General features: G+C 41.9%; 1 pseudogene; it reads left to right on the top strand.

The window, feature by feature from the left end:
* Nucleotides 1-40,972: 40,972 nt before the first annotated feature.
* LOC112923008 (SH2B adapter protein 1-like) lies at nt 40,973-42,458 on the top strand (annotated as a pseudogene).
* The last annotated feature ends 29,631 nt before the right edge of the window (nt 42,459-72,089 follow it).

Genomic DNA, 72,089 nt, shown 5'->3' on the forward strand with positions numbered 1-72,089 from the left:
AACTTGGTAAATGGTCGATAAATCATTTCAGTACATTCACCAAATCATTTTTGGTTCTTTCTAGGTCCAGAGTCTGGGAAAAACGTCATTGGAGAGTAGCTAGCATGGAGATCCCACAGTTTCCCTCCCTCTACTGTTCAGGTATCCTCTGGAGCTGGGAAACTGGCATATAAAAATAAGATTTTAAAGCTGCAATGGAGTATATTCTGTTTCTTTCAAAATTCTTTTCACATCCTCCCTGGCAGAGAGGCCCACCTGTTCTCCTATCAACAGTGAAGGATATAGTAGCATCGTATAGAGCCTGAGGTCTGTGCTGAGAGCCTGATGGTTGGAGCCACTTCCCTGCCTGTCTCTTCCAATTGATGGGATAGTGTCTATAAAAATGTCTTGATATGAAAAGTGGCAAATTGGCCTTCACAATAAACAGAACTTAAAGTAACATATTTCAAAATTTTAAATCTCAATGAACAAAAGCTATCTCTAATGCTTTCTTTTTCAGGGCAAATTTCTTGGCATTTACACACCTTAAATGTTTTATTATGATCCTGGGTGGGGGATTGTTATCATAATAAAGAAGCTTTCATTTATATAAATCTTTTGATATATTTGCATCTAACAACTCATTGTACCTCACCCCCAAGAGAGGTGGGGTGCGGGTGTGGAACAGAGGTCCTTATCTTGGAGCTTGCAAATGGAACCTGTTAGATTCCCTCCCCTAACCCGCAACTCCCCATCCTCCCAAACCCTGGGCTGTTAGGTGCTCCTTTGAATGGAGATACAGGAAGGACAACTTCTGAGCTTCTGATGGCTGGAGGAGGGGAGGACCTTAGGGTCCTGTGCAAAACCTGGCCAAGACCCAGTCTGTCCTGGGATGTCCTCTCCCTGAGTTAATGGCATGTGGACTCCCCAGTAGCTGTTGACCCAATTGATCCACTCCATTGTGAGAAACAGACTCTGCTTCTCCAGTGTCCCAAATGGATGTTGGGTGGCAGCGGGGACACGGGACAACAGCTGAAGCTGTGGAGACAGGCTTGTTTATTTTAAAGGAAACTAGAGTGGAGTAAGAAAGTCCCATCCAGATGATAGTAAACATGATAATGGCTTTTGAGTGCTTATTACCTACCTGGTGCTGGCTACCCAGTGCTCTCATTGGGTATGGATTTCTTAAGTCGCAAACCCAGGTGATTACGGAACACTTCCTACAACTCAATTTGTATCTAGAGCTCTCATTTTGTTGAATAGTGGAAACTTCATTCATGATGATTCAGCCACTCTGAGTTTTCTGAGCATGCTTGGGATGTAGCAGCTTTATTCCTTCGCAGCATATCACCCTTGTCTCTAGGGATTTGCCCCTGAGATCTGAGAGCCTTAACAGTCATTGGGGCTGCAGAATGGCCAGGGAGAGGGGAGTGGTAGTTTTGGGAGTTATTCCCTTGGGTCCTAACCCTGACAAATTTGGGATGCCTGTGGGCCTTCTCCCTGCCACTTCTGTCTGTGATCATCTTGGCTTCCCCCTCCTAAACCTCCATGAGATGGCAGGCCCTCTGTGTCCATTTTAGCCCTTGGACAGTATTGCTTTGGGCCTGTGGGCATGTTCTCTGGCCTGGCTACTTGCCTTGGTCCCCAGGAGCCCATGTGGGCTTTGGGTCGCTCTTACTGTGCTCTCAGCTTAGGTGCTGGCTTTGCCCTGGCAATACTTCCCCCTCCAAGGTGTAGATGTGGTAGAGGCAGGAATAAGGATACTTCTAGCAAGGTTATTCCAAAACTAGTTTTATGCCAGGACTCGGCCTTCCAATCCAATCTCCAAAGACCGTGTTTGGTTTCTCTTTGCACCTTGTCCCTAATAACTCAGCCCTGAAGGCAGTTAAGTGGCCACTGCCGAAAGAAGAGAAGGAGTGGAGGACAATGTTGTAGAGTCATGTGTGTTTCTTGCACTTTCTCATGGCCTCGACTATTCTCATGTGTTTGCCGCATGCTGGTTCTGTGACCAGTAAAGTGGAGGTACACAAAGAGGGAGGTCGTTTGTCCCCTAGCACGAGCTGGGAAATGGCAGACATTTGGTAAATGGTAGAAACATGAGTTTCTTCGCTCAAGCTCCTGGTCTGCCTGGCACCCCAAACCCTGATCTCTACAATGAATGCATTCATGGGGGAGGGGTTCTCTCTTAGGGCCAATATTGCAGGGTCTTGAGCTTTTCCTTATTCTTCAGTGCTCCTTTAAAAGTAATGATTTTTTAACAGCTAGAAGTGTGTACCTCTTAATTTATTTTGCCCACAGCCACCAGTTTGTATTTATGAGTCTGTTTTTTTTTGTTGTGTTTTGCTTCTTTGGGTCCACATATAAGTGAAATTATATGATATATATCTTTCTCTGTCTGACTTATTTTACTTAGCAGAACACCCTCTAGGTCCAACCATGTTGTTGCAAATGGCAAGAACTCATTCTTTTCTATGGCTGATCAGTATTCCATTGTATACACACACACACACACACATATATATATATACCACATCTCCTTTATCCATTCATCTATGGATAAACACTGGGTTGCTTCTATATCTTGGCCATTGTAAATAATGATGCAATAAACGTAAGAGTGCATATATTGTTTTGAATTAATGTTTTCATTTCCTTTGGATATATTCCCCAGATTGGAATTGCTGGATCTTACAGTACTTTTAATTTTTTGAAGAACCTCCATATTATTTTCCATAGTGGCTGCATCAATTTACATTCCCACCAACTGCATGGGGGTTCCTTTTTCTCCATATCCTCACAAACACTTGTTATTTCTTGTCTTTTTAATTCTAGTCATTCTGACAGGTATGAGGTGATATCTCATTGTGGTTTTGATTTGCATCTTCCTGATAAGTGATATTTAGCACCTTTTAATGTTTCTGTTGGCCATCTGTATGTCTTCTTTGAAAAAAAATGTCTAGTTGGGCCCTCTGCCCACTTTTTAATCAAATTGTCTGTTTGCTTTTGGTGTTGAATTTTAGAAGTTCTTTATATATTGTGGATATTAACTCCTTATCAGATATATTTATCATTTATCATTTGCAAATATCTTCTCCATTCACTACTTTTTTTTTTTGTTGATGGTTTCCTTCATTGTGTAAAAGCATTTTATTTTGATGTATAAAAGTAAATTTAATGATTAAATTAAAAATCAATTCTCTATAGACTTTCTTAGGAATTTAAAAACATACTCAAAGGATTCAGAAGTCCCAGAAATCCTCTGTGTGCACCCTCTGGTTAGACCTGCCTTTCCTGAAGTAACTGAATTCAAGTTAATAAATGATTTTCTATCCATTCTGTGGTGTTGTGACTTAGTTACTAATTTTTGTAGTATTATTTCCTACTCTTCAAATGCATTGTTGTTAGTTTATATAAGTTTCTATGGGCTAGACTTGGAACCCTAACACAACCAATTGCATTATTTTTTTGGGGAAAATGTGTTCTGATTACTTCATCCAAGGTATAGACATTGTTTTAGAACTCAATCCAATTTTTGGTAGGAAACTTCTTTTATTCTGATATTAAATATCTGAAAATTGTTTCTCTGGCACACAGTTTGAGAAAAATGTGGTATATATATATATATATATGTATATGTATGTATATATATATATATATTTTTTTTTTGTCTTAAGAGCTTAGTGCCTGCAATAGTTGTACTATTGAAAAATGCAGGCATGAAGTTGATATAACAGGGTGGATTATAAGAAAAATAGGTTAAGAGAAATGGACCTATTTTCTCCTCCTCAGCTCAGAAAAGAGAGGCTGGCATTGGGTTTCTTTATTTCCTTTTTCTAAGGTTTTTGTTTAGTGGTGATGACTTGTAGTGTGTGTTGTAGGAAAGCCAAAGGGCTTAGGTGAAACTGAACCCCTTAGTGGCAGGTAGAGGAGGCCCACTTTCAACAAGTGAACAGGTCAAGCTGCAGGCTACAGTCCCTCTAAGGCCCTCTAAGGGGATTATAGCTGATGGCTAAAGGTTCTGGGAAGGCAAGAAGGGCTCAAAGAAGATTTGATGAAAGTGGCACAACCCAATGGCAGCAGGCATTTTCTTCCAAGATGGGGAAAGAAGAGTGGTGTCACAAGGTAAGACTAGTGCCCCGCTGATTGGGGACCTGTGTTTGGCCGCCCATCTGGACCATTTCCACTAGTGTGGAATTTCACTGATTTCTCCAATATTCTGGGGGCACGGAATATACTTGATGGTTCTATATCACGAACTTCTTTCTTCCCCCCCATCACAAGTTGAATGTAGTAGGCATTCTCAATGTATTGCCCTTATGCCCTGGGACATCCTTGACTGTTTTGTGCATCCTTCCCATCCCTCCTGTGGCTTTGGTTAGCTAGGAGTTGACATTCCCCCTCCCAGCCCAGAGTCTGATATGACCCCCCACCCCATTTTTTTTTTACACCAACCAGAGGTTTAATAGAAATACAATCAGTATAGGAAAACTCAAAACTACGTAAACCCAAACCAGAATGCCAAGCGGTCAAGGCAAAGGCAGAATTTCCGATCCTTTGACTTAGGTAGTCCCCAAATAAAAACTAATAAAGATGATGAAGTGAAGAGTGATGTACTTAATAGAGATCTTCTTTAGGGAGCAGTGGGAGCTCTTCTGTCTCTGAATCATAAGACAAAGTCACACCATTTTCGATACTATTGCTCTGTCCAAAACCTAGTGGCTTAGGATAACAGTCATTTATTTTGCTCATGAGTCTGTGATTTGGGCAGGGCTCAATGGGGATAACTTATCTCTGTTCCATATGACAGCTCTGGTGCTCTATTGGGATGGGAAGGTTCACTTTCAAGATAACTTATTCACATGGCTGGCAAGTTGGTGGTGGCTTTCAGTTCATAGATCTCTTAATGGAGCAGTGTGCTTCCTCATAGCACAGCATTTGGGTTCCAAAGCAAGTGCCCCAAGAGCCAGGAAGTGGAAACTGACATTTTCTTAAGACCTGAGCCTGGAAACTGGCACAGCCTCATTTCTGATATATTTTATTGGTCAAACAGTCACAGAGTCCAGATTCAGGTGGAGGCATCAAAGACCTCACCTATTAGTAAGTATTAACACATTTTGCTGCCATGTTTTCAAACTTCCACATGCATCTTCCATCAAGTTGTGGTGGCTGACAACCTGAGCATGATCTTTGTCTATCCCATTTCCTTCACCTTTTATGTTTGCTGTACTACTAAGACCTGTTGTGTTTTCTTTTTAGTTGCTTTTTTTAAATTGTGGCAAAATACACATTATAGTCACCATTTTAATAAATTTAAAATATACAATCCATGGCATTTTCTACATTTACAATTGTTGATTGTAAGTCATCACCAATATCATTCCATTCCCCTCTGCCCCTAGCCCCTGGCAATGACTCAGCTGCTTTCTACCTCTGTGGATTTGCCTATTCTGGATATTTCATGTGACTTGAGTTATACAATATATGGCCTTTGTGTCTAGCTTTTCCCACTTAGTGTAATGTTTTCAAGGTTTATCCATGTTATAATGTCAGTATTTTATTTCTTTTTATGGCAGGGTGGTAGTCCATTGTAGGGACACACCGCATTTGATTTATCGATTTACTAGTTAATGGGATTTGAGTTGTTTCCACCTTTTGGCTATTGTGAGTAGTGCTGCTATGAATATTTGTAAGTTTTCGTTTAAATATGTGATTCCAATTCCTTTGGGTGTATGTACAGGAGTGGAATATCTGGGTCATATGGTAATTCTATGTTTAACTTACTGAGGAGCCGCCACACTGTTTTCCATTTTGGCTTCACCATTTCAAATCACCGCAAGGTGATTTCTCCACATCCTCGCCAACGCTTGTTAGTTTCTATAAGTGTGAAGTGGTAACTTGTGATTTTGGTTTGCATTTTCCTAATGACTAATGATGTTGAGCATCTTTTCATGCATTTGTTGGTCATTTGTATATCTTTTTAAATGTCTATTCAAGTCCTTTGGCCATTTTTTAATGGGGTTGACTCTTTGTCATTGACCTGTAATTGTTTATTATGTATTCTGGAGCTAGACATTTACTGGGTATATGATTAAAAATATTTTTCTCCCAGTCTGTGGGTTGTCTTTTTTTACTCTCTTTATAGTGTTCTTTGATAAAGTCTTAAATTTTGATAAAGTCTGATTTATTTTTTCTATTTTGTTTTCTATTTCATTGCTGCTTTTGCTGTCCTATCTAAGAATCTGTTGCCAAATTTAAGATCATGAAGATTTATTAGTGTTTTCTTCAAAGAGTTTTACTTTTAGCTCTTATATTTAGGTCTTTGATCCTTTTTGAGTTAACTTTCGTTTATGATGTGAGGTAAAGGTCCAACTTCATTCTTTCACATATAGCTATCCAATTGTCTAGCTAACACCATTTGTTGAAAGAATGATTCTTTATTAATTGGTCTTGGTACCCTTGTAAAAAAATTAGTTGCCTAAAGATGTATGGCTTATATTCTGGACTCTTAATTCTGTTCCATTGATCTCTATGCCTACTACACTATTTTGACTATTCTTAGCATTGTACTACATTTTGAAATTGAGATGCATGTGTTCTTCAAATTTCTTCTTTATTTTCAAGGTTGTATTTTTGAGTCCCTTCTGATTTCATATGAATTTTTGGATCATCCTTTCCATCTCTACAAAAAAGTTTACTGAGATTTTTAGTAGAGGTTGAGTTGAATTTTTAGATTGCTTCAGGGAGTATTGCCATGTTAAAATATTGTCTTTTAATCCACGAACATAGGATATATTTCCATTTATTTAGCTATTTAATTACTTTGAGCAATATTTTGTAGTATTTAGCATACAATTCTTATACCTCCTTGGTTAAATTTAGTCCCTAAGTATTTTATCCTTTTAGATGCTATTAAACATGGAATTGTCTTCTTATTTTCCTTTACAGATTGTTCATTGCAGGTGTATAGAAATACAGTAGATTTATGTGTGTCAATCTTGTAAACTGTAACTTATCTGAATTCATTTATTAGCTCCAATAGTTTTGCATCCTCCCCATGCATTCTGAGCTTTTTCTTCCCAAACTCCTCAGTCCATCCATTGCTTACTCGTCTGCCATTTCCTGCCCCTGGCAGCTGTGGTTAGAACATTTACCTTTGGGTGCTTTTGACAACACCACCCAGAAGTCTGCTTTAACCATGAGAAATTGCCAAGACTAATTCCTCAAGGATCCACCAGCCGGACCAAATCACACAACCACAATTCCTGGAGAATGAGACCAACATTTCTTCCTCTTCTGACACCAGCAAGCCACAGTAGGAATGTGTGCCACCATCCCTATTGCTGCTGACGAGCTAGGGAGATAGCAGGTAGGTAAGTTAAAATGCCACAGTGTTCTTTCACAAAAATTTAGTGGCTTCATTTCTCATTTAACATTGCTCTGGTTGTTGTAAGTTTTTGATTAGTTTCCAGAGTTCTGAAAAAGTTGATTCTCAAAGTTTTTGCCACCTTCAAAATTATTTTTTTGGAGTTTCTTACTTTTCCATTTTCAGGGACATCATTTTGTCTGTTGATTTTAGTTCTAAAATATCTCTAAAATTTGGCTTCTTTTTGTCCTTTCCTATTGTCATCTTTCTGGGCTAGGACATCATTTGTCACCTCATTGCAATGCCTTCCTAAGCTGACCCCTTGACTCCCACTCTTGTTTTCCTATAAGCTAGAGTGATGTTTTAAAACACAATTCTGAAAAAAAAAAAAAAATAAATAAAACACAATTCTGCTTAGGTCACTTATTTGCATAGTGTAAAGACTATGCAAATTTTTTAGAACTTTGTTTTTAGAACAAAGTCCTAAACTTTCATCTTTTCTCCTGCTTTCTGAGCGTTAGCCCCACTCCCCTCTCCAATGGGCTTTGAGTGGAATTTTCCTTGTGCATGAAATGCTTTACCTGCTTTTCATACCAGGGTCTGAAGTAGTGCCAGGCATGTTCACTTTTTAGGTTTCAGCTCAAGCATCACATCCAAGTGGAAAACTTCCTTTCTTGGCCTAGACTTGGCTCCTAGCAACTTGCATTTTTCTTTTCTAGCGCTTGAACATTTATTTGTGCAATTATTTGATTAATGCCTATCTCCCTAACTAGACTGGTAAGTTCCACAAATGCTTCGTTTGTTTTGTTACTACATATTGCCAGGGTCTAGCACCATGCCTGCTGTAATGAGTTTAATGGTGGTCCTTCAAAAGATATGTACATTTTCTAATACCCATAACCTGTGGATGTGATCTTATTTGGAAAATGGGTCTTTGCAGATGTAATTAAGTTCAGATTTTGAGATGTGGAGATCATCCTGTATTATTTGGATAGGCTTAAATCCAATGACAAATGTCCTTATAATGGACATACAGGGGAAAAGACAAAAAGAGGAAGCAATAGGACTATAGAGGTAGAGATTTGAGTGATGTGACCACAAGCCAAGTAATGCCAACAGACACTAGAAGCTGGAAGAGGCAAAGAATAGATTCTATCCTAGAGCTTCTAAACAGAGCATGGCCTGCTGACACCTTGATTTTAGACCACTGGCCTCAGAATTGTAAGAGAATAAATTTCTCTTATTTTAAGCTATCCAATGTAAGCCACCTAGTCTCTTTTGTTATTGTTACTTTTTACTTTTTGAAAATTTATTTTTATTATTTTTTATTGGAGTTCGATTTGCCAACATATAGCTAACACCCAGTGTTCATCCCGTCAAGTGCCCCCTCAGTGCCTATCACCCAGTCACCCCATCCCTCCTGCCCGCCTCCCCTTCTACCACCCCTTGTTCATTTCCCAGAGTTAGAAGTCTCTCATGTTCTGTCGCTCTCACTGATATTTCCCATTCATTTTCTCTCCCTTCCCCTTTATTCCCTTTCACTATTTTTTATATTCCCCGTATGAGTGAAACCATATAATGTTTGTCCTTCTCCAATTGACTTACTTCACTCAGAATAATACCCTCCAGTTCTATCCATGTAAGACACCTAGTCTTTACAGCTGCCACGGAAATGAATACACCTGGCATATGGGTGGTAGGCAGCAAATATTTATTGACTGAATAAACAATAGTAGGAAGTGTTTTAATCATTGGAAGTTGTTGAGCTAAAATAAATGTTTGGAGGAGCAAGAGAAGGTGTTGGAATTATTCAGGTATTGTGCTTGTCTAGTTAGGCTAGATTAATACCAGGTTAACCCCCAAGTAGCAGTTAAAGTTTGCTCTCTGCTTATGCTTCATGTCCAACATGGAGGTTGAAGAGTGACACTGCTCCAGATAGCCACTTGGGGATGCAGGCTGACCATCCTGTAGCCACACCATCTAGAACATGTGGCTACTTTAGTCACCACAGAAGGAAAAGGGAGCACCAGGGGACTTCACACCAGTTCCTCTATGCTTCAGTCTGGTAGTGATTCACATTAACCCCAGTCTTAGCACTTTGGCTGTTACTGGTCACCTGAATGTGGCTAACTGGGAGGCCAAAGTGTCTATGGTAGCATGTGGGAATTGGAAGAAGAGTAGGTGTCTCTGCCCTGATGATGTTTGCCAAGAAAGTGGTATTTTATTCTTTTACTTAACACGTATCTATTAAGCGACTATAGTATGTTAAGTATCATACCAGGGTCTGAAGTAGTGCCAGGCATTTGTCCTCCATTGCCATGAAGTTTCAGAAACAGAAAACTGAGTCTGAACCCCAGCTCCTCCATTTCAGTAACTTTAACTCTGAGCAACTTTCCTAAATTCTCTGAACCCCAGTAAGAGTTTCTTTTGAGAAACTCCCCTCCGTCATGATTCCTCATAGTGTTTTAGGTGAGATTACACTCCCCCCTCATCTCTGGGGTTTAACTGACCTCAAGCAATCCTTGTAAGATATTCCTGTGGCGAGAGTAGTTGAACAGGTGAGCATGTGATCTAAAGGGGGAAAGAAGTTGTCCTTATGGTTGGGGAAAGATGCTCTCCCTGTGGGAATGAGCGAGGAAGCCGGTTGCCCTGTTTGCTACTGGCAGCCATCCCACAAGCCCAAGGCCAGCCAGCCCTGAGATGAAACTACATGGTGGATGACAGAGTCTGGGTTCTTGGGACATCCCTGAGCCATAGGATTAACGTTTGCTGAAGCCTGCACTACTTCTGGAGCTTTCAGTAATGTGAGCCAATAAATTTTCTTGAAAGGTTGATTGCTTCTGTGTTCAGGTTTCTATTCACTGCAGCCGAACTACTCTAGCTGATCCATACCTTCCAATGCTGATATGAGGACATTTGAGGTCTTCCTGGTTTCAGGTATGATAAGTGATTTTGGACTGAAATCAGGACATTTTGGGAAGTACTTTGTAAGATTCTGGATCTTATTTAAGTCTTATGTTCTAGTAGTCTCCCCTGACACCACTCTGGTGGGTGAAGGGGGGTTCCACTTTGTTACTGCCAGGCCTCTGCTGATAACTCCCTGGCAGAGAGGGAAGAGGAAGGAGCACCTCCTTCCGGCTGCCCATGTGGTCTCCTCTGACACTCTAGGGAGGTGGTCTTGTTACCCATGAGCCATAATAACTCTTGGTTCTCCACCAAACCTCCTCTGATACTACCACAGTTCACAGACTGGGGGCAGGGCTTACATAATCAGAAATTTATTTTCTCATAGGTCTTGAGGCTAGAAATCTAGGGTCAAGGTGTCACTGGGTTGGTTCGTCCTGGCACCTTGCTCTTCTGCTTTACATGGCCATCTCCTCCTCCCTGTGTCTTCACATGATATTCTGTGTTGTGTATCTATGTTCTAGTCCCTCTTTTTTTTTTTTAGATTTTATTTATTTACTTGAGAAAGAGAAAGAGCCTGTGAGCAGGGGGAGGGGCAGAGGGAGAGGGAGCATGAGAATCCCAAGCACACTCCCTGCTGAGTGTGGAGCCTTACTCAGGGCTCCATCACACAACCCTGAGGTCACAACCAGAGCCCAAACCAAGAGTAGGATGCTTAACTAACTGAGCCATCCAGGTACCCCTCTAGTCTCCTCCTCCTCTTCTTTTTTTAAAAAAGATTTTATTTACTTATTCATGACACACACACACACACACACACACACACACAGAGAGAGAGGCAGAGACACAGGCAGAGGGAGAAGCAGGCTCCATGCAGGGAGCCCGACGTGGGACTTGATCCCGGGTCTCCAGGATTATACCCTGGGCCGAGGGCAGGCACTGAACTGCTGAACCATCCAGGGATCCCTAGTCTCCTGTTCTTAAAGGACACTAGCCAAAGCAGATTAGAGCCCATCCCAATGATCTTGTTTCACCTTAATTGCTCTTTAAAAACTATCTCCAAATACAGGGATATTCTGAGTCACTCCAGAGAGAATGGAAGTTTTGTTCCCCATGCAGTCTTTTATGACAGTACCATGGTGAGAGGGACAGTGGATGGAGCATCTTGTTATATCCTTTTGAGGATGGTGGTCTAGGTTCCTCATGTGACCTTTGCTGGCATGGGTGGAGTGTGGCCACAAGACGGTTTTTGTTTTTGTTTTTGTCTTTGTTTTTGTTTTTGTGATGTTTGGCAGGCTGAATGGGTTATTGTCTCAAAGTTTTCTGTCTTGCTAGGACACCCCTCTCTTGGTCCTTTGGCTAGACAGAGTATATCTATATATCTATATCTATCTATATCTATATATATAACAAGTTGGTTTTCTGCTACCAACGGCCACAGCTTAATTGGGATAGCCCCCTCCTACAGCTGCAACTCCAGCCTTCTCTAGACTCCAGGAACAATCCCTTCCATGTCCCTTCAGGCCTGTGGTTATATTTCTCCGGCGTCTCTAGCTCTGGTGTGCACCACCACCCTGTGTGTTTCTCTTAATTGTACCCACACCTTTAACTGTGATCCCTTTACTAAACTCTCTCCAATTGCTCTGTTCAAATGCTCCATTAGGATCTTGTCATCAAATCAATTGTGTGAATATATTCTGGCCAAGAGATTGGCAGTGTCATATGGAACCTCTTGTGACCATTCCTTAAGAGTTGGCCTCTCCACTTTGTCCTGTCCTCTCCCCTCCTTCTTGGGAAGTGATGCTGCACTCCATCTTGGATGATGAGGCCAGGAGCCACTTAGGATGGCAGAGTGTCATGAGCTGGAAGGAGCCCACATCCTTGAGGGTTGTGTGGAGAAGAGGTGCTGTGCTAGTCCAGAACTGCTGTCAGTACTTACTGGCTGTGGATAGTGGGTGAATTGCTTCATCTCTTTGAAGCTTAGTCTCCTTATCTGTGAAGTGGGTTTTAAAACTAGTTGCACCACAGGCTTACTAGGAAGATAAAATGAAATGATTTATATACAAATGCCTAGCAAATGCATGCAAACAAAAGGGGTTCAATAAACACTGTGGATTTGCCTTTAATGAAAACTCCAAACCTTTATACTCCTGCAGAGAAGATATACAGCCTATGTTTACTTTCACCAAGGGAATAATAACACCTTAGATTTGCAGTTTACAAAGCACTTTGACATTCATTATCATATTTAATCCATGCAACACCTCTGTGAGGAAGGAGGCAGCTCAGCATGACTGTTCTTTCTTTCTTTCTTTTTTTTTTTTTAAAGAAGGAAGAGCCTCAGAAAAGGAATGACTTGCAGAATGATGGTTACCTAACTAGTTAACTAGCAAGTGACAGAATCAGGCCGAGAAATCTCTCCCCCTTCCTTCACCAGAAGGATATAGAGATATGTCCAGTTGAACATCCTTATTGGAAACCTTGTTATATTTTCTATTTAAATTATTAAAAAATGGCCTGTGGTAAATATCAGGCCTCAGACAACAGATTACATGAGGGGCAAGTTTACAAATTGTTCCTTAAAGGAACTTGTTGCACAATCCATACCAGGGCAGCTGGAGAGCTTCTTGAGACGTGAAAACAATGAAGTCCATAGACGATTAGGAAGAAATCAGGGAAGTGCCCTCAGAGTTTGTTGCGCTTGGTATAAGGACATCGTGTGGCTGCAACTATTTTTCTTTCTAGTTGGGAACTCAAGATAAAGAAAGCAGAGAAATCAGAGTGTTATGATTTGCAGCCAGAAAGGAATCTCTAGGTCTTCGCTGATAGTATGAGCCAGGCGATGCCTGCTTTCAGACTGCAGAAAGAAGTGGCACCTGAGCTAAGTGGACTGACAGGCCGACCAAAAGGCCAATACCCTAGAGTTGTGCACTGCGAGAGGGATACTCACCAGTCAGTTCTGGTTGGAGAACTCTGATTAAACCGTGAACAATTTGCAGCTAAAAATTGGAGGGTGAAGTTTTGAGGGAGCACCTGGCCAATTGTTCCCAGAGTAGCCTTTTCTTAGTAAAATATCCGGAAGCTGTAGAAAGAGAAGAAAACTCACTTCAGTGGAGGGGTTGGGGCTGTGATCAACCTAAAGGCTGTGTTAGGGAAAGCTTCTTGCTCATTGCAAGGAGGGTGGAACTAGCTGGGGGACAGACCACTGGTCTCTGGCAGCTGAGCGCTGCCCAATGCAGCCACACCACTGGGAAGATGGACCTGCTGCTCAGGAGCATTGATCTGGTTGGAGCCTCAGCAAGGTCTGGCCATTGGCTATGTTTCGCTACTCCGCAATTTCTACTCAGTGACTCATACATACTGTCTTCATACCTCTCAGATTTCTGACTCAGTCTCTCCTACATGCCTACCTCCTTGCCTGAATTTACCCTTATTCCCACTGCCAGGACAAACCTCCTGTCTAGGTTGCAGAGGAAGAAGGAGTCACAAAATGGTAAATCTCTCAACTTCACATATCAGACCTGCAAACCTACTTTTATTCTATTCCTGTCTAGATGCCCTGTCTCATATCTAATCTGAAAAGTGCTTAATATTGATACAGGTATATTAACCCATCCTTTACAGAGTCATGTAGAGTTATAGAATCAATCTTTTCTAGCACCCCCCTTGATCTATTCTAGATATCCAGGCGGTCCTTTTTTTTTTTTTTTTTTTCCAGGTGATCCTTTATTTTAGCTTACATTCCCTGTACTGTTCATCCAGGTACCATGTGAAATGTTAGCTGTTACGCAGACTTACCTCCTCCCCTAACTGACCAGGTGCAAAACAATTATCTTATTCAGAACTACCTGGACTAAAGAATTTGTACCTGTTTATTATGATCCTAGGGCATGGCTACATTAATTAGTACATCAGCTAAAATAGAGAAACTTGTTGATTGTTCCAAATTTTTGAAATTCTATTGAGGACATTGATGTTGTTTGAAGGAATGCATCCTACCAATACCTCCAGGCAGGATATTATTCTTAGGAATAATATATATTTAAGGGTATGTTTTTTAAGGATTTCATTTATTTATTCATGAGAGATGAGCTATCTGGGTGCCCCTCTTTAGGAATATTTTTTTAAATTAATTTTTATTGGTGTTCAATTTACCAACATACAGAAAAACACCCAGTGCTCATCCCGTCAAGTGTCCACCTCAGGGCCCGTCACCCATTCCCCTCCAACACCCGCCCTTCCTCCCCTTTCACCACCCCTAGTTCGTTTCCCCGAGTTAGGAGTCTTTATGTTCTGTCTCCCTTCCTGATATTTCCCAACATTTCTTTTCCCTTCCTTTATATTCCCTTTCACTATTATTCATATTCCCCAAATGAATGAGAACATACACTGTTTGTCCTTCTCCGATTGCCTTATTTCACTCAGCATAATACCCTCCAGTTCCATCCACATTGAAGCAAATGGTGGGTATTTGTCGTTTCTAATTGCTGAGTAATATTTAGGAATATTTTTAAGGAGACGTAGTGTATTGAAGATATTAAGGAGTCATACACTTGGAATGATCTAAGTGATAGCTCCAGTCCTGGGTCAGCTACTAAGAGCCTGATTTTTGCATGGGAATATAACCAAGGAAGTACACAGAAGCATCATAGTATGTGGTAAATCTTAGTGGAGATAGGTGTATTGTCTCTGGGTATTGTCATGACTGTCACAACACTGTTACATCCAAAATTTTACCTCTTTCCAAGCACAAGTACATTTTTCTTCATCGATGTACTGTCTACAGGGATCACCATCATTAGTAAGATTGGCATAATTTTTGGCCTATTTATAAGAGTAATGACTTTGAATATTTTTGTCTATTAGGGAATTCGATCTGAAATACTAATACTGAGGAAACACCAAAAATAGTTATAAAAGAGGGGGTAAAGAAGAGAGCTGGGCCAGTTTATATGATCAGGTTGAGTCATGGTCATTACATAGAGTTGTAGCAATCCTGTCCTGGATGTTCATTAACAAATATTAGTCTAAAAGCTATTTGTTGATTAGAATATTCTTGAAAAAAACTATCTTTAGGAGGATTGATTACATGTATGGCTATTATCTGGGGTTTGGCCGTACTGGTAAGAGAGCTGTATTACTAGAGGTAGGATGATTTTACCTTCCGTAAGGCCTAGACAAAGAAAATCAGTATCAGTAGTATTGGTGGCATGACAGACTAAGTCAGAAGTGTGTGATGTTAAATCAGTAATGAGGAAAAGTATGACTGAAAGGTAGACTAATAAAGGAAAGTGTAGCATATAGAAAAACCCTATTCTAGGGACACCTGGGTGGCTGAGCGGTTGAGTGTCTGCCTTTGGCTCGGGGCATGATTCTGGAGTCCTGGGATCTAGTGATGCTTCGGGCTTCCTGCATGGAGCCTGTTTCTCCCTCTGCCTGTGTCTCTGCCTTTCTCTCTCTGTGTCTCTCGTGAATAAATAAATAAAATCTTAAAAAAAAAAAAAAAGAAAAATCCTGTTCTAATCACCTTGGGTAGAAACTGTCCCCTTCATATGGTCATCAGCTTGTTCTGAATCTCTTGAGTTAGAAGCCAACTTCTATGGACTGCTTCCTTCTGGAAGCCTTCTTTTGGGGAAATCTCAATTTTTTAGTAGATATAACATTCTGATTTTTATCAGACAGATGGTGTCATTTTGATTAACATATTTAAGGATAATTCCTTGTTGTTTGACGGATGTACCAGTAGTTAAGAGCACGTCATAAGGTCTTTTCCAGGGAGATTCAAGGGCAGCTTTCTCTGATGTCTTTTCTAGTACCCTAGATGACCTGTTTTGGGTCAAAGAGGGACTGATTAGGCCATTGGAGGGGGAACAGCAGCCTATGGAATGATTGGACTGAGTGTATTGAGTTAGTCCCTTATAATAATTAACTTGTAAAAGATGGAAATCAAGTATGGGTGAAGATATTCCTAGTTGCATGGATTTTCCAGGCACCCTTTTACCAAGAGGTGGTGTTTGAGTTCTTAAAGGACAAGAACTCAGGACTATAAGACCTAAAGGTGGTTAGCTACTTTCAGTTTTAATATTTCACATGTTCTTTCTATTTTCCCAGAGGATTGGGACCATAAGGACAACAGAGGTTTTGAGAAAAGAGCAAAGCTTTGTATAATTTACAAGTAATTCTTCCAGTAAAATGTATTCCTCTATCCCTGAATGGGTAAGTAGGAAGGTCCCAAGTAGGTCCCATAAAACTAAAAGTATTTTGGCCAGAGTGGATTCTAGGTTTGTATCAGGGGAATACAACCCACCTACAAAATGGACATACTATTGTTATTATACATAGATAAACTATAGTAGCAATTGTATAAAATCCATTTGGAGATTGTCTGAGTATCCCTTTGGCCATAGTTCTGGTCCATACCCCACCTTTTCAGTATTCTCCAAATTATGTTGGTTACAGATGAGGAATGAATTGGATATTCCAGAAAAATTTCTCAGCCAGGAATTGTTTAATATTGTAGTTGTTCATTCCTGCTGTGATGAATTGTTTCATGGTATATTTTAGAAATATTCCTTTGAGGTTATCCGATATTCCCCTTCAGCCATCCTGGCCTCACCAGATCTCCTCATGTATCTTACTCTCTAGTTATCCACAGTGTTTGTTTTCAGAGTTGGTAGCTAAATGTTGTGCATCCATTATGGAATTCTTGAATGACTATGGATATTAATTTTTTTATAGGTGATTCTTGCATAAGCATGATATCAGAGCAGCTTGTTTAGCATGATGATCTACTAAAGCATTTCTTCTAATCTCTATAGCATCTCATTTACTTTTACAAGAACAATCTCCTCAGGTAGCATTAAGATATCAGTAATTTATGTATTTGTTGTCCATTGTTTGTATAGGAGTGTTTGAAGAGGTTAAGAAATCTCCTTGCTTCCATGTCATTTCAAAATCATTAACTACTCCAAAAGCATGTCAGCTATCTGTGAATATATTTACCCTTTTGTTTTTAGCAATAAAAATGAACTTAGCTACACCATTGAAAAAGCTATATTTTTGATTACCTACATTGATTTGACTTTTAATAAGGGATTGGGAATGCCTCATAGTTTTAAGGTGGCTGTTAAAGGGATTTTTCAAGGGAATCTGTGATAGCTTTCATATAACCAGCCTGGTATTGTCTCTTTTTATTTTTATTTTTTATTGTGGTAAAAAAATATGTAACATAAAATATACCATTTCAATCGTTTTTAATTGTACTGTTAAGCAGTAAATTGTGTTAAGTGGCATTATGTTTACATCGTGCATCCATCACTACTATGTATCTCTAGAACTTTCTCATCTTCTCCACCTGAAACCTCTGTACCCATTAAACACCAACTCTCCATACCCTACTTCCCTCAGCCCTGGAAACCACCATTCTTCTTCCCGTCTCTATGGATTTGACTACTCTAGGAATGTCATATAAGTGAATCATTTCTGACCTTTTGCATCTGGCTTATTTCACTTAGCATAATATCTTCAAAGTTCAACCATGTTGTAGCATGTGTTAGAATTTCTTTCCGTGAGCTGAATAATAGCTCATTGAATGTGTATACCACACTTTGTTTATCCATTCATCTGCCATTGGACACTTGGATTGCTTTCACCTTTTTTCTGTTGTAAATAATGCTGCTGTGAACATGGGTTTAGATCTTTTCCTTTTTAAGAGAAGACCAATCACCAAACAATATTAGGTTAGGATTTGGTATGGGGATGTCTATGATATGTGTTCTGGACATGGACAATTCTTAAATAGCAGAAACATGATTATAATATTCTCCCTCAAGGGTAAGGATAATAAAGTTGCTGGGTGGAGTTGTCAGAATAGTGTATGATACTATGAGAAGGAAGAAAGTAACAATATTTTTTTATTAATAGGCTAGAAGAAAAATGTTGGCATTTTCAATTAGCCATAGGGATTGTTCTACATTTAGTCCCATCAGGTTTAAAGGCAATCCAAGTGCAGGATCTGAAGTGCTTTATTTAATTTAGCTGAGGGTATACAATTGCTCTGAGGCAAGTAGAAAAATCTCTAGCTTCCAGACCAAAGGGCCAGATATAATAGGCAATGGGTCTTTGATGTGCAGAATGTTTTTGAGTTAATACCCCTAGAGCATGGCCTAACCTTTCAAGCACAAACAAAAGATAAGGCTTATGATAATTTGGGAGATTTAGTTTAGATGGCTGTCAAAGGGATATTTGAAATCACTGAAGGCCTTTTTAGTTTTTTTGTTCCATGAGAGGGTGTGTGATATTTGATTCTGTCAAATCATATAGAAGCTTGATATTCCAGAAATACTTCGTGGCCATTCTCCATAATACCCAGTGAATGCCAGACACAATTGCATAATTTATAATCTCTCCTCAGATAATGCCTTTCCTGCAGTTAATAGGTCATGGTCTAGACAATGAATTGTTGTTGCTGTTGTTTCAGAATTGGAAATTCTCCCTCACAGCTTTGTGTCCTGTTTTTGGTAGCTCTGTGAGTAGAAGTACAGAGTTGGCTTTAGAATCTTCAAGACTAATGGAACATAAGTAGTCACCTGCATATTGGATCCAAAGGGACCCACAAGGAAACAGTATATCCTTAAGATCTTTTAAGATTTGAGAAGAATAGGATGGAGCTTTGGTGAATCCCTAGGCCATAACTATCCAAGTTATGTTGCTTTTCTGAAGTGAAGGGAAATACATATCACATACTTCATCAAAGGGATACTAAACAATGTTGAACAAAAAAAAAATCTATTACAGTGCAGAATTTGCCTTCAGGTGGGACTGAGGAGGGCGTGGTATTTGAGTAAGGTAGTGCTGGGAAGCAAGCCTGTTTTAACTGCTCCCAGACCTTAGACCAATCTATAGGCTTAACTGTTAGACTTTTAAGCAGATGAACCAGTTATTACAGGGACCATTAAAAAGAATAATTAATCCATTTTTTCAATTTGGCTGGTTGTAATTAGCCTAAGATCTTCTTTGCATTGAGTTTTAGTAGAGTATTGGGAAGTTTAGGTTAAAGTTTAGGAGAATCAATCTGGACTCTTATGACTGTGTTCCAATGCATTGACTTGCCTTTGCCCAGTCTTTGACTTTTAGGGATTCTGAGACTGTGGCTGACTCTTCAGTAGTTTCTGGAGTCATACACAGTATAGGTCTTTTCTTATGAATATCAGTTATAATTTGGGGCCTTCCAAAAATAATCCCTCTGTAGTACATTTTAGTTGTCAGTTCTACTTGCTAACTTGTTCCCTACCTATTAAATTTACAGAAGTCGCGTCACAGAGAAGAAAGGAATGTTCTCCTGCTAATGGCTCCAATGTAGCAGTTGTGGATGGGAATGTGGAAAGGGGCTTGCGGTTTTTGAGAATTCCCGCTATTGGAGTGGTTTCAGTGCTCTGGGGCATCTGATGTTCTGTGATATGGATATCAATATATCAATATCTATATCAATAAAAAAGATGAGTTGTCCATATATATATTCATAAACCATGCTCCTTGTGGGTTTAGATGAAGGGTAGGGAATTAGTTGGGTTCTTTCTCCTGGTTGCAGCACTACTGGGCTGACTTTAGACAGTTGTTTTCTGTTTCCTAACCAACATATGGCATGAATTTTTCCAATGGCCCTTCTGCCTGCAGTATCAACAGGTGTCCTCACTCATAGACTCTTGGAATTCTCAGAGAATAGAAAAGCTTTTGCTTTTGTTTTTATTTTAGGGACCAGTTGTTTAATTGGGACAGCCAGAAGTTTGTTTTCATTCTTCGCTTGTTTATTTTCTAGGGCTTTTTGAAAATGTTAAGCCACATGTTGGAGATCTTCTAAATTGGCAATTTCTCAGTCCAATTTATTTTTCTGACTAAGTTTCCTATTTCAGATGTGAGCCTATTTACCAAAAGAGAGGGCAAATCTCCTTTTGCTTCAGCCGTTAGGTGTATCTCAGAATATTGTTGAAAAGATTTCTGAGGTCTAGTTTTAAGGCCTCCTATTGAGACATATTTATTTTATTTACAACTTTGAAGTTTCATCCAATCTTCTCTCAAGGGGAAGATTCCAATAACAGCCATATGTATTTCATTTCCTATTTTTTTATCCTCTCAAGACCAATATCTGAAATATCTGGATTGTGCACAGTTGACTTATTTAAATCCCACCCCCACCTTGACCTTCCCACCCTGTGGCCTTTAACCACTTTTTCCCACATGAAGGCTTATAATTAAGTGAGCTAGTTGGTATGGATCCAGCAGTCCAGGATAGTAAATAACTGACAAGATCCCTAATTCTGTAGGTTACTTTTGTCTGTCTTCCTGAGGTTTTGGAGTTCTTAATTATAGTCCTGAACTTGAGTTTGACTTCTAAATCAGCATGTTATCCTAGCAATTTTGAGATGATATTGCCAAATGTGATCCTTTTCCTGAGAAAATCTGGGAAAGGATCATTCACTTGGGAGGTCAGAAGAAGGAGCAGAAGGACTTGTAGAGGTAGAGTTGGCTGTCTGTACATGAAGGTAATCTGGAGTAGAGAGAAAAAGGTGTAAGTAGAGCAGATTTCAGAAGGTTTGAATGAAAGTGAATTCTTTTTGCTGGCTTCTGCCAAAGAGTCTTTTAGAAATGCTATCTTAAAGTCAATGTTTCATGTTCAGGCCTTAGCCAATCTCTGAATATTTGTCTTTGCTAGTACTCCTGTTCAATGTTTTATTTTTATTATTATTTATTTATTTGAGGGGGGGGCACAGAGGGAGAGGGAGAGGCAGACTCCCCACTGAGCAGGGAGCTAAATGAGGCCCTTGATCCCATGAGCTAAATGAGGCCCTTGATCCCATGACCCAGGGATCATGACCTAAGCCTAAGGCAGTGCTTAACCGACTGAGCCAGCCAGGTGCCTCTCAAAGCGTTATTTTTAACATGCTGTAAGTGCCATATAGTTGAGTTGGGTAGAGCATGTGGTCTTGAGGCTGCCCCTCCCTTGTTCCTTCCAGTGGTCGTGGGAAAAAGGAATGAACTGAATTTCGGGTGGGAATAGTGGTGGGTGGGTGCAGGCTGGAGAGAGGGAAGTAGCAGGGAAGGGGTTCTGCCCACCCTGGTCAGGGTGCCTATGTAGGTGCTTAACCAGCTGCAGGAATATAAATAGCTTGGTGAGTAAAGTACAGAAAGCCAAAGGAAATTTTAACTGAAGAATCAAATGTGCAAGAGTTTTATTGTCTTATTACCATCTGTGGACATGCCTATGGTCAATTCTATGATCTTATGGATCTCTTTAGAATTGGTGGAAAATCAGCAAACTGGCTATTCATGGGATGGTTTTGGTTTGAAGAAGAATGCTCAGAAAGCAGCACTTGGTTTTCTCTCTCTTTCCTATTCTGTTCTAGTAGGTTCACCTGTGACAGATTTGTCAGATGTTAGGAAATGAAGTGTGAGTCAGGGGGGTCCTACATTTAGTTAAAAGAAGGTTTCTTAAAAGAATTAAGGATTTCACACACTAACATGGGAAAGTAACAAAGCTCAAATCTCTCTATCAACCCTAGTCATTCAGTAATTGAGTGAATGTCCCCCTCTAGCTTGAGGATCTGTCCCATGGTTAGAAGGCATTTTCTGGGAGAATACAGGGTAAGGTAATTTTCCTAGTATAAGAAATTCCTCCACCACCTAGATGACTCCTTCTTCCCCCTCCCCACCAAAGGTTTATTTATTTATTTTTAGAGAGAGAGCAAGAGAGAGTAGGGGGAGGGGTGGAGGCAGAGGGAGAGAGTCTCAAGCAGCTTCCCCACTAAGTGTGGAGTCCCACATGGGGCTCGATCCCATAACCATGAATTCATGACCTGAGCTGAAACCAAGAGTCAGATACTTAACCAGCTAAGCCATCCAGGTGCCCCCAGAAAGCGTCCATGAAGCTTCCTCTTTTCCAGGAAGAAACATCAAGAGATCCTCACCAGTAGGAAGCATGGGTAGGGGCGGGGGTTCCCAGACAGTCCCACCCATCTATTGTTCTCCAGTAGGATAACCTGAAGAAGGCCTAGGCCCAATCAGATCAATCAAATTAGACTCTTTGGGATGGGATCTGGACATCAGTTTTCCTTTAATTTTGATTGAGAAACGGTGCTCAGATTCTTGCCATTCAGAATATGGTTCTCAGATCAGCAACATCGACATCACTTGGGCACTTGTCAGAAATGCAAGTTCTTGGACTTCGCTCTAGACCTGCTGATCAGAAATCAGAAGCTCTACGGGTAGGTCCCAGCAACCTGTCGTTTCTATAAGTTTTATTTTTTTTTTTTGTGGTGAAATCGACATAGTATTTATCACTTTGTCCATTTGTAAGTGCATAACTCAGTGGCATTAAACACATTCACAACATTGTGCATACATCACCATGATTTATACCAAAAACTATTTCATCATCCTCAGCAAGAACCCTGTACAGTCCCCTTGGTCCCCACTCTCCCCTCACAGCACCTGGTGACCTGTATTCTATCTTCTGACTCCATAAATTTGCCTGTTCTAGGTACCTCCTATACATGGAATCACGTGATATTTTTCCTCCTGTGTCTGTCTTGTTATCGAGCATCATGTTCTTGAGGCCCATGTTGTATTTTATCATGTATCAAAATTTCATTCTCTTTTGTGGCTGAGTACTTAGCAGCCCTTATTTTAACAAGCACTCCAGTGATGTTCACTCAAGTTTAAGGACTACTGACTCAGAGCAATGCTTCTCAAATTTTACTGTACACCGGGATCACTTAGGCATCTTATTAAAATGCAGGTTCTGATTCATTAACCGACTTAACAGCTGATTCATTAGGGTGCCCCAAGATTCTGCGTTTCTAACAAGCTCTGAGTGGATAGAGTTGAGACCCACTCTCTGGAGCCTTCATAGCTATACCCCATTCACCCAAAAATGACAAGGTGCGGGTCAGTCTCATTATGGCATAGGGTGAGAAGGAGGCTCTATCTACTTCTGCCTCATTGACCAGAAGACATGGACCTCAAGACCCAGTTGTTCTCTGATCTGACCTTTCCGGGCTGGGAGATGGTCATGAGTCTTGTTGGGCACTGGATTGGGAAGTGCTAGAATCTGAGGACTTTTGGAGAGCCTTGTGTTAATTACTACACTATAATTGACAACCTGGTCAATGTTTAGTCACTGTCTTGAGATTGCGGGTCTGACAGTGCTAGGAGAGGGTATGAGGTAAGGCTGGGTGAGCCTTGGGAGTGAGACAGGATATCAGAGTAGAGGTGGGCACCAGCATCCTTGGGAAATGGCTGGTGTAGGTCAGTGGTGTCACAGTCATATCAGGGGTCCCTGTGCCAGGCAGCAGGGGCAGCACTTCTGTCTTCTTTCTTGATTGATGAAATCTGACATGGTGTGGGGTGGGGGGGTGTGATGGGGGTGGACAGGGTTAGAGGGAAGAAGGATGGGCCTCTAGGCCCGTTATTCGCATTGAAATGCTGCCAGATTTGTATTTTCAAAGCACCAGTAATCACCTCTGAGTGAATTCAACCACAAAATATCCTCAACCGAGGACTATTCAACCTAAGGATATTCCCACAGAAGAAGAAACCACTACATACCCCTACAAGCTGTTCCAGTCTGACTCCTCAGATGGCGTAAGCTGTCCCCTGTGTGTGGTCTTGAACTAGGGAACAAAGATGGTTGGGAACATTCTTTTGGAATCTTAATTGTTTTGTAAGTAGAGCTGCTGCATGGCAGAGAAAGGAGTGAACTGCATGATAAGGAAATCATGGTTCATTCATGTGATGTAATACTTTGCCATTGGAAATGTCTGAAAGGATTTTTAATGACATTGTGAACATGGTCATAATTAGAAAGTGAGAAAAAGGTTCAAAGAACATATAGATGCATATATACACACGTGTATATATATTATATATAAAAAGAAAAAAAGATAGGGAATACTCAAAACTCAAAGTCACAATGGTCATCATTGGATGGTAGGAAGCAGTGGTTTTTAATTGTCTTATTTATCATGTTTATATTTTCTACATTATTTGTCATGAGCATATTACACTTAGTAACAAAAGAGAATATTAAAACTATACAATAGGAAAACAATCAAAAAATCAAAAGACACAAATTTTTACTATTTTTACTATCTCAGCAACAGAGTGTTTTAGTGCTTGCTAATATTTTAAATATTCAACTGTCACCCATTCCCCTCAGAAGCTCCCCCTAAGACTCAGAGAGAAAGCCATGATCTTTGACATTGCCTCCCTGGCCTCCTCTGATCTCCATCTCATGGCTCCTCTGACCTCTACTCCATGCCTAGTCCTTCCCTTGCTCTCTACCCTGTCCTCCCTGAGCTGCGTCAAAACCTGGTACCCTCCTGCCCTGGAGCCTCAGCCTTGGCCGTGCCCTTGGCCTGCCGCGCTTCCCTCCGAACATCCACTGAGCTGGGCACTTCACTTCCATCAGGCCCTTCCTCCAAGCTACCTTCTCAGTGAAGCCTTTCCTAGAGATGTTGCCTAGGATCACCCAACTCCTAGGACATTCTAGATCTTCCTCCCTGCTCTTGCTTTTTTTTTCATTGGCATATGTTGCTATTTAATATTCTCTATGTTTTATTTCTCTATTTCTTTATGGTCTCTCCTATCCATTTTAATGCAAGCCCCACCGGGTCAGAGGTTTTTATCTATTTTTTTCCCCCTCCTGTAACTCTGGCTTCTAGAACATGCCTGGCACTGGTTCTTGGAAATCCGTTGTTGAATAAATGTGACCAAACAAAGCAAAAAACCCCTCTATTTTGACCTATAAAATCATAAAGGGTAGAAAGCTTATAAATATCTCTAAACCCCTACTAACAAATTAAATCAAAACCATTCACAACAAAGGCAGTTACTGCCACTTAATGATAGTATCCTGCAGTAGCTTTTGCTATTTCAGTGGTTTATAGATATAATTTTCAGGAAATCTGAATATACAGAGTGCTGTCAGGAATATCATATTATTTGGATAACTTGCCAGAAACCAGTCTAGAGAAAGCTATACGTATCAGCTAGTACTCACTGATTCCTGAGGGGTTGGTGTTCTTCTGAGGAGTGATATGGTTGGAGTGTGGCCATGTATCCTGAATGTCTCACTTCTTATCAGCTGCACTGCTGTTACCCAACCCCACCATCTCTTGCTTAGACCACTGCATCTTCCCTGTACTGGACACCCTGCTTTTCTGCTCTGTATCTTAGTAATACTGGAAAAGAGAAAAGGAGCCACTGGCAGGTGAGGGCTGGCCTGGTACTCACAGCTGGCCTGCAGCGTTCTTCTGTCCAACACAAACGCATCACAGATCCCCAACAGACAGATGACAGGAATATGCGCACTGTGTAAGCATGTCTGAACAGAGACAATATCAACAATGTTCAGACCACAGAACTGACCAGCCAGCCTTCCCTTCTGGCTGGTACAAGTTACGGCCACTTCTTTGCCCATCATTCTTTTAAGGTTCACTCCATTCCTCCCACCTCCAAGACAAGATTTATTAAGAAATCCAGTCACAGAACACCCCTTGCTTCCTGACGACATTGAATCCAGAGCAAACCCCACTGTCTTGAGCCTTCTCCATAATCACCTAACACAAACCCCAATCCTGTCATTTCTCATGCTCTTTAGCAGTGACACCCCCACAGTTCCCCTGTGTATATTCTTTTTATTTTTTTAAAAAAGATTTTATTTATTTGAGAGAGAGAGAAAGAGAACACAAGCAGGGAGGACAGGCAGAGGGAGAGGGAGAAGCAGACTCCCTGATGAACAGGGAGCCAGACACGGGGCTTCGTCTCAGAACCCCAGAACCATGACCCAAGCCACAGGGAGACACCCAACCAACTGATCCCCCCAGACAACCCCCTATGGTGTATGTTCTAATTCACTGCAAGGAGTCAGTCCACCCAGCTTGCTCTACCACAGGTGTGTTCTGGTGGTTGTGGGCTGGAGGACACTGACAATACCCAAATCAGGTGAAGGGGCTTTCCTATTTGCTTCCCATGACTCTCAGCATCGAAATCAAACTCTTTCCCAACACTTCTATTATTTGACTCTGCCTGCCTCTCTGACCTCATTATTTCATTCATCCCACAAGTGGTGTTGAGGATCTGCGATGATCCAGAGAGCTTTCTCGGCACAGAGACATTTCACACTGCTGCATGAAGAATGGGTTGGAGCAAGAAGCTAGAAGACGGACACTTAGGAGGATCTTTTAATCCAGAGACACAACTGGATTGGAATCAGGGAGGGAGACAGGTGAAATGTAATGCCCAGAATTATGCTAAATGAGTTAAGTTAGAGAAAGAAAAACTGTGTGATCTCACTTATATGTGTGTTCTAAAACAGCTGAACTCAGAGAAACAGAATAGACTGGTAGTGAGCAGAAGCTGGGGGAGGGGGTGGGGAGATATTGGTCAAAGGGTACCTACTTGCAGTTATGAGGTTAACAAGTTTTGGGGATCTAATGTACAGCATGGTGATTATAGTTAATAGGTATACTATTGATTGTATATTAATACATTGATAATAAATATATATAGCTAAGATATACTTAAAAGTTGCTAACAGAGTAGATCTTAAATGTTCTTACCACAAAAAAGCAATGATAATTATATGATGTGATGGAGGTGTTAGCTCACTGCTAGGATGGTAATCATATTGCAATATTTAAATGTAACAAATCAACAGTTGTTGCACACCTTAAATTTACACAATGCTATATGTCAATTATATCTTAATAAAGTTAGGGAAATTGTTTTAGAAAGGAGGAGGGCGGGGGAGAGAGAATATATATATATATATATATATATATATATATATATATAAGATTTTATATATTTATTTGAGACAGAGAGCATGAGCAGAGGTGAGGGGGCAGAGGGCAAAGGGAGAAGCAGACTCCCTTTGGAGCATGGAGCCCGAGGTGGGGCTCCATCCCAGGACCCTAAGATCATGACCTGAGCTGAAGGGAGATGCTTAACCCACTGAGCTGTCCAGGCACCCCAAGAGAGAGAAATTCTTAAGCAGGCTCCATCCCTAATGTGGAGCCTGACATGGTGCTCGACCTCATAACACTATAATCATGATTGGAGCAGAAATTGGGAGTCCCTTACCTGACTGAGCCAGCCAGCGCCCCAACACTTTGTACACTTTAAACTTTTATGTATTTCAGTAAAGCTGAAAAAAAAAACCCCAAAACATAATGCTCAGATTTCTGGTTTAGGTGATAGGGGCCAACACAGTATCATTTTCTTGGGAGAGGGAATTTAGCAGCTATGCTAACAAGAATTCTGGAAAAGGTGTTCACTTTGCTGGAAAAGGCAGAGCATCTTATTTGTTAAAAAGGGCCCCTTCTAAATTATCTTCAGAAGGAGATCTCCCCAGATCCTAGGAGGTATTGCAGAATTTCTTGGCTGCCTTTGGCTTGTGAGGCTGTGCCTGTCACTGCAAGAAATTGTTTGAATAATGTACCTATTTCAGGTTCTAGTTTATATGTTTAAGGGAGACATATTTCAGCGGAGTCAGTAACTTATTTCTTATGGCCTTCTGGGCTTAAATAAAATGATGATTAGAGTAATTCAAGGTCCATGAAGTAGTGCAAAACAGCTGCCATCTGCCATTGCTCTCATTGGTAACTCGTTTACTTCTTATAATGGGTTTCCACATATATGAATTAAGTTAGAATGTGCTGCTCATGCTCAGAGGAACCAATAAATGACTTGCTTTTGTGTTACAACTCTCAGAAGTAAATTATTCAGTATTCATTGCTTGTAGGGTTTAAAGAGAAACTAAATTTATTTGGATTCCCCCACCCTTCACTCTAGGACATGCTTTAAGGTTCCCATCACAGAGACTTTGTGGAATTGACTAATTGTGTGTTTTGCATATTTATAAACACTTTGTTATTTATTAATGGGCCATTTCAGAGATAAAATTAGCACTTTATTCACACCACAGCCATTTCTCAAAGGCACTCTGACTCGTGCCTGAGGAGTTGAGATCTGAGCACACACAATACAAGCACGGGCAATTGTCTTCTTAGTAAATCCCAACAAGGGGTGAGAGAGCTGCCTGTGTGCAATTATCAGGCTGGTTCTCTAGGGCTGTGCTGTCCAATGCAGGTTGGTAAAATTTAATTAAAGGTAAGTTAAAGAAAAAAAAAACTAGTCCTTCAGTCACACTAGTCACATCTTAAGGGCTCAAGAGCCACATAGGGCCGGGGGTCACCATTTTGGAGAATGGAGAGCATTTCCATCATCACAGAAGATTCTACTGGGCAACGTTGCTCTGGACTGTGCTTGTGCTGGGGTCTTTTTGTGCCTCTCTGGACTGACAGAATTTCGTTCTTATAAACTGACTGGCCAGCAAGGCTGAGGGGTTAAGGCATGCCTGGTCATATTTCAAATCCTGAGATCCTGAATTCGGTGACTTCTTAACTACCTACAGCCTGGTCCCATTACTGCCAACTGTCACCTTTATTTCTAACTCCTGGCCCATCTTCCATCCAGGGCCCTATAGTCTCTTCATATTTAACAGCCAGAGCAATCCTGTTCAGAAACTCCTGGTGGCTTCGTGTCTCGCTCCGAGTAAAAACCAGTGTCCTTCACAATGACCTATATGGCTGACTCTCCGCTATCTCTCAGACACCCCTGAGGTTTCCAGTGCTGCAGCCACACTGGCCCCCAGGTGTGGTTCACCCTGAGCTGGCTGTTTTCTCTGTCTGAAATACGCTCCTTCCAGATACCTGAATGAATTGTTGGTTCAGGTCTTTGCTTAAAAGCCTTCCCTGGCCACCCTGTCTAAAATTTTAAGACCCACCCCCCACTGCCACCCTGGCAGCATTTCCTTTGCCCCTTACCTGCTTTTTGACACTTGTCACTATCCAGGAACCACATATTTTACTAATTAGTGTTGTTTATTTTCTGATTCTTCTAGCCTACAAGCTCTGCTAGGCAGGTTTTTGCCTGTTTTGTTCACGACTCTACCCCACTGTTTAGACCAGTGCCTGACATTCAGCAAGTATCTAACCAATATTTATTGAATGAATGAATGTACTTTGTAATCCAAACACCCACTGAGGTGAGTGGAGAGGCCTGGGTTTTAGAATGTGTGAAGCTCTGGCTTATTCTAGATGTGAGACTTTAGGCAAGTCTCTTAACGTCCTCATCTGTAAAATAAAAATTATAACACCTGCCAGGAAAGATTGTCATTAGGATTAACAAAAGCATTCCTAGCACATAATCTGAGCACAATAGTGTTATTCTGGGGCTGTGAAATATGGCCCAGGCCCTTCTTAATCTACTAGTACCTGTGTGAAAACCATGCTAGTATTTCTTTCACTGTATATTTTAGGATGCTGTGCTTTTGTTTTAATAATAAAAACACAATGTGTGTATATATATATGTATATATACATACACACACACATATATATTTGGAAAATGTACATTTTGGAAAATCTAGATGATCTTATAACTGAGTTTGGCTGTGAGATTTCAGAGCTTATCATTACATTGGTTTTTAGATGTGAAAGCCAGCAATCAGTGTTCATATTCTATGAATGAAAATTTCACAGAACTTCAAACAGAGAAAATCAGTGAAAGAATAGGGTCATGTTGTCTAATATGTGGTGGCATAAGCCTGCTGAACTGAGGAAGAACATGCACTGTAGCGGATAGGTTTATATTCACATTTCAAGAAGGAATTTAGTTCGGCAGAATAATACAGTCCCTATGGCCTATCATGTTGAGTTAATGTTATTTTGAAGTTTATTGTTTTTATTGTTATATAAGAGCCCTATGCTTATAGAGTTTATACTCGGTTTTATGTTTGTACATATTTAGGAGCGTAGCAGCGTTCCGCTAGGAAAATAGAAACCACTCTAAATATTTGAAACAGAGGCAACTTCACTTGGGAAGTGACACACAGGGGGTAGATGTGTGGAGACCCAAATGGGACGCATGTGTACTCTGGTTGTTGGCAACAGCAGGAAGCTCCCCACCTCGAGGCTGGAGGGACAGAACGTGGTGGTAGTATCTGAGCCCAGGCTGGGGCCACCAGATAAAAGCTGAGACAATGGGACACCTGGAGTTTTGCAGGAGATGATCTATTTCCAAAGAAGCTGCCCAAGGCAGATAGGGACAGGGAGAAATACCATGGTTTCTCCCTTGCCCTGGTTTCCATTTCTTCAGTCCTGCTTCCCATTGGCTGAGTCCAGCAGAAGCCGGTTGACATAGGAGACTGGGAAATGCATCCTGTAGGGACCAGCCCCCCCCCCCTCTCTCTACACAAACACACACACACACACACCAGCATTGCAAAGCAGAGCAGGGGAAGGGTAAAGAAATTGAGGGCAAACTCACCAAACACCAACACATCATAATTGTGTGGATGTGTGGTTGATTCCCTACCATGCATATTCTTCCCATCTACTTTGGGTGGCAGCTAGGTTGATTGGGTGGGCTTGGTACACCCGAGGGGTGGGCCCTGACTGGTTTTACTGTCTAAATCAAGAAGGGTCACCCCACTCCCCTTGCCATAGTGATTGTTTATCTAAGTCCTGGCCTGAGATGAACAACTCAGGACATTCCTCAGGCCTCACTGGTTTAAAGCCAGGCAACAGTGTGTGTCTCCCAGCTGTGAACAAAAAAGGGTGTAACCCCCAAGTGCTCCCAGTAGCCAATCCTGTGGCAGGACCAGGACAAGCTTGAGAGAGAGGCATCAAGCTGAGTCACACACACACACACACACACACACACACACACACACACTGAGCCAGAGGCATACTACACAATTCTGGAAGTCATTATACCCCAGGAGTCCTCATTTGTTTGAACCAGATTAGTTCCCTTTCTTGTTCAAGCCAGTTTAAAACACGTTTTTTGTTGCAATGAACACAATAATAAAAATAACTTAGGTTGGCCTTGGGAGTTCAAAATTAAAAAAAAAAAAACATGCTAACAGGGGTATTGTACATTGTTCACATTTGAGAAACACAGTCAACTCCCCAGAGCTTGCACCTCCCCTTTCTCCACTGAAGGTGAGCACAAGGCCTGCACAAAGCATGGTGCATGCTGGGTCACAAGGCCTTTGAGGGCCAAGCAGAGAGCATGTAATGCTTCTGCAGCTGCTCTAAGGCATGCCCACGGGTTTGAACCAGGAGAAGGAGTGGACATGTACAGGGTGAAGTGAGGACCTTCCAAGTGCTGTGGGTGGAATAAGCATTAAGTGTGGAAAGCCAGGCTCTCCTTTTAGCCATGTGGGCCAAACGGGCCAAAGCAAGTAGAAAGGGGGTCACTGCTACCACCTTGTTACTCTCTCTTTAGGTGGAAAAACCAAGTGCTCAGAACTTTAGTAGGTTCAGAAATTGTCTCAATAAGGGGCAATGTTTAGGTGTTAAATCTACTGACAAGAATGTGTGGCCTGAATTTCCTAAAAAGAAAGGCTCCTTGAGATGACTTACTCTTACCAAGAGAGGCATTGGGTTCTGTAATTCCTGGTGTAAACCCCCAGGTTCAACTCCTGGTGAGGGCGGGGAGAGTGGGTTTAAGCATTTTGGAAGCTTCTTCCCTTTGCTGGTTTTTGGCAGTGAAGGATTCTGGAATCCCACGAAGATTTGGAATAGGTTCCTTGGTGTTTCTGCAGACTAATCTTGAAATAGGAGAACTGATCAGCCTGAGTGGTTTGTCTCCTCCTGAGTTAACCTGTGGCCAGAGGGCAAGGTCGGGCAGGGGAATCTGGGGAGAGAACCATCTCCACCTCTCTGCTCCCCTCTGGCCTGTCTACCAGCCAGAGAAAAGGATGTTTGCATTCATCACCTCACACTGGCCAGACCACTGCAAAGAGCTGCTATTTCTCTTTCCCATCCATGCAGTGTCCTGTGGGCCACTTGGGTTTAACTTTGGTCCTCTCCGAAGAGCAAGCACAAGTGTGTCCCTCTCTTCCCTGCTCTGGGTTGCTGTGGGTTTTCTCTGGAGCAGACTGAAGACTGGGGGTGGGAGGACAGGGGAGCAGAGAGGCCCTGTTGACCTTTCCTTGGGGAGCAGCAGGCTTTGCATGGAGGTTTTTCATGGAATGCCAGCTCAGTTTCATCTTTTGTCTGCGTCTTGAAAATCTGGAGTCTCCTGGGCTTTCAGCTAGGAGTTTGTTTTTTTAAAAAAATTTTAAAAAAATTTTATTTATTTATTCATGAGAGTGACACACACACACACACACACACACACACACACACACACAGATAGGCAGAGAGAGAAGCAGGCTCCCTGCAACGAGCCCGATGTGGGACTTGATCCCGGGACACTGGGATCATGACCTGAGCCAAAGGCAGATACTCAACCACTGAGCCATCCAGGCACCCCTTGGCTAGGAGTTTTGCTATTGATTCGCCCCAAGCACCCTCCACTGGGCAGTTTTATACTTGGAGCTGTGTCTGAAACCTCTCTCACCCCTAATATTTGACATTCATTGTCAGGAGCAATTTGAAGGAGCTTGGGACTGACTGCTAATGCATCCAGGGAAGGCAGTATCAGCTAACATCTGTTTTCTCTTTTTCTTCCTGGTGGTAGGAGGGGATAGCAGCTGCCGGCCACCAGGTATGACTTGGGCAATGTTGACAGGATGTTCAAATAGCACATTATTCAGTTTCTTCTTCGGCTCCATGCCTGAGTTCCCACAACACTGCCTTGGCATTTTTTTTTTGACTGGATCCCCAAGCCTTTCCCAAGCCCCTCCCTGGCAGTGCAACCTTGCTCATTTATGAGCTCAGGAAAAATTGGTTGACTGTGCAAAGATTCTTTAAAAAGATGTCAGAGGTCAGGAGGCTGTCTTGCTGCTTAGTTCATAGAACCTGAACAAGGAAGCCCAACATCATGCTGAATGAGTTTTTGGGCTGACTGAAGGTACAGCAGCATCCTGAGGTTAGCATGGCCAGTGCTTGGGTGTCACCATTGGCACTGGGAACCAGAATCTGTGAGCTGCTTTGCTACCACCTCGGGAGAGGCAACCTTTCCTTTCTCTGTGTGGTTAGTTTAGGAAAACCACAAGATGTAATAATATTTCACAATTTTTAATTTAAGGATCTTTCCTCTTTCTTCGGAACTACTCTGGGATTGTTGGGACTTTCAGGAAGACACGGACACAGTTTAAAGCCAAACAAAAATAGTTTCCTGGGTTTTATCCCCCCAAAGCATGAGCTGCTTGGGAAATACTGGACAGAATGTTTGATAGGGATGCCAAGAAAGAGAGCAGGGCTTCCTCAGCTTAGTCCAGAATATATGTATTTGGCCTGGGAAGAAGAGGAGAGATGAAGGGAATATAGACTATTTGGAATGGGGGGCCCTATCTTGTACCTTCTCTCCCCTTGGGGAGACAGAAAGACCTGGAAGGGGAATGGCTGCATGGAATCCACGCAGACAGGCAGCTCCATGGCAATTTTCATGCTCCAATGGGATAGAGAGGGCCAGAGTGTTACCCGGGACATGGCATGGAAGGAGTAGAGTAAGCTTCAGGGCCTGAGGGGGTGAGACACCAGCAAGAGAGAGTCTCCATGAGGAGGTGATGTGCAGGGGAGACAGATACTTAGAGAGATGGAGTGAGGTGTGAGGTGGTGGATGTCTGCAGAGACCAATGATTGGGGTCACAGAATCAGCCTTTCTTCCCTTCCCACATCCCATCACCTACCTACCAGGTGCCTTGCACCGGAGCCCCAGGATATCCAGACTCTATGCTGACCCAAGCTGGGGATACCTCCAAATAAATCACATTACATTTATACTTCTCAGCTGCCAGCAGATTCTGTGTGTTGTGTGAACTACATAAAAATGCCTCTTTTGGGTGGCCAAATGCCAGAATGACACACTTCCCTGGGGCTGAGTCAGAGTACATGGCTTTGCACGTAGGGCACAGGCCAAATTTCAGCACCCACCAAAGCCCTCAGCCATGTGGTACTTAACCAGCAAGGCCCAGCATGGAGACCCAGGGAGAACTGGGAGACACACCCTCTGTTACTGACTTTAGATCACCTGTACCTCTATAGAAATGAGCATTTCTCACTGTGAGGGCTGAGTGATTCAGTGATGTTGCAGGCCTGGGAATGAGAAGATTTAATCCTAGAAATGCCATTTGCTTGCAGTGTGGTTAGAGGTAAGCAGTTAACCTTGGAAGCTCAGTTTCCCCATCTGTTACATGAGGCCATGTAACTGCTCTTCTGCTCTTCTTCACACCTGCTGCTCTTTTTGCTGCTGCTCTTCTTCACACCTGCTGCAGTTTGGGTCAAATGCAGAGATATCCATGAGCCTGCTTTGGGAATAGTGAGGTAGGATTAGACCCCTAAAGTTCACAGAGCTGTCGAAGGAGGTGAGATTATGGTGCAAGCCTTTGTGAGCAAGGTGGGAGCCATGGAATCTGTTTTTGTGGCAGACATTGTGAGACTAGAGCCGGGAAGAATGAACAGGAACCCCAAGGTGAACCAGGATGTCTATGCGTGTAGTGGGGGATGAGCTTTTGCTTCCTCTGCCCTAGCACTGCTCTTTGGTTACAGTGTAAGTGCTCTTTGGCTATAGTGTAAGTGGGTCCAATTTTGTGCCAGATGGCTTGTCACAGGTGCCCGCAGCTCTGGGGTGGGTGGGGGGTGAGAGCTGGAGGCTGACCATGGCAGCCTGGGTCCAATAGGGAGACAGCAGCCATATAGTACAACAAACAGGGGAGCTGAGTTTGGAGAATGCCTAACCAGGATAACAGAAGAGCTACAAGGTATAAAGAAAGTACATAGTCCTCTGGGGCTGAGGGAGTCAGTGAAGGAAGGGGTTTGGCTCTCCTTGGACTTGGGGTTTGGCTACCATGGCCAGCGCAGTGAATCAAATCAATGGACGCTCTATTTGCTTCTCCTCCCAGCAAGGGAATAAAGTTCATACAAGATTTCTCAGACTAAACGGTATATGCAACCTTCATGATTTTTCTTGCCATATTCACAGTCCATGTGTACTGTTGTTTTTTGTTTTGTTTTGTTTTTAAAGTTGAATCACTTTTTAATCCTTAATAAAATGACTTCAAGGGGTGCCTGGGTGGCTCATTGGATTAAGCACTGCCTTCAGCTCAGGTCATGATCCCAGGATCCTGTCATTGACCCCCAAATTAGGCTCCCTGCTCAGCAAGGAACCTGCTTCTCCCTCTCCCTCTGCCTGCTGCTCCCCCTGCTTGTGCTTTCTCTCTCTCTCTGTCAAATAAATAAATAAAATCTTTTAAAAAATGACTTCAAAATGAAAGTCTGTATCACTTTCAGTAATGGAAAACCAGTATAACTTGCTTCAGAGAAAAGAACTGCAAATACATTGAAATCGATCTTTGTATCAGGCTAGATACTGTGAATAGCCAAAGACATGAGCACGAAGCCTGTTCCTTCTTTTCTAAAAAGGGACCGATTGAGAATCTCTCAATCAGTGTTAAGAAGTACCGATTGAGAATCTCTCATTAATCAGATAAGAAAGAGTGAAAGAGAATTGGAAAGGAATACCTTTTTCTACCCAATATTCAGTGGCTTAGTGCCCTGGTACATATGCTGGCATGGAGCACCAGGATTATTTCAGATACCTGGATTATTTCAGGGAGAGCCTGGACACACAGAGGTTCTGACTCAGGGACACACACATCTGGGATGGATTCCTCTCTTGTGACACGGGGCAAAATATTTAACATATTGGTGTACACTTCATTTAGCAAACTTAAAAAAAAATTGGCAGTACATCTCGGGGCCTTGAGAACACTCCTTAGCTTAGAAGTTGACGTGTGAATATGTAACATAGAAAGGAAACCAGGGAACTAGAAAGATAGATGTGCAAAGATGTTTATTCCAACATATAGTCACAAACACCTCAATGGCCCCAAAGAGAGAGTTGATAAAGTAATTATGGTATTATCATAAAGTGAAGTACAGTATAGCTATTATAAATGAAGTATATTTTTATATATTACTGGCAAATTAAAAGATTTGATGTGTTGAAGATGTGTGAGGAAATGGAAATTTTAATATGTGTTGGTCTGGGAGTAAAGTGTCATCTTTGGGAGGGTTATCTGGCAGGATCAGTCAAAATGTCACATGTCTCCTGTCCATGATGTAGCATTTCTAGCAGGTCCCTGTCTTACAGGGGTATGTTTATGAGTATCTACAAGCATGATTTAAGATGGGAAACCACAAAAAGTCCTAAATCCCCTTCAGTGGGGAGTGGTTCAACATATTCTAATACGTTCCTAACCGAGTCTGGTGCATCCACTAAAAAGAATGTGCTCGATCTCATGTTTGAGCTGACATGAAGGTGTCCATGCCATATTGTTCAGTGAAAAAGACAAGTTGCAAAAACAAAGATGGCATATTCCCATTAAAGAATGTAGACATGCATGTATCTTTAGTTCTGTATGAATGCAGGAACAAACATCTGGCTAGAATCCTTTAGTCCATTAAATTGGTAAAAGTGGTTACTTGGGGAAATCAGCATTGGGGGGGTAGGATGTTGGGGAGGGGAGGTAAGGCTACATGACGGTATTAGGGGTGTTTTCACACCCTAAATAAAATAATCTAAATAAACTGATAAGCTATCTCTCAGATTAGATTTCATTTTATAAAATTCTGTGAATAATTTTAAGGAAAAAACATCCAAGGTCACACACGCTCACACACCCACACAGGTGAATTAACCAGGAAGAGTTTACATTTACAACATAAGAGAGAGAACCAGGTCACAGAATATTATGAACCTAATTTTGTTGAAAATAAGTCTATATCGGGTATACATGTATAGAAAAATAACTGGAAAGATACACAAAGACATGTGGCCAGGGTTTTTCTCTAATAGCATTATGGATATTTTTAGTTTTTCTTTTTGTTCATTTGTGCTTTCTAATTATCTGCAATGAATTTGGATTAAAAACAAAGAAAGGAAGGAAGGAGGAAGGAAAGAAGGAAGGGAAAAAATGCAAGCAATCAAGGCAAGAACCCAGAGCTAACCCCGACAAGGGTGCAATGTGAAGAGTGCAGGTGTCCAGCACAAGTGGGCATCTGACAAATCCTGGCTGCCCTGTCCTTGCTCACCTGGTCGAGCAGAAGGGGCCCACACTCTCCTCGTGAGGCCCTACCGCCTGTGTTCTCAGAGCCACGTTCTGGCCCTCGTGTCTCTTGCAAGGAAAGCAGTGGCCTTGGACATTCCTCAGGCTGCAAGTCCTGTGGGCTGTCCTTCCAAACTCCTTGGTGCGCAGCTGTGTGAAGAGGAGACCAGAACTCAGTGTGTTTGGCCTGTCTGAGCAGGTTACACTTTTATTAGCCACAAACCTAGGAAAAAAAAAAAAAAAAACAACCCTCAACCCGGGGAAAGGTTTCTATTCAGGGCTGGGAAACTAGGCCACTTCTAAGATCAGTGACCTACATTTGCTGCTATAGATATTTAAGATGAAATAGCAGTTGTTACGGCTCCATCAAGGGGCAGGGGAGCAGGAGGGAAGGGGAAGAAAGGGAGAGAGGGAGAGAGGGAGGGAATTCTAAAGAGCTTCTGTATTTGAAATCTTTTTCAGCTGAGCTCCCAATATTTAGTCACAGAAGAAAAATGAGTATCCCAGCTGTGTATTTGTTTTCCTGGAAGAGCTGTGTTTGCTAACCAGTGGCTCTGGCGGCAGGTAAAAAAATCCATTTTCACTCTGAGGCCTGTTCAAAAAATGACAGTGTCCCAGGCCCCCTCCAGCCATCCACAAAGACGAGCCTCTGTGTCTCGTGCTGGCTGCCAGCCGGCTGCTTTTTGTTATAGACTTCTGAGAAACTGTTTGCTTGACCGCATCGATCCAGAGCTCTTTACATCGGACCCTGTGGAGCATCGAAGGTTAATGGGCTCTTGGGGCCTGAGTGCCTATGAATCTCGTGGTGGGAGGGAGTGGTGGCCCAAGAGGAAAAAAAAAATACAATGACACCTGTACACGGCACTTTTTACCATCCATAGCCTCCTCGTGGAGGCATCTGTGGGGTCAGGGCCGAGGTTTGGACGGCTAGATAGCAGACACCCAGGCCTGGCGATTGTCTCATTCACTGTCAGCTCAGACCAGGGTTCTCAGCAATTGTTAAAATGTGGAGGCCCAGAGATGGCTGGATTCATACCCACCGAAGGGAGTTCTGATACCCTCTGGTGTCTGCTTCATTCCTAATCCTGGTGCACCGAGCATCGCCCGGTCCCAGGCCAGGGGTTCGAGTCTTTGCCATGTGGCAGAAGTAACTCACCCAGAGGGTGGACCCCACAAAGCAGAAGCCCTCCAGACCCCACCCAGGCCGGACAGTGGGCGTGGGGAGGGCACAGTGAGTGAGAAATAATCTGTTGTCCTTTTCATTCTGTAAACCCTTTCTACCTGAGGTGGTGTTGCATCAGCTCATTCAGGAAATCCGGTATAGATTTTGTCACACAACCGAAAGACCAGAACAAAGCAAAGTCCAAACAAAACAAAACAAAATGGATGAATGCGCTTGTTGCTGGAGATACAGCAGGAAAAACTGAGATGCAGCCTCTCCTCTCCTGGAGCTTACTGGGCAGTGTGCATTCCCCAAGGCTCTGTAACAGATTCCCACAAATTTAGTGGCTTCAAACAATAGGGCTTTTTTTTTTCTCTCTCTCTCTCTCACAGTTTGGGAGGCCAAAAACCAAGGTATCAGCAGGGCCATGCTCCCTCCCAAGGCTCTAGGGGAGAACTGTCTCTTGCCTCTGCCAGCTTCGGGGAGCTGGTGGCATTCCTGTATCTGCATCACCTCAGTGATGCATCACCCTGTGGTCACATGGCCTTCTCCAAATTTCCATCTGCCCTTCTCTTATATGGACACTCGTCATGGGGTTCATGGTCCACCTGGATAATCTGGAGGGCTCTCACCCTGAGAAACTTAATTACATCTGCAGAGACCCTTTCTTCAGATAAGGTCACATTTACAGGTTCTAAGTGGACACATTTTTGGGGGGCCACCATTCAACCCACTGCATCAATAGTTTCTTAATGCCAGCCGTTTTGCCAGGCGGTTTATGTTTACCTGACTCATCTCTCCGGTAAATCTCAGAAGTAGGTCTTACGTACCTGTTTTAAAGACTGTGAAACTGAACCGTCTTTCAGGGACTTTAAGCAACTTTTCTAAGGTCACACAATAGTAGGAGCCAGAAGATAGACTTAAGTCTTATTCTCAAACCTGTGGAGTTTTAGATAAATCCAAGTAAGAGTCGTTTTCTCCAAAGCACTGCTGCTTAAAAGATTTCTGGGCCCTTCTGCTTCTAAACCATTTTACAGTCCACGCAAGAAGTCTGCCTACTTGTATTCTGTCACAGTTTGTATATATGTGGTTTTAGGCAACTCTACTTACATATGATGCAGCACCTAGAGGAAATTCTGCTTCCAATGAACAAGTTCCAGCATCTGATGAATCACAACCTATAAATTCCTCAAAGCACTAGTTACTCAAGAGCAAAGTAACCTGGTTAAACCCAACTGAGGGCTTTGATATGCAATGGAGAGTCCTAGGTGGAGACAAGATCATACAAATTGCACCCAGGGCCAGATGGGTGGTCACCATGGCACAACCCCTCTGCTTTGTCCCATGATGCCTGGAAGGCATGCAGGTGAACCAAACATAAGCATATGGAGTCCATGTATGAGCCTGCACACCTGCAAGCACATCTTTCCTGTCCCCGCTGACTTCAGTCTGAGCCATACTCTATTGATTGCATCCCACCAGCTGTCTTCTTTGGTCTCCTTTGCTGGCAGTGCACCCCCTCCTCTTTTTTTTGCTAGCGGCCACATGATATCTGGAACTGCAGGGGTGCCTTGTAACAGTGGGAAAAAATTGTTGACCTCATGGAAACTCAAAATGATGAAAGTAGCTGGGATATGACCAGTTGTGCCTGCAACTCTCTGCCTCTGGACTCCCTGCAAGGTAACTGGTGACTTTGTCTGAATTTTGTGTTACTTACACACTGTCTGATAACAGGAATTATAGCAGCAAAAAAGCAATATGTGTTGTACATAGTATTATGCACGAGGGACTTTTCATAGGTTATCTCATTTAATTCTCACAATGGTGTGAGGCAGGTGTTGTTGGTACCATTTTATAGATGAGAAAACCAAGGCACAAAGATGTTAAGGACACACAGTAGGTAGAAGAGAGGTAGGATTTGAACTCAAAGCCATGTGCTTAACCCCTATACTAGGCTGGCTCTCAGTTGAGTGGGCATCAGGGAATCCTTCCTCTCCTCTACCAGCCACCCCAGAAAGCCTGGTTCTACCACCTGCTTTGCCAGTTCTTTCTGGAACAGAAAGTGTATTTCTGCTGAATAAATACCTTCAGCTCCTAGGGCCTTGGGCACAGATTAGATGTTTTCTCATTGGAAGGAGGACAGCACATTTGTTATTTCGGAAAAAGGAACATTTAGAATGACTTGCTTCTTTTGGAGCACGGAATTGAGGAGGATCCTTCAGCTCTGATTGGCTAGTCATGTCTGCAGGGGGCTTAGGCAGGATAAGAGGTAGTATGTGTGCTGTGTTTACCATTTCTGCCATGGTGAATAACAAGACAACAGAGAAAAAAAAAAGAGGTTCACAGTTCAGTCCGTGGCATCCTACAGTGGTGGGGGACTGTTGATCTCCCCTCCCCTGCTGGGCCCCTCGAGACCTCATCCGGCCCCCCAATCATGGGTGGAAACAGGAACTTCAACTCCTCTGGTGGGGCTGGGACCATTGGCAGGGGACTGGTTAGTGACAGAACATCCCCTGGAGACAGATGGACTCACCGATTTGAGAGGCTGAGACTCAGTCGGGGAGGGGGCACCTTGAAGGACACAGCAGGGATGGTGCAGAGGGAAGAGCTGCTGAGTTTCATGGGGGCCGAAGAGGCAGCCCCTGACCCAGCCGGCATGGGCCGGGGAGGAGGGGCAGCTGGGCCTACCTCAGCGGGAGGAGGGCAGCCTCAGTGGCAGAAGTGTCGCTTACTGTTCCGAAGTGAAGGAGGAGGAGGAGGAAGTTGTCTGGAGTTCTTTGTACCACCTAAGGCATCTCGGCCTTGACTCAGCATTCTCTGCTCTACCATCATGGACGTGCAGACAACAGCCCTGGAGATGCCTGACCGGGAGAACACGTTTGTGGTTAGGTGGAAGGCCCCTCGGAGTACACCCTGGAGACAGCCAATGCTCTACATGTGAAGGCCTGGGTGTCTGACATCCAAGAATGCCTGAGCCCAGGACGCTGCCCTTCCACCAGTCCCCACACTGTGACCCTCCCCGTGGCCCCTGGGACCTCATTCCTCACATGGGAGAACACAGACAGCCTGGAGCTGCCCTGTCTCATTCACTCAGAGAATCTGCCAGGATCTGCTGCTGGACCCAGTGAGAGCAATGACTGCCTGTTGCAGGGGGCCTATGGGGGTCTTTCCGACCACCCTTCAGCATCCATCTCCCCCAGCTCTGCCTCCATCGCTGCCTCCCACTTTGACTCAATGGAACTGCTCCCCCCAGTGTTGCCCCTCACCACATCCCCATTGAAGAGGGTCCCCCAGTGGGCATAGTTCATCTCCTCTCGGCCCCCTACCCACCCCTGGACACTCCGGAGACAGCCACAGGTACCGGAGGATCATTGCTTTTCCAGGGGGAGTCAGAGGTAGGTGAAGGGGACCAGCCCCTCCCGGGTACCCTTGGTTCCATGGGATGCTCTTTCGACTCAAGGCCATGCAGCTGGTGCTGGCCGGAGACACTGGCTCCCTCTGTGTCCTGGTACTGCAGAGTGAGACAAGGCGGGGCGAGTCCGTCCTCACTTTCAACTTCCAGGGCAAGGCCAAGCACCTGCGCCTGTCGCTGAGCGAGGAGGGTCAGTGCCGGGTCCAGCACTTGTGGCTCCAGTCCATTTTCGATGTGCTTGAGCATTTCCGGGTGCACCCCATCCATCTGGAGTTGGAGGCTCCAGTGACGTTGTTCTTGTCAGCTATGTCGTGTCCTCCCAGCACGGTGAGCAGAGCAGGTCTGCAGGGGAGGAGATGCCCCTGCACCCAAGAAGTGAGGAGGCTGGGAGCAGGCCGGGAACCGGGCAGGGGTGTACGAGGGAGATGGATGCTACCCCGATGCCTCCTCCACCCTCACGCCCTTCGGAGCGAGGGACTGTGTAACCGAACACCTCCCATGACCCACCCCAAGCCCCTGAACCTCCTTCATGGACAGGTCCCCCACATCTTGGGGCAGAAGAGGCATCGGGGGCACCAGAAGTGGCGGCAGCAGCAGTTGCAGCAGCCAAAGAGAGGCAAGAGAGAGAGAAAGTGGGCCGTGGAGGGGTCCAGGAGGAGCTGGTCCCCGCGGTTGAGCTGCAAGAGGCCGTAGCACCAGGCCCGGAGGCCCAGGGAGGCGCTGGATCCAGTGGGGCCCAGAGCCACCCCGATGGTGCAGCTCCGGCAGTTACACTGGGGGGCGATGGAGAAGAAGGGGGCCATCCCAGAGCCATTAATAATTAGTACTCCTTCGTGTGAGACACCCTACCCCGCTCTCTCTCCACTCTTCTTGCTCCCCAGCCACTAGTGCGTGAAATTGGGGCTGGGCCGGGACATAGAGGAGCGGTAGGAATCCCCTCCCCCACGTGCTTCCTGACCCTTGATGGCCAAGGGCATATAGGTTGGTACAAGAAGAGGTTCAAGAGCCCTGTTAACTCCCCAGTTCATACGCTACAGGTGCCCCATCCCCTGGGCAGGAGATTTGGGCTCCATCACCTCCCCGAGGGGCTCTTATGGTCAGCTCCACCCCTGGGGGCCATTTCCCCGCTCCCCACCCCCTAGCCTGAGGAAGGGGGAGGGGGAAGGGCTGTCAGTTATATTAAGGTGGTTGTTGTTTTAAACAAAATGGAGAAGCATAAATAAATAAAAGGGTTTATCTCAGTTGCAAAAAAAGAAAAAAAGAAAAAAGAAAAGGACTTTACTAATAAATTGGGTGGCAGTGGAAGAAGCATATTATTTTAAAGTTAATTTTGCCTTAGGTGTTACTCCATCAGGTAAAAAGAGAGAGAGAGAGAGAATGTGTGTTTGGTACATATGATAAAAATGTCAAGGAGGGCGCACCTGTGTGAGATGGTTTTCCGTGTCTATCCCAATTGCTATCCCAATTACCAGATGGCGAGGAAGCCCAGTTGCCATAGGTTAAGGGCAAGTTTTACCTTAGCCCAAAATAAATTACTGTAGATTGATGATTAATTGATTTCGATATAATGGGATTTCATTATCTGTTGTCCATCCAATAAATGTTATTTCTTGATGAAGGCATTGTGTATGTAGAGGCTTAAAAGGACAATTGATAAATTGCTGAGCCAGCTGGTGGATTTCCATTTCCTCTCCAACTGCCTGTATCATTGCTGCCAGTTCTTACCAGCACCTTCCTTGAAATTGTCCTGGTTTTTTTTTTTAAGATTTTTATTTATTTATTCATGAGAATACACAGAGAGGAGAGAGAGAGAGAGAGGCAGAGACACAGGCAGAGGGAGAAGCAGGCTCCATGCAGGGAGCCTGACGTGGGACTTGATCCCGGGTCTCCAGGATCACACCCTGAGCTGTAGGCGGCGCTAAACCGCTGAGCCACCAGGGCTGCCCGAAACTGTCCTGTTTTATGTGTCCTGGTCATTGTGAATTATTGGCTCCTTGGTTCACCAGGAAACTGAGGCTCTAGCTCCAGTCATTTTTATGGGAACAGCTCCTTGAAAAGCCTGCTTGGGAGAAACTCCAAGAATGTGGCCTATTTCAATGCCCTGGAAGTATGTTTCTTGATGGGGGTGGGTGAGCTGGAGGTCACTGTTGGCCCCCAAGGTGGTTCTCCAAGGCTCACAAAATTATTCTCTTAGAAAGGATAAAATTCATATGATCATTTCAATAGATGCAGAAAAAGCAATGGACAGAATACAACTCCATTCATGATAAAAAAACCCTCAACAAAATAGGGCTAGAGGGAACATACTTCAACATAATAAAGACCATTTTTGACAAACCCACAGCTAACATCATACTCAATGGGGAAAAACAGAGCTTTTCCCCTAAGGTCAGGAACAAGACAGGGATGTCTATTCTCCCCACTTTTATTATTCAACATAGCACTTGAAGTCCTTGGGGATCCCTGGGTGGCGCAGCGGTTTGGCGCCTGCCTTTGGCCCAGGGCACGATCCTGGAGACCCGGGATCGAATCCCACGTCGGGCTCCCGGTGCATGGAGCCTGCTTCTCCCTCTGCCTGTGCCTGTGCCTCTCTCTCTCTCTCTCTCTCTCTCTCTGTGACTATCATAAATAAATAAAAATTAAAAAAAAAAAGAAGTCCTAGCCATAGCAAGCAGACAACAAAAAGAAATAAAAGTCATCCAGATTAGAAAGACTGTAGGCTTCACCATAAAACTACTAGAACTGATAAATGAATTCAGTAAAGTCACAGGATACAAAATCAATGTACAGAAATCTGTTGTGTTTTCACACATCAATAAGGAAGCAGCAGAAAGAAATTAAAGCAGTCCCGTTTAGAATTGTACCAAAAATAATAAGAGACCTAGGAATAAACTTAAGAGATGAAAGAGCTATACTCTGAAAACTATAAAACACTGATGAAAGAAATTGAAAACGACACAAAGAAATGGAAAGATATTCCATGCTTATGGATTAGAAGAGCAAATATTGATAAAATGTCTATACTACCCAAAGCAGTCTACAGATTTAATGTGATCCCTACCAAAATACAACAGCATTTTTCACAGAATTAGAACAAATTGTCCTAAATTTGTATGAAAACACAGAAGACTCCAAATAGCTAAATCAGTCTTGAAAAATAAAAAAACTGGAGGCATTACAATTCCTGACTTCAAGTTATATTACAAAGCTGTAGTGATCAAAACAGTATGGTACTGGCATAAAAATAGACACAGATCAATGGAACAGAATAGAAAGCCCAGAAATAATCCCATAATTATATGGTCAATTAATCTTAGACAAACCAGGAAATAATATGCAATGGAAAAAAGGTTCTTCAACAAATGGTGTTGAGAAAACTGGACAGCAACATATGAAAGAATGAAATTATACCACTTACATCACATGTAAAAAATAAATTAAAAAGAGATGAAAAACCTAAATGTGAGATAGAAAACCATAAAAATCCTAGAAGAGATCACAGGCGGTAAGTAATCCCTCAGACATTGGCCATGGCAACATTTTTCTAGATATGTCTCCTGAGGCTAGGGAGATAAAAGCAAAAATAAACTATTGGAACTACATGAAAATAAAAAGCTTCTGCTTTTCTGCTTTTCCTGTGAAGGAAAAAATCAACAAAACTAAAGGGAAACCTATCCAATGGGAGAAGATATTTGCAAATGACATTTCTGATAAAGGGCTAGTATCCAAAATATATAAAGAACCAATACAACTCAACACCCCAAATAACTCCATTAAAAAATGAACAGAAGACATGAACAGACATTTCTCCAATCACACATCCAGATGACCAAGAAACACATGACAAGATGCTCAACATTACTCATCATAAGAGAAGTGCAGATTGAAACCGCAATGTGATATCACCTTACACCTGTTCAAATGACTAAAATAAAAATACAAGGAACAAATGTTGGCAAGGATGTGGAGACAGGGGAACCCTCTTGCACTGTTGGTGGGAATGAAAACTGGTGTAGCCACTGTGGAAAACAGTACAGGGGTTCCTCAAAACCCCTCTTTTATGCAATAAAACTACCCTACACTCCAGTAATTGTGTATAGATATATAATGGAATATTATTCAGCCATAAAGAATGAAATGGTATGGATGGAGTTAGAGGATAAAATGCTAAGTGAAATGAATGAGAGAAAGACAAATACCCTATGAGTTCAGTCAGATGGGGAATTTAAGAAACAAAACAAACAAGGAAAGAAAAAAAATGAGAGAGACAAACTAAGAAACAGACTCTTCACAGACTCTTCACTCTGGACCCAACAAACTGATGGGTGCCAGAGGGGAGGTGGGTGGGGGGTTGGGGGAAATAAGTGATCAGTATGAAAGCGTGCACTTGTTGTGATGAGCACCAGGTGATATATAGAAGTGTTGAATCACTATTTTGTACACCTGAAACTAATATTATACTCTGTGTTAAGTAACTGGAATTAAAACAAAACCTTAATAAAAAAATTATGCTCTTAATAAAGCTGTTCTGGGATGCCCGGGTGGCTCAGTGGTCGAGCGTCTACCTTTGGCTCAGGTCATGATCCCAGGATCCTGGGATCGTGTTCTGCATTGGGCTCCTTGCAGGGAGCCTGCTTCTCCCTCTGCCTATGTCTCTCTCTCTCATGAATAAATAGATAAAATCTTTAGAAAAAATAAATTCAAGCTATTCCTGTTTTGCTACTAGCAGTTGCCAGAGTACTTGTCAGAGAAGCATGCAACACCTTCCCAAGACCTGTCTGGGTCTCTACAGTTTCATAAAACTTCAACTTGTCTTTCTTTCCATTTCCTTCTTTGGGTCACTTGGCCAAGGACCTTGGCAAAATTGGAAATAACTGATGCTTTCCCCCCCAGCCTTTCCTGCTGTACCTATTGCTCTCCAAAAGTCTTCTGGGGAGAGTGTCCAAGTCCGGCCACCTCCAGTGAGTAAGGTCTGCCTTTGCAATTTATATTCTGTGAACTCACTTTAATTCTCTCAGTAGATTGCTGTGCTATTTTAGAGAGGAGAGAAACCGAGGCCCAGGAACGTCAACATTGCTGGCTTCCTCCAGAAGGAGAACTTGCATTCAGTGCAGGTCTGAAGTCTACACTGTGCACTGTCCTCCCATAGGCTGCCTCCCACCCGCCCACTGACCCCTGATTTCTCTGGCTGCCCCCTACAACATCTGCTTTCAGCAGGCTATATTTTCCTAGCCATTATCTTTTGTTCTTGTTCATTTTCTATTCCATTATCTTCCTCCATGGCAGGGTGCTGCCTCTTTAAAATACAGATCCATCACATTGCCCCTTAGCCTAAAATTAGTCATGCTTCTGCACTGCTTTCTAGACAGAATCCAAGGATGGCCTCTCAGGCCTGATCTGGCCTTTGCTCTCCTGGCCATTTACTCCCGGCTCTGCCCCTCACCTACACCCCCACCAATGACACTTGCTCTGCATACAGTTGTTGGCAGCACCTAGGGTTCCTTGACTCTCTTGTACCATCACTGCTTTGCCCCAGGTTTTCTTTCCTGTCTAGAATGAGCAAGGTTCTGCCCAACCCTGAAGATTCAGCCAAAGAGTTACTCCTCTGGGGAGCCGTTCTCATGGTGGTTGCCCTGCCACCCTGGGCCATTCTGTGTAGGACCCCTTATAGACAGATAGCTGGGCCCCTGCCAACCCACTCCTGCTGTGTTCTCATCTGGACCATGCCCTGAGCCTCAGCGTCTAGGAATATTCTCTTCACAGGGCTCCAGCCTGCTTCCAGGGCCTGAGAGGTTGTGTTGCACATGTTGAGGTCAGAGGGACAGCCACTTCTAATGCTGTCATGTGGACTTTCATTTATGGGCTAGGCAGGACATGAGTGTGCATGGGAAGCCTTTTGTGGTGTCCCATGAAGTCAGGATGGAAAAGAAAAAGGATAAGCTGGGGGTGGGGAGTACCCTTCTCCTGGGTGCTGCAAATACCATGCTTAGCCTTGCACCTACCTATCACTGATCTTTTTTTCTCTTTCTTTCTTTCTTTCTTTCTTTCTTTCTTTCTTTCTTTCTTTCTTTCTTTCTTTCTTTCTTTCTCTTTCTTTCTTTCTTTCTTTCTTTTTCTTTCTTTCTTTCTTCTTTCTTTCCTTCTCTCCCTCCCTTCCTCCCTCCTTCTTTCATCATGGTACAAAACACACCCTTTTCTTTTTATTAAGGAGATGCTAACACTTGTGGCTGAGGTTTTTAATACAAGCAACACAGGAAGGATCCTGGAAGTCAGACCAGACCTGAGTAGCTTAGGCCAGGGAATTCAATTTTGGTCAAGAAAGAGTGAAGTCTGGATCAGAAGGCCAGTTCTGGGTGGCTGGATGAGTGCGGGCTCACTCAGAATGCAAGGTCAGGAGACAGGACCTTTCAATTGTTTTCAGAGTCTTGAAGAGGGACTTTTAAGTTGGGGCCAGAAGAGGTTGTGCCAAGGGCCAAATCCTTGCCAGCACCTTATTGCTGAGTGCTATGGCAGAAAAATCACCTCTATAACCTGCCTTGGCTCACTTTCAGGCTCGAATTTGGTATACCCTGGGTCAATACACTTTAAGAGAAATAGCGGCAAGCCAGGGTTTTTGAGAGTAAGGTAAACAGGGGTCTGGACATGTGCCATTGAAGAAGCTGGAGATACTTGCTCTGAGGACAAGATTCAGGGGGCCAAGGTAATTGTTGTCAAATCAATGCTATATATAATTCATATAGAGCCATGCTATGTACATAATGAGGTAAAGAGCCCAGTGTTGCACAATTTTAATTAAATTTATTCTTAGGTACTGTCTATATGTTGACAAGTGTTGTCAGTTGTGTACTGTTCTAAATTGCATCTTTCAAAAAATATATTTTGAGCAATTTTCTGCTGGTATATAGCAATGAAATCTATTTTTATATTTTTATTTCAAATCTGGTAACCTTAAACTCTTACTAATTCTAATTATCTGTAGGTGCTTTGGGTTTTCTACATACTTCATAGTGTATGCTGCAAACCGTGATGGCTTTGTTTCTTTCTTTCCAATCCTTATTTATTTTCTTTCTTGAAGAAAGAAAATTCTTCTTATTATTCTGGGGTTTTTTTTTTTTTTGAGGCCTCAAGAGCAGAGGGTCAAGTTAATATGCTTCTTAGTTCATGGTGCATGGTGAATTATCATAATTGATTCATGCAAGGCACCTCTCTTGAATTATTTATTTATTCCCCATTTCTGATAGTCCCACTGCCCTCCCCATACTCCAGAGGCAACTGCTCCAGCATGTTTTCCTTAGTATGTATTCTTGGAAGGTAGATGTTATTGTTTGGTAGGAATATATTTTTTATTTACACATATATGTTGTATTATATAGGTCATTCTGTTTCTTTTTATAATAAGCAATATAGGAATACTTCATCTATAGTTTTTAACTGCTTTGTAGTAATTTTATCATAATTTACTTCTTTAGTTTCTCAGTAATGGATGCCCAGAAAAACCTCTTTGCCACACAAATAGAGCTACAATGAACATCTCCATAAATATCCCCTTATAGACCTTCATAAGAGCATATTTGGAATCTATAGCTGGGGTAGAATCATGGGCTCATAGGGATGCATATTCCTAATTTGATGAAGTAGTCTACATGGTGCTTCCAAACACCTCCTGCCAGTATTGCATGGTGTTTCTGTGTTCACATGTCCTCTAACTTGTGGCATGGGCCATCTTCCTAACGTCACCAATCTTATACATGTAAATGGATATTTCATTGTTATTTTAATTTGCATTTTGAATTTGAGCATCTCTTCATATACTTTTTAGTTTGGGGTTTCTGTTTTATAAAATATTGTTTATATTTTTCCTCATTTTTCTCTTGAGTTCGTCTTCTTTTTTTTTCCTGTTAATTTACAGACATTCCTAGATATCATTCTCTCATTGATTTTAGTCATTGCAAGTATCTTTTCCTATCCGATTGTCATCTTAGTAAGCTTTCACATGAGATCGAACATAGAACAGAAATCTTTCATTTTGATGAAATCAGTTTTATCCATGTGTTTGCCTTATGATTTATACTTTTGGAAAATTTGTTTACAAGGTCAATCCTTGTCCCCATATCGCAAGAATGTTATGATGCATTTTCTTTGATTAATTTTATGTTCATACTATCTTTCATATTAGGTCTTTGATCCATCAGAAGTCCACCTTTGTATGTAGTAACAGGTTTAAATTCAGATTTAATGACCCATTCTTTTCCGACTGATTCATGGTGGCACTTTTGTCACATATTCAATCTTAAGCATACCCATGTGTGTGTATGTATGCAAGTATATGTGTGTGTATGTATACATAGGTTTAGCCCAAATCGGTAGGTCTGACCTGAGCTCTTCATTCTCTTCCACTGGCTTACTTATGTGCTTTTTTCCTATATTACCAAAATTTTTTGTTAATATATAAGTATGTCATTGGAGACTGTCTTAAGCCAAGACTCTTTCTTAACTCTACTTTTATTTTATTTTTTAAAAAGATTTTATTTATTTATTCATGAGAGACACAAACAGAGAGGGAGAGACATAGGCAGAGAGAGAAGCAGACTCCCTGTAGGGAGCCTGATGCAAGACTCAATCCCAGGACCCCAGGATCATGACCTGAGCTGAAGGCAGACACTCAACCACTGAGCCACACAGGTGTCCCTTAACTGTACTTTTAAAAGGTGATTTATTTATTCATAAATCTTTATTTCTGTATGTTTTAAGATAAATTTATTGAGTTCCTTAAACAGATTTTGATTTTGATTGCATAGGATTTATAAATTCCTTTGGGCAGAATGTATATTTTGTAAAAATAAGATATATCATTCAAGAAAATGAAATGCCATATCTCTGCATTTAATTAGATATTTTTGAATATTCTTTATTGAACCTTAAATTTTTTCTGTAAATGTCTTGCATGTTCTTGGTGGAGCTTTTTCTTAGATATATTCTAGTTGTTGATATGGGGAATTATGTCTTATTTTAAAATATATTTTCTTTATGGTTAGAAGAGTCATGTAGGGAAAGACTCAAGTTGATGAGTCTTGTAGGTTATGTTTGTCTTCTGGGTGCTGATTAGGTATATATGAGGGTACTTTTGGTTCTTATTTTTTCTTTCATACTTACCATCTGTTTATCCATGTGCTGCCTTTTAGATAATTTATTCGGTTGTAACTTCCGGTTAATTAATTCTCTCTTCAGCTGTGTCTAAGGTGCTCTACTTCTGTAGTGTGTTTTTAGAAAAGAAAATTTTCCCCATGTTCTTTTTTTTTTTTAAAGTTAGGTTTATTGAGATATGATTTACAGCCAGTAAAATTCACCATTTTTAGTTGTTTGATTTGATCAATTTTGACACATTTATACAATAGTGTAATAATCATCACCACAATCCATACATAGAGCCTTTCCATCCCCTCAAATATTTTCCTCCAGCTCTTTCATAATCATTTCCCTCTATACTCTCCCAGCTCCTGGAGACCAGTGGCTTATTTTCTTTCTTTATAGTTTTGTCTTTTCCAGAATGCCATCTAAATGGAATCATTTAGTATACAGCTTTTCTGTGTTTGGCTTCTTTCACTTAGTATGTTTTTGAGATTCATTCATGTAAGCAGTTCATTCTATTTTATTGCTGAATAGTATCCCATCAAATGGTTGTACCATAGTTTGTATATCCATTCTTCAATTGACAGAATTTGAGTTGTTTCCAGTTTTTGGCTATTATGAATAAAAATGTCATGAACACTTGCTTACAGGTCTTTATATGGACATGTGTTTCACTTATTATAAATAAATACCTAGGCGTAGGATTTCTGGGTCATAGGGTAAATGTATGTTTAATTTTATAAAACACTGCCAGAACATTTGCCAAAGTTTCCATACCATTTTGCATTCCCACTGGCAATATATGAGTATTTTAATTGCTTCACATCCATGTCAACACTTTTTAAGTTTAGTGTTGTATTGGGTGTATAGTGTTTCTGCAATATATTTGCAATTTCAATTATATTTTTCATTTCTAGAGGTTCTATTCATTTTTTTCAAATATACTTAGTCCTTTTTAGATATGCTTGTTCCTTACTTGACTCTCCTCTACTTTTAAAAACATATCAAACCTACTTCATATCCTGTGTCTAATAATCCTCTTATATACCATGTTTTCAGATCTCATTTTGTTGTTTTTTTCCTGGCTGTGGTTCACGATTTCTTGTTATAGATTGTGAGCTCATATTATTTGGATCATTATCTGAGGAAATGCTCTGAGGGCTGGATTGAAGATGTTTTCCCTCATGTAGGGAAGGTGCTGCTTGCTGGGGAATCACCAACCCAAAACTATTTGAACTACATTCTCTCCTTGAAGTTCTTCAAATCAAGCAGGTAATTTTATTTCATTCTGTGAACCTGCATGAGTCAGACTTGAGATTACAAAGTCTCAGGGGAGGTTTTTTTTCTTCTTTACTCACTACAGAGGCTTGAGACAGGTCATTTTCTTTGTAGTCCTCAAGGGGTGGGTTTGTTTCTAGATCATTCTTACACTAAGGGATAGCTTTAAGGGTCCCAGCTTTTTATTGGAGGTGTCAAATTACATGCTCTACTTTGAGGGAGCCCTGGGCTTTGCTCTGCTGGCAGGAAAAAAAGGAACGGAACAGAATAGGGCAGGTAACCAATCCCATGTGCTGAAAACATTATCTTACATGTAAATCACATTAGGGGTGCCTGAGTGGCAAAGTCAGTTAAGTGTCCAACTCTTGTTTCAGCTCAGGGCTGAAACCCTCAGGTTGTGATCTCAGGGCAGTGGGATGGAGCCCCAAGTGAGGCTCTGTGCTCAGGGTGGAGTTGGCTTCAGACTCTCTCTCCCTCTCCCTATGTCACCCCCCATCCCCGTGCACTCTCTCTCTCTTAAGTAAAATAAAATAAAAAAAGAAAAGAAAATCACATTAAACACACTCCAATGTGAGGAAAAGCAAGACCAAGGAGTAGGAACAAAATCCTTACATGGTTACCTGAAGGCATGGTGTGGGTTTCTAACACCTCACCCATTTCCTCTTGCCTCAAGGCTCACACATAATTTTCTTGCTCTAGAAATGTTCTTCAAGCTCTTTGCAGGGTACCAGTAGAGGTCAATCAGCAAAGCATTTAATTCCCCTCATTTTCCCCCCTTTAAATATGACTAATGTATGGTGGAAATAATATGGTAGAAATTAAGAACTCAGATATGAGAAAACATCTGGGACTGTCAGTTACTGCCACCTCTAGCAGGGACTGAGGACTCCTTCACTGTAACAGTGCTCTGTAAGCAGAGTTGTATTTCTTTCTTTCTTGCTGCCTGATGAACTTGTTAGGATAAATTACTAGAAACAGAATCACAGGGTCAAATGTATGCTGATTTTTAAATTTGGAGAGGTATTATCTAATTTTTCTTCAGTTGTTGTCTTATCAGCAGAGTATGGGCATTCTTTTTCCTCCATGTGCTAGTCAAATACCAGATATAATTAAAAATTTTTTAACACAGTCTTGCAGTCTTGTAATAGCTCTCATAAGTTCTCTCATCCAAAAATATCCAATCAAATTCTATGTTCAAACTTCTCCTAGGCCAGTTTTTCTTCTTTCAAATGCTTTTTTCTATTTTCCATCTTTTCAAGATGGCATCCGGGTATAGTTATAGGTATATGTGATTTGAACCAAAGGCAGGCAACCGGTTCATGGAGAGTCTTTTCGCCATCATCTGGATTCCTGATGACTCCCTTGTAGAGGATCTTTTTTTTTAAATAATAAATTTATTTTTTATTGGTGTTCAATTTGCCAACATACAGAATAACACCCAGTGCTCATCCCTTCAAGTGGCCCCTCAGTGCCTGCCACCCAGTCACCCCCCACCCCTCGCCCTCCTCCCCTTCCACCACCCATAGTTTGTTTCCCAGAGTTAGGAGTCTTCATGTTCTGTCTTCCTTTCTGATATTTCCTACCCATTTCTTCTCCCTTCCCTTCTATTCCCTTTCACTATTATTTATGTTCCCCAAAGGAATGAGACCATTTAATGTTTGTCCTTCTCCGATTGACTTATTTCACTCAGCATAATACCCTCCAGTTCCATCCATGTTGAAGCAAATGGTGGGTATTTGTCATTTCTAATGGCGGAGTAATATTCCATCTTTATGTCGCCTGCTCAGTGGGTATCTTACTGGCATCTGTTGCTTGTATCTGTCAAGGTGGGGCCCATTTCTACCCCAACCCCCACTGGTTAGGTCCTACCAGGGTTCTTGAAGGCCTTGCAGGTCTTGAGTCACTCTTTATTTTCCATCTGGCCATTGGCTTGGGCCATCTCCTCTGCAATCTCTGTCTTCAGTGACTCACCTTGCTCCTCACCTCTGTAGTGTCACTATATACCTGCTGACTCAAAATGTTCTACTTTGTCCTGCATGTCTCAGGGGTGAAGTTTCTGGCTCCTCTCTCACTGTGGAAACATCCTAAAGTGGCCAACTTATATACTTGGAGACAAGGCAGATAAACTGCCCCACCCAGCACATAGTAGGTATGCAAAAGACATTGGTTTTCCTTCCCTTCTTTTTCTGTACTAGGCAACCATATGTCTGGCTCTGATTGTCTCACTAACTCAATATGCAAGAATAGTGGACTAAGGAAGAAAAGTAAATGGGTCCACTGCTCAGAAATAATTACCCTCTTTCTGATAGCTATCCATCTCCAGACTTTTGTCCGTGACTGTATATCTATTTTAGGGTGGGGGTAGAGGAAATATCTTTTCTCTGCTCTTCATGTTTCCATGTGGTAAGACTTCCATTAGAGGAACATTTCAGCCTTTCTCTATGCCTCACTTAGTCCTCTGAAGATGAGCGGCTTGGAGGAGCTCAGTACTATCACCTTCCTGAGACATGCAAAGAGCCCCCACTCTGTCATGGGGCTCCTTGCTGTGAGTTTTAAAGGCACAGGATTTGATCCTGCTGAAGGAGCCTGTGTTTGCCCACTGTCACTTGTGATCTAGTAGGCAAGGCAGTCAGTGGTGGGGTTCTGTATTGGGGAGCCATAGTCAGTATTTCTCTCTCTCTATCGTATCATCCCCTGTGGATGCATTAAGTTGTTTTCATGTTTTACTATTAAAACACAGACTTTGTAAACATTCTTGTATATATTTCTTTCCTACTTGTCTGATGAACTCATTAGGATAAATTGTTCAAAGCAGCATCACAGGGTCAAACGTATGCTAATTTTAAATTTGGAGGGGTATTACCTAATTATTCTTCTGTTACTCTCTTGCTAGCAGTGTGGGAGTTCCTTTTCCTCCATACTCTAGCCAACATTGGTGGTAATTAATTTTAAAAATATTTGCTCATCTGCTAGCTGAAATATTGTTTTAATTTCCATTCATTTTATTACTAGTGAGCTTGAACATCTTTTTCAATTTGTTTTTCTTATTTAATTTGCTTGTGCATGTTCTCTGCAAATTATTCCATTAAGGTGGTTTTTCCCTCTGACTTGTAAGACTTATTTTTGTGTTAGGGATCTCAGTCCTTTGTTGATGGCAGTAGTGCAAGAGAGCTTGGGTTTTCGAGATGTGACTTTGGACTAAGATACTTATAATCTGCTTTCATTTCTTCATCTGTAAATCAGTCCATATTGGACAGGTACAGAATATTACTCCTCCCCTCTCATATGTGCCACCTCAACTACACCTCTCCAGGGACAACTGGGAAAGACAGTATTGGTAGCAGCCATGTTTGGCTGTCTTTACATAATAGTGACATATCCAGAGAAGGCAGGAAGCATGAAGAGAAAAATCAATGGAAGACACATGTAGAGAGAGAAGACTGAGGACAGAAGTTCCACTCTGGGATGTGGGGAAGATAGATGGGCTAAATATTTTTTTTAAAGGACCTTTTTCTGGGCATTGTAAGCTTTCTTTTGTAGACATTGGTTCCACCCCTCTCCCTGAGCTATTTATTCAATAAAATTCTTTTTCTGAGCTTTGATTCAGAGCTGTATTTCTTTAGTACTTACCTCTGTGTGACACTGGATTTAAGAAGAACAAGAAAGCCCACTTGACCAGGGTATGTGAGGTGCATTTTGCAAACATTTTCCTTAATCTGTCACTAGTCTTTGTAAAGGAAAAAAACTTGTTTTAACTTTAAATATTTTAAGATAACGTCTCCTAAGCTTGTGTCTGTGATGATGTATATGTCTGCAGGTAACAGAAGACACAATGCAGAGGGGCTTAAACTGTAATTAGACATATTGGCTAATAAAATGGGAAGTCTAGCAGTGGGATGGGCATCAGATCTTTCTACCTTTCAGAGTATCAGCAACATCTTTTTTTTTTCAAGATTTTATTTATTAGAGACAAAGAGAGAGGGGCAGAGACACAGGCAGAGGGAGAAGCAGGCTCCGTGCGGGGAGCCTGATGTGGGATTCGATCCCGGGTCTCCAGGATCACGCTTTGGGCTGAAGGCAGTGCCAAACCGCTGAGCCACCCGGGCTGCCGAGTGTTAGCAACATCTTAAGGCCGATTTCTCTTGTTCTAGGACACCTGCCAGTAATGATAGGGCTTCATTCTCCTCTTATTCATGTTCAGGGCATTTAGGGGAGAAGAAAGAGAAAGTCTTACTTGCCCTGTGGCTTTCATTTAAGAGAAGGAAATTTTCTTCCAAAAAACTTCTATTGAAAGTCTTAGAAGGTGTAGGTGCCATATCTTGGGAGCAATCATTGGCAAAAAGGAGGGGTATTATGCACTTGGCCTAAATCGGGATTCTCATGATGTGGTTCTCAGACCAACAGCATCAACCCTTCTTTGAAATAAAAGTTCTCAGGGCCCCACTTTGGGTCCACGTATCAGAAATTTTCTGATTTAATAAGTCTTCCAGTTGTTTCTGATGCCCTCTCAAGTATGAGACTCACTAGCTCAGAGCCCACGACAGGAGTTGAGTTGGTTATGTTCCTTGAATCATATAGGGTACTTAAGGGAGGGATAGAGCCCCCGAACAAAGCTGAGGCTCTGTGAGGGAGGAAGGGAGAAATGAAAGCTGGAAAGGTACCAACAAAGTCCACCACATGGGACAAATGGCCCATAATTCAAACACCAGATGATCTTTTAAGGTTGACTTTTTAAATGGAAAAATTAGGGGCACCTGGGTGGCTCAGTGGTTGGGTGCCTTTGGCTCAGGTAGAGATCCTGGGGTCCTGGGACTGAGTCCTACATCAGGATCCCTGCAGGGAGGCTGCCTTTCCCTTTGTCTATGTCTGTGCCTCTTTCTGTGTCTCTCATGAATAAATAAATAAAATTTCAAAAAAAGAAAAATTAATACATGCACATAACAAAATGTGCCAATTGTGGAAAGTATAGGTGAGCATACAATGCTCAAGATGGTATACTTGCTTTTTCATTCAGTATATCAGGGAGATTGTTTTATGCCCACACCCATAAAACTGTCTTTCTAAAAGCTGTATATTATTCTATTTCACAAATGTGCCATAATTTATTTATTCTGTCGCTTTCCTACCGATGGACCTTGAAGATTTTTCTAATCTTTTGCTAATATAAACAATGCTGCAATGAACATCTATGACCGCATATCTTTGCTTGGTACCAATGTATACAATGGGAATTCCAGCTCAGAGGGAGGCCCATTTTAAATTTTGATAGTTATTTGCAAATTATTTTGCATTGGAGTGGTACCAATTTACACTCCCACGAACAGTGTATGAGATTCATCCTCCACCAGCTCTAGGTAGTACCACACCTCTTGATTTTTGTTTATCTGAAAAGCCAAAATTTATTATTTTAATGTACATCTTTCTATTTGTTATTTAAATTGGCATTTATTTATATCTAAGGAAGTTTGGGTTAATTTTCCCTATCTTCTTAGGCTTAAAATTCATCTTTACATCTTTCCCGAGGGGCCAGCCACATAGACATTCACATATAAATGGTTTCCTCAAAAGTTTCTGGCTTCACCATCATGCAAAGGAGGGGCTTCTGAACTCCAAGATTTTAAAGTGACAGTTCTTATATAAAAGAGAGTGAATAAGTCATCTGCAGGGTGATAAAGAAGGTCAGTGCTGTTCCCGTTGCAAGAATATGGTTGTTTGGGACTTTTCGGGAATCCATGTCTGGGCACGAGCAGGTTTCTTTACCATTTAAATGCCTGAATAAAAAAATTGGTAAGCCCTCTGTTGAACACAGATGGACTGTGGCAAGTCTGAGTTTTCGGTGGAGACTTGAGTTCTCTGTCTGTAGGACGAGGTGTTTACAGTGTTGTCTCTGGTGGAATCCCCCACAGGACGCCCCCTCTGTCCCTGCTGTTGTTTGCTTCCCATTCTCGATGCTTAGCTGGTCCTCTGTAGGTAGCTTTCAAATACCAGCTCCTCTGGGTCTTGTTAAAATACTTTATCAATGCCCATCTTTCTCTGCAGGGATGACCTTTAACTCAGCTTTGCTGTCACTACCTGACTTGGATAACCTCCAAAGGAAGGTTGCCATGGCGATCTTGAATTCAGCTCAACCAAATCTGGCTTCTGTATCTTATTAAATGTTCCCTAAAAAGGAAATCACACTGAGACATGGACGATGAGGGTCATTCACATGTAGCCATGATGTGCTCTCGCCCTGTCTCCCTCCCTGATTAACGGCCTCCCCTCCTCTGCTGTGGATTCAGTCACTGCCCTGCCTCTCCTTTCCCTAATCCCAGCTGTGGTGGTAAATGCTTACATTTTAGGGGGCGAAGGGGTGGGGGATGGTTATGGCAAATGTCAATTTGCACTCTTTCGCAGCTCAATTCGAACACCACTGGCAAATGTCAGAAGTGGATATATAATGAGTCCGTGTTAGAGACACTAATTGGATGGATATTCTTTTTCCTTCCTTCTTTTTTTTTTTTTTTTTGTTGTGGTGTTTTTCTCCTTTTCCTGGGGACTCTGTTTTCACAGTGACTCTCATTAAATCTGAGGAGATAATCTTTAAACTACAAGCTCGGTGCTCCTTGTTCTGGGAGAGATGCTGGAATGCACAATTGCTGCTGGGGACTTTCAAGAGGTTGTTTTGTATTCACCCCATGGTTAAAAGAAGAGGGGAGAAGGCAAGAAATATGTGACACTCACAGCATCTGCGGGAGGATAGATCAGGCTCTCAATCCTTCGCTAACAGTCAGTCTGGCAAAAGGGATGATTGGGCATCACAGAAGATAAAGGTCGCTCCTGGAAAGGGCAGGTGCTGCCATCATTCTGCACGTCGCCCAGCTTTAGATGCAGAGCCCCTGCATCTGCTCTGAGAGGAGGGGAGGCCTGACCCTCTGGCCAGCACACAGAGAAGAGGGGATGGGGATCTGTGCAGGCAGAAGAGAGGGTTCTGCTGGTCCTCACCTCCTTCCAGAAGGTCTTCCCCCCTTACTAGTCTGCTAGGGCTGCCATGACAAAATACCACAGGCTGGGTATTTATTAAACACCATTTATTTCCTGGCAGTTCCAGAAGCCGGAAGTCTGAGATCAAAATGGCAGTACAGTTGTTTGCCTCCGAGGCCGCTCTCCTTGGCTTGCAGATGGCTGTCTTCGTGTGTCCTCACATGGTCTTCCAAGTCGCCCCTTCTTAGAAGGACGCCAGTCAGATTGCATTGGGGCCCTCTGTATGACCCCACTTTACTGTGATTACTTCTTTGATGACCCCATCTCCAAATACAGCTGCATTCTGAGATGCTGAGGATTAGGACTTCAACATAAAAACTCCAGTAGGATGCAGTTCAGCCCCAAATAGTCATCGACTCCTGACCAGCGTTCTTTTCGGGGCCATTCTTGCCCTCGTGCTGTGTCTATCGTGGGGAGCAGCCACAATTTTATTCTGGAAGCATGTCTCAGAAGCAAACCGGAACAGCGTCTGGGACCTCATTTTTCCGGATGTCAGTTGCTATTATAATGGAATGCTAACAAAATTTGATGTTTAAATAATATAATGATGTGCTGTTAAAAATATAACAAAGTACAATGTCCCAATAAGATATTAAAAGTTGTAGGTTAGGTCGCTCATTATGCCCTCTCCTAGTTCTCTGATCTCTCCCGTGGCACTCAGCAGATCCCTAATTAATACACTGCGTGCAACATTATTAGTTTACTGTTCATTCACCCTTGGTGTTGGAAGCTCCATCTGGGCAAGAAGCATGACTGTTTTCTTCACCCTGCATGCTGACCACCTTACACAGGGCCTAGTGCATAGCATGTGCTTAAAAAGAAATGGTGAGGGCAGCCTGGTGGCTCAGTGGTTTAGCGCCACCTTCAGCCCAGGGCGTGATCCTGGAGACGGGGCATCCAGTCCCATGTCAAGCTCCCTGCATGGAGCCTGCTTCTCCCTCTGCCTGTGTCTCTGCCTCTCTCTCTCTCTCTCTCTCTCTGTGTGTTTCTCATGGATAAATAAAATCTTAAAAAAAAAGAAATGGTGAATATGGAATATTATTCACCCATCAGAAAGAATGTAATCTAGTCATTGGCAAGGACGTGGATGGAGATAGAGTGAATTACACTGAGCAAAATAAGTCAGAGAAAGATAAATACAGCATGATTTCATTCACGTGCGGAATTTAAGAAACAAAACAGATGCACATAAGGGAAGGAGGGAAAAAAAGAGAGAGAAGCAAATCATAAGAGACTCTTAACTGTAGAAAACAAACTGAGGGTTACCAGAGGGGAGGCCGATGTGGGGATGGGCTAAATGACTGGGTGGGGGATGGGCTAAACAGTGATGGTGATGGGTATTGAGGAGCACACTCATTGTGATGAGTGTTATATGTAAATGAAGAATCACTGAATTCTACACCTGAAACCAATATTGCATTATATGTTAACTAACTAAAACTTAAAAACTTGAAACAAATAAATAAATACATGGTGAGTAAATGAATTTATAAGCATGCTTATTTCTTTCTCTCTTAGAAAAAAGACCGCACCTCAAGTGCTTTTCTGGTAAGTCAGTGTCCAACTCCTGCATGCATCTGGAAAATCCACCCACCTGCTGAAGGAGGATCCTCTACTAGGGAGGGGTTTCCACCTCCTCCAGCTGCCTTGGCCCCAGAGTTAAACACTGGTTCTTCCCTTTGTCTTCTAAGGGATGAACACAAACATGGATCTGTTTTAAAAACTTCACCAAGGCTTGAAGGATTTATATTAAAGAAAATAAAACCTTTAAAGGGTCCTGAGGTTTCACTTTCTCAAAGAGTGTTCTCTCCAGGTCTCAGAGTTCCTCCCTCCAGCTCCTTCCCCTCCCCAGGCCTGTCCCTAGATCCTGAAGCCTTTCCTTCCACAGCTGAATCAATCTGATGTGATCCCCTTAGCCCTCCACCTCAGTTCTAGAGCACCCATTCCCCCTGTGCCTGACTGGAGCAGAGCTGGTGTCAAAACTGTCTTTGGAGGGATATCCTCTACCTTCTGTGAAATTCTCCTTAGGTTATTACACCCAGAGACCCACGTTCAGAGCATAGCATTTGCTTCTGGATTGTCAAGCACTCCCTGTTTCAGGACACTTACATGGGGACTTGTGTCTGCACCCTGGAAACAGCCAACGGAATGGCTTTTCCCAACACCAGGCAAAACCTGCCTCAAAGAAAAACCACAACTTCTGCCCAAAACCACTAGAAATGACTCTTCCAGGTTTTGGCTTCTAGCTCTCTGAGCCTCAGAGATATTGGGATTTAGTGTCAGGGACCTCGGTTTTGCAGATCTCTTTGCCCACAAACTAGGGTCCAAGTGATATTTTAAGATATTAAGGGATAGTGGGTAGGCCCAGAAAGGCTCAGCTTCTAGAGGCAGTAGATTGTCCAGAGAGGAGTTGCTGGCACAGAAACAGCACCATCTCTACCCCCTGATGCTTATCTGGGGGACTCAGAACATGTCCCTTTGCAGGGTTAAGTGGAGTAGGAAAGAAGAGAGGGTCCCAGAGTCAATCCTAGGTGGTCACTACCCTTCCCACCTCCCCTCTTAACTCTATAAACATGTGACAAAATCAGGGCCCACAGGATCAGGTCCTGGAGTCAGGGCTTCCCTGGGGAAGGGTAGCTGAAGCCTATGCCCCCCTCCTCAGAGGAAGGGTGGGAGTCTTGGAAAACCCCTCCCTGGCTCTGCCAGCCCAGGAAGAGGGACCTGGGAATGGCTGGGGGGTGAAGCTGGTGATTATGACATTGAAATTAGCTAAATTCTCTGTGTCATCAGCTTTTACTGTGTTCCTGACCCTGTGCTAAGAATTGCACACAAATGTTCTCATCCAATTCTTACAGGTACCTGTGAGTTACTAAACAGAGAAATGGGAGACTCCAGAAGACCCAGATCACACTGCTAGGTTGAGTCATGGCAAGTCTTTAAATCTGGATCCCCTGATCCCAAAACCTGCCCTCTCAAGGGTTCTGGCCCATGGGTTCTCACCACTCTCCCCTAGTGGGTGGAGACAGAGCGCTCCTGAGTGGGTTTGAAAAACTCACACCTAAGAGGTGGAGAATGACAAATAAAAACATCTTCATTGCAACAGCATCTGTAGTCTCAATTCCCTGGATCATTGGAAGGACCTCAGGAGTTTAGGGGCACACATCCTGAGCATGTTGTGTCAGATGAAGGAATGTAGCAGCTGCAAGTGTTCTGAGTTCCTTATGAGCTCACTGCATAGGTGGCTGGAGCTCTGGGGCAGGCCAGCCCCATCTGCACCGGGACATCCTTTCCAGAAATACCCCATTGCCCATTCTAGTTTACAACCTGCTGGCTAGGGAGGGTATCTTAGGGTGTCCTCACCATGACTCCAAGGAGCCCTGTCTCCCATCCTCTCAGGCTTTATTCATCTTCTTAAGAGGGTGGAAGACAGGCCCCACCATGGCTTGCTGCTGTGTGGCCACCTAAAGGTGTCCTATTTTTAAAAGATGTTAAGGTTTTGTTCTGTTGTTGTGACTTAACAATCCCTGACTTTGCTGGCCCTACTCCACTGCACTTACCTGCAAACCACAGCACCGAGTCATCTCTAAACAAAATCAATGGGGTTCCACAGGGCAACTGTGTTTCAGGGGAGGTGAGAGCCTCAGGCAGTGAGCATGTTCATGGACACACCAAAAGGAGAACCTAGAGGTGAGCGACCACCCCCCAGCCCCACCAACCCCACCTTAGGGCACAGAAGAGCAAAATCATCCCTGGGCCTTCCAACAGGCATAGAAGCAGTGGAGAGCTGGCCTGAAGGGCACTGAGGAGAGAGACAAAGGGAATGCCAGCAGATGCCTGAGTTAACAGTTGACACCAGGACCAGATGGCACACTCCACACACCCATGCCACAGCAATTCTGCTTCCTTGCAAGAAGCTAGGGGATGTGTCTATGGCTGGTGTTCAGGACCCTTACAGGTAGAAGGTGAAGAATGGGTCTAAAACTATAGATTTCCAGCAGTGGTGCTTGGAGCCTTTACAATCCTTAGGATTTTCAGAGTTTGTCCTTCAGTGGACAAGGAAGCCATGAGCCCCCCACCCTCTTTTCAAATGGAGGGGTTCTGTTTGCTGATTTCATTTGGAGGGTAAAAGGCCTACATTGCTGACATGGGTTTGAAAGCCATGTGGCTAGGACAGCCGCAAATGGACCATAAAGCACAATGCCTTCACTCTACAGGGAAGGAAAGATGGAGTGTGGGGTTTTGGGTTAACTTTGGCCTTGATCAAGAGTATCCCAGTCTGAGTCATATAATAGCATTGAGGAAGCCAGTCCCATCCAGGAGGGAATGATGCCATTGAAGTGATGTAGTGATGTACAGGCTTCCGTTGGTACTGCTTTGATTCAGCGTCGTGACTAGAGAGAGTAGTCGCTTTTCTTGTCAGCCATGATTTGAGCAATCTAGTACTTTAAGCACGTTGGGCTGTCCCATTGAAAAATGCAGCAGTTTAGGGAAGTATTCATAGGGGCAGTCACCCCATCTTTTCCTGTTTGATCCCAGCATGGGCTTTGAGGCAGGAACAGTGGTGTTCTTGGTCTGCCATTCACTAACTCTGTGATCTTGGCAACTAACTCTTTTTTTTTTTTTAAATTTTTATTTATTTATGTATTATAGTCACAGAGAGAGAGAGAGAGAGAGAGAGAGGCAGAGACACAGGCAGAGGGAGAAGCAGGCTCCATGCACCGAGAGCCCGACGTGGGATTCGATCCCGGGTCTCCAGGATCGCGCCCTGGGCCAAAGGCAGGCGCTAAACCGCTGCGCCACCCAGGGATCCCCTAACTCTTTGAACTTCAGCCTCTTCATCTGAAAAGTGGAGAGGACAGAGCTCACCTTATGAAGTTATTGTAAAATGCAATTAGATCATTCACATGTAACTCTGGCACAAATCAGTCTCACTGAATCATCAATCATCATCATCATCATCATCTCAGGAGTGGATGGCCTGTTGTTCCTTGTCCTCCTTGTGACAACATGGAGGCACATTGCAATTATTCAAAGATGAACTCCAAATTCTGTCTTCCTACCAATATTGAAGAAGGGCAAGGTCTGCCCACTGGTCCTCTGGTGATAAGTGGCCCTTGGAGACTTACTGGAGGAGCATGAACAAGATGATTCCATTAGGCAATTTTTTTTTCAGTTGTGGTCAAATTGGTATACAATGTTATATAAGTTTTAGGTACGTGACATAATTTGACAATATGCTCAGAGTGATCACCATTAAAAGTCTAGTTGCTGTCCATCTCTGTACTATTGGCACTTGCCCCCCCACCCCCAGTCCCCTCTGGTAACCACCAATCTCATCTATTTATGATTTCATTTTTATTTTGTTTTACTTTTTAGATTTCACATATGAGTGAAATGACATGATATTTGTATTTCTCTAACTTATTTCACTTAGCATAATACCCTCTCTAGGTCCATCCATATTGTTGCAAATGGCAAGATTTCGTTTTTCTTTTTTTAATGGCTGATTCGTATTCCATTATATATACCTCATCTTCTTTATCCATTCATCCACTGATGAACACTTAGATTGTTATCATTTCCTGGTTATTGTAAATAATGCTGCTGTGAATAGTGGTGCCTACATATTTTTGAACGAATATTTTTGTATTCTTTGAATAGATACCCAGGAATGAAATAGCTGGAACATATTGTAATTCTATTCTCAATTTTTTGAGGAATATCCATACTGTTTTTCATCGTGTCTGTACCAGTTTACATTCCCACCAACACTGTGTTTCCTTTTCTCCACATCCTCTCCAACACTTGTTATTTCTTCTGTTGTTGATAGTAGACATTCTAACCAGTGTACGGTAATACTTATTGTGGTTTTAATATGCATTTCTGTAATGATTAATGATGCTATGCATCTTTTAATGTACCTGTTGGCCATCTGTATGTCTTCTTTGGAAAAATGTTTATTCAGGTCCTCTGTCCATTTTTTAACTGGGTTGTTTTTGTTTTTGAATTATGTGGGCTTTTTATATATTTTGGATATTAATCCCTTGTCATATATATGACTTGCAAAAATTTTCTCCCATTCAGTAGATTGCCTTTTCATGTTGATGCTGGCTTTTTTTCCACAATGCAGAAGCTTTTTAGTTTGATGGAATCCTATTTGTTTACTTTTGCTTTTCTTTCCTTTCCTTTTGGAGTCAGATCTACAAAAATATCTCCAAGACCAATGTTGAGAAGCTTACTGCCTATGTTTTCTTCTGGGAATTTTATGGTTTTAGGTCTTATATTCAAGTCTTTAATACATTTTTTATTCCATTTTTGTGTATAGTATGAGATAGTGATCTAGTTTCATCCTTTTGCTGGTAAGTATCCAGTTTTCCAAACACCATTTATTGAAGAGATTGTCCTTTCTCCATTGTATATTGTTGGCTCCTTGTCATAAGCTAATTGTCCATATATGTGTGAGTTTAATTTTGGGTTCTCAATTTTGTTCTACTGTTCTATGTGTCCGTTTTGATTATTATAGCTTTGTAATATAGTTTGAAATCAAGGACCATGATAACTCCAATTTTATTCTTCTTTTTAAGATTGACTTGGCTATTTCGGATCTTTTATGGTTACATGCAAATTTTAGAATTATTTTTTCTAGTTCTGTGAAAAATGCCATTGGAATTTTTGATAGAAATTACGTCAAATCCGTAGATTTCTTTGGGTGTTATGAACATTTTAACAATATAAATTCTTCCAATCCATGAGTACGAAATATCTATTATTTACTTGTGTCTTCTTCAATTTCTTTCTGGGCTTTTTATAGTTTTCAGTGTAAATGCCTTTCACCCTCTTCATTAAATTTATTCTTAGGTATTTTATTCTTTTTGATGCAATTGTAAATGGGATTGTTTTCTTAATCTCTCTTTATGACAATTCGTTATTAGTGTACAGAAACACAACAGATTTATGTACATTGATTTGGTATCCTGTTACTTTACTGAATTCACTTATTAGTTCTAACAGTTATTCTGATGGAGTCTTTGAGTTTCTATAAAAATAGTATGTCATCTGCAAATAGTGAGTTTTACTTCTTCCTTTCTGATTTGGATGCTTTTATTTCTTTGTCTTTCCTATTCGCTGTGGCTAGGACTTCCAATACTATGTTGAATAAAAGTAGCAAGAGTGGGCATTCTTATCTTGTCCTGATCTCAGAGGAAAAGATTTCATCTTTTCACCACTGGATGTGATGTTAGCTGTGCATTGGTTATATGTGGCCTTTATTATGTTTGGGTATGTTCCCTCTGTACCACCTTGTTGAGCATTTTTATCATAAATGAATGTTGAATTTTGTCAAATGCTTTTTCTGCATCTATTGAGATGATCATGTGATTTTTATCCTTCATTTTGTTAATGTGGTGTACCACGTTGGTTGATTTGCAGATGCTGAACCATTTTGGCATCCCTGGAATAAATCCCACTTGATCATGGTGAATGATCATTTTTAATGTGTTGTTGAATTTGAGTTGCTAATGTTTTGTTGAGGAATTTTGCATCAGTGTTCATCAATGATTTTAGCCTATAATTTTTTTTTTTTTAAGGATATCCTTGTCTGGTTTTGTTATCAGGGCAGTGCTGGCCTCATAAAATGAGTTTGGAAATGTCCCTTTCTCTTCAACTTTCTAGAAGCTTTTAAGGATAGGTACTAAATCTCCTTTGAATGTTTGGGATAATTTACCAGTGAAACCATCTGGTCCTGGACTTTTGTTTGTTGGGAGGTTTCTGATTACTGATTCAATCTTCTCACGACTAATCAGTCTTGCTAAGATTTTTGGTTTCTTAATGATTTAGTCTGGGAAGATTGTGTATTTCTAAGAATTTATCCATTTCTTCTAGATTGGCCAATTTGTTGGCATATAATTACTCATTGTAGTTTCTTATGATCTTTTGTATTTCTGTGTATCAGTTGGAATTTCTCTTCTTCCATTTCTCATTTTGTTTGTTAGAACTCTCTTTTCTTAATTAGTTTATGTAAATATTTGTCCATTAAACTTTTTTTTCAAAGAACCAGCTCTTAGTGTCATTGATCTCGCCTCTCCTCTCCTCTCCTCTCCTCTCCTCTCCTCTCCTCTCCTCTCCTCTCCTCTCCTCTCCTCTCCTCTTTCCTCCTTTCTTTCTTTGTCTCTATTTCACTTGTTTTTGCTCTGGTCTTTATTATTTCCTTTCCTCTACTGATTTTATGCTTTGTTCTTCTTTTTCTAGTTCCTTAAGGTCTACTGACTTTATGCTTTGTTCTTCTTTTTCTAGTTCTTTAAGGTTCTAGTTAGATTATTTGAATTTTTCTAGTTTCTTGAGGCAGGACGGTACTGCTATCATCGTCTCTCTTAGAACCAATTTTGCTGCATACCACAGATTTTGGTATGTCATATTTCTGGTTTCATTTGTCTCTATGTATTTTTTATTTCTTCTTTGATTTTTTGATGAGCCATGGGTTGTTCAGGAGTGTTTTCTCCAGTTTTCATCTTATAATTTATTTCTATTTTTATACTATTGTGGTGAGAAGATGCTTGATATGATCCTTCTTGAATTTATTGAGACTTGTTTTGTGGCCTAACATGATCTGTTCTAGTAAATGTCTCCTTTGCCCTTGAGAAGGTATCTGTATTCTATTGCTTTTGGATAGGGTGTTTTGCATATATCTATCAAATCTACCTGGTTTAATGTGTTGTAAAGGTCAAAGTTTCCTAATTAATTTTGTTTGGAATATCTATCCATTGATGTAAGTGGGGTGTTTAAATTCTCTACTATTATTATATTGCTGTCAATTTCTCCCTTTAGGTCTGGTAATATTTGCTTTATATATCTTGGTGTTCCTATGATGGGTGCATAGATATTTATATATTATGTCTTTTGTTGGATTGGCCCCTTTATCGTTAGGTAATGTCCTTTTTGTCTATTTTTACAGTCTTTGTTTTAAAGTCTGTTTTGTCTGCTATGAGTATAGATATATCAGTTTTCTTTTCCTTTCCATTTTCATGGAATATTTTCCTCCAACCCTTCGCTTTCAGTCTGTGTGTCCTTGCAACTGAAGCGAGTCTTTTGGAGACACCATGTAGATGGGTCTTGTTATTTTCTTTCTTTCTTTCTTTCTTTCTTTCTTTCTTTCTTTCTTTCTTTCTTCTTTCTTTCTTTCTTTCTTTCTTTCTTTCTTTCTTTCTTTCTTTCTTTCTTTCTCTTTTCTTTTTTTAAATAAATTTATTTTTTATTGGTGTTCAATTTACCAACATACAGAATAACACCCAGTGCTCATCCCGTCAAGTGCCCCCCGCCAGTGCCCATCACCCATTCACCCCCACCCCCCGCCATCCTCCCCTTCCACCACCCCTAGTTCGTTTCCCAGAGTTAGGAGTCTTTATGTTCTGTCTCCCTTTCTGATATTTCCCACACATATCTTCTCCTTTCCCTTATATTCCCTTTCACTATTATTTATATTCCCCAAATCAATGAGAACATATAATGTTTGTCCTTTTCTTCCAGTCAGCCACTCTGTGTCTTGATTGGAGAGTTTAGTCCATTTACATTTAAAATGATTATTGATAGGTATGTACTTATAGTCATGTAGTTAATTGTTTTCTGGCTGTTTTTATAGTTCCTCTCTCTTCTGTTTTCTCTTTCTTTTTTTCCTGTGGTTTCCCTTTAGTGTTATGCTTAGATCCCTTTCTCATTTTCTTTTGTGTATTTACTATAAGTTTTCGCTTTATGGTTACTATGAGGTTCACATATAATTACCTAAGTATATAAAAGTGTTTTAAGTTGATAACAACTTAAATTTGAATGCATTACAAACTTGACATTGCCACCCATTTTGTATTTTTGATGTCACAATTTCCCATCTTTTAATTTATGCATCCCTTTTCTAATTATTATAGATTTAGTTAATTTTACTATTTTTGTCATCTAACCTTCATAGTTGCTTTTTTTTTTTTTTCATAGTTGCTTTATAAGTAACTGATCCTACTACCTTTACTATATATTTCCCCTTTCTGGTGAGGTTTTTACTTTTGCGTATTTTCTTGTTATAAATTAGTGCCAGTTCTTTTCAGTTTAGAGAAGTTCCTTTAACATTTCTTGTAAGGCTGGTTTAATGGTCATGAACTCTGTTAGCTTTTGCTTATCTGGAAAACTCTTAATAATTTCTCCTTCAATTCTGAATAACAACTTTCCTAGGTAGAGAATTGTTCACTGGAAGTTTTTTCCTTTCAGTAGTTTGAATATGTCATGACACTGTCTTCTGGCTTACAAACTTTCTGTTTGGGGAGCCTGGGTGGCTCAGTCACTTAAGCATGTTTCTTCAGCTCAGGTCATGATCGTGGGGTCCTGGGATCAAGCCCTGTATCAGGCTCCCTGCTCAGCAGGGAGTCAGCTTCTTTCTCCCCCTCTGACCCTCCCCCCTACCTGTCCTCTCTCTCTCTCAAATGAAAAAAAAAAAAAGTTTCTGCTTAAAGGTCTGTTGAGGGGTGCTTAGGTGGCTCAGCCAGTTACGCATCTGCCTTTGGCTCAGGTTATGATCTTGGAGTCCTAGGGTTGAGCCCCATGCTGGGATCCCTACTCAGTGGGGAGTCTGCTTCTCCCTCTCCCTTTGCTCCTCCTTCCTTACCCTACTTGTGCTCACTTTCTCGTTCACTCTTTCTAAAATAAATAACTAAAATCTTTTTTAAAAGTCTGTTGATAGCCATATGTGGTTTCTCTTGCATGTGATAAGTCTTTTTCTCTTCCTGCTTTTAAAATTCTCTTTAACTTTTATCTTTTGGTGTAGATCTCTTTCGAGTCATCTTATTTGAACTCTCTGGGCTTCCTAGACCTGGATGTTTGTTTTTGTCTTCAAATTAAGAAAGTTTTCAGCTATATTTTTCCAGTAAGTTTTCTGGTCCCTTTTTTCTCTCCTCCTTCTGGGACTTCTATAATGATAACGTTATGGCATTTGATGTTGTCTCAAAGGTTCCTTGAATTATCTTCATTTTTCAAAAATTCTTTTTTTCTTTTTTCTGCTCTGTCTAGATGAATTCTATTGCTTTGTCTTCCAGCTTGCTGATCTTGTCTTTGGCTTCATCCAGTCTGCTGTCGAGCCATTCTAGAGTGTTTATCAGTTCAGATATTGTATTCCTCAGCTCTGTAACTTCTGTTTGGAACTTATATTTTCTATCTCTTTATTGATGGTCTTATTCTGTTTATTCTTCTTCCAAGTTCAATGAGCATCTTTATAATATTTACTTTGAGGCTTTTTCAGGTAGATTGCTTATCTCCATTTCATTAGAGTCTTTTTCTGTTGTTTTGTCTTGGTCTTTCATTTGGAACATATTTCTCTGTCTCCTCATTTTGCCTGACTTTCTGCATTAGTTTTTATGTGATAGGCAAATCAATTACCTCTCCTAGTCTTGAAGGAGTGGTTTTGCGTAGATTTCATATGGAGTCCAGAAATACAATCACCTCTGACTACCAGAGATAGTTGCTCAAGGGGTGTCCCCTTTGTGGGCTGCACATGCCATGTGTGTGTGTCATAAGGGCTATATCTGTGTCATAAGAGTAGGCAAGGCTGGCACCTGGCCTGGCTGCAACATGCAGTTGTGCTATGGTGCAGGGGCAGGCAGGGCTATTGGCTGGCCCATCTGTGACTTTTGGTTGCACTGCAGAGGTGGACAGTATTCTCAGCTAAGTAAGCTCACCAGCTTGAGCATGTTAGAGGGATAGTTTCAAAATGGTGCCTGCCATTGCCAAAGTTAGCAAAATAGAATGAGGTTGCTAGTATGGTACCCGCCAATGTCTCTGTCCCTGAAGGAAGTCCTAATAGTTTCCTGCCTCTTTGGCAGGTGATTTAAGGTTAATAAGTGGTTCTTTTTCACATATGGTAAAAGTGCTTTTCAAATTGATGTTTTGTGCTGCATCCTAGGGTGAGAGAATCTGTCTGTGCATGAACTCTTTAAGATTGGTTTCTCTCTTTCCTACAGTTCTATAGTTTTCCTGGGCATAATCCCCAATGTTTTCCAAAGCCTGGTATTTAGGGGGCCTATTTCTTTGGTTAAAGATCTAAGGGTTGAGGTACCTGATGTGGAGCATAAGCCACTGACTCCTCAGGATAAAGTTCTGTATTTTTTAGATCTTATCCAATTGTTGATTGCCATTTCTGGGATGCGTTTTTTGTTTTTGTTTTTTAAGTGAAGGTGTCTTTATCTCTCCTACCTGTCTTGATATTGTCCTTTGTTGTGGCTGTTCTGTTAATTCAGTTTTCTGGTCTTTTTCAGAGGAAATTATTCCATATGTAGTTGTATGCTTATTGTATCCATGGGAAGGAGTGAATTTAGAATCTTCCTATACTACTGTCTTGAGCTCAACTCCCCATTAGGTAGCTTTTAAAAGAGCATCTTCTTGAATCCTCTCTCCCAACCTGGTCTTGGGGAGTTGAGACAGGATCAGCTGTACCCAATGTTGCGAACTTCATCAAATCCGGCCTGTTATAGAAGCCAAAATGCTTAGTGAATTTCCTGGGAGGAAACAGCACAAAATAACAGAGAGTGGCTTGAGAGAAGGAAAAAAGGCATTTATTCCTTCAAGGAGAATGTCGAACATTCAGTCCAAACACCCCCATAACTAATTCATTACTTTACACCAAGCAGACATCTTTTAAATTAGGCCGAATACAAATGAGTCTTGTTTTGTGCCATTAATTTCAATGGTT

This window comes from Vulpes vulpes, chromosome 14, assembly GCF_048418805.1.
Source record: "Vulpes vulpes isolate BD-2025 chromosome 14, VulVul3, whole genome shotgun sequence".
NCBI lineage: Eukaryota > Metazoa > Chordata > Mammalia > Carnivora > Canidae > Vulpes > Vulpes vulpes.